Source organism: Bufo gargarizans, chromosome 2 (genome assembly GCF_014858855.1).
Source record: "Bufo gargarizans isolate SCDJY-AF-19 chromosome 2, ASM1485885v1, whole genome shotgun sequence".
Lineage (NCBI taxonomy): Eukaryota > Metazoa > Chordata > Amphibia > Anura > Bufonidae > Bufo > Bufo gargarizans.
In genome coordinates, this window is record NC_058081.1 from 440333361 (window position 1) to 440405449 (window position 72089).

Below are 72089 nucleotides of genomic sequence, written 5' to 3' on the forward strand. Positions count from 1 at the left end.
GATCTTACTCACATTGCCTAGAAAGTGATTGAGGCGCGAATCTTCGTAAGGCGATTTTATTAGCGCACATGCGAATATCGGCACGTCCCAGAACAGAGGCAAAGGGCTTTGCATTCATACATTAGTGAATTGAGTTGCGAATCTTCGTAAGGCGATTTTATTAGCGCACATGCGAATATCTACACTTGTCCCAGAACAGAGGCAAAGGGCTTTGCATTCATACATTAGTGATTGAATTGAGCTGCGAATCTTCGTAAGGCGATTTTATTAACGCAAATGCAAATATCTACACTTGTCCCCAGAACAGAGAGGCAAAGGCCTGTGCATTCATATAGTATAGCACCATATTCGCGAATACGTAGAACTTCGTAAAATTCGATTTACGAATATTCGTATTTTTTATTTTACTTTCCACCTTACAGATTACATTGATCTGTACTCTGTCAACTACTGTCATCACCCCCCACTGTATCTCGATTGATTCCCAAAAGTCTCACATTCCCTAGAAAGTGATTGAGGTGCGAATCTTCGTAAGGCGATTTTATTAGCGCACATGCGAATATCTACACTTGTCCCAGAACAGAGGCAAAGGGCATTGCATTCATACATTAGTGATTGAATTGAGTTGCGAATCTTCGTAAGGCGATTTCATTAGCGCACATGTGAATTTTGCATAGCATATGTATTATGCGATAATTCGAATTATCGCATATGCGAAATAATAACGAATTTGAATAATCGCGAATATTTTACGAATATTCTTTCGAATATTCACAAAATTTCGCGAATTCGAATATGGGACATGCCGCTCAACACTAGTGCTGGGCCTAAATTTATGACAATGGACTGTTGCAGTGGTGGGTGACGTGAAGCCTGATTCTCTGCTATGACATGCAGACTGATTCTCTGCTGACATGAAGCCAGATTGTCTGTTACGGGACCTCTCTCCTCTGCCTGGGTGCTGGGCCTAAATATATGCCAATGGACTGTTGCAGTGGTGGCTGACGTGAAGCCTCATTCTCTGCTATGACATGCAGACTAATTCTCTGCTGACATGAAGACAGATTCTCTGTTACGGGACCTCTCTCCTCTGCCTGGGTGCCGGGGCCTAAATATCTGAGAATGGACTGTTCCAGTGGTGGCTGACGTGAAGCCTCATTCTCTGCTATGACATGCAGACTAATTCTCTGCTGACATGAAGACAGATTCTCTGTTACGGGACCTCCCTCCTCTGCCTGGGTGCTGGGCCTAAATATATGCCAATGGACTGTTGCAGTGGTGGCTGACGTGAAGCCTCATTCTCTGCTATGACATGCAGACTAATTCTCTGCTGACATGAAGACAGATTCTCTGTTACGGGACCTCCCTCCTCTGCCTGGGTGCTGGGCCTAAATATATGCCAATGGACTGTTGCAGTGGTGGCTGACGTGAAGCCTCATTCTCTGCTATGACATGCAGACTGATTCTCTGCTGACATGAAGCCAGATTCTCTGTTACGGGACCTCTCTCCTCTGCCTGTGTGTGTGCTGGGCCTAAATATATGCCAATGGACTGTTGCAGTGGTGGCTGACGTGAAGCCTCATTCTCTGCTATGACATGCAGACTGATTCTCTGCTGACATGAAGCCAGATTCTCTGTTACGGGACCTCTCTCCTCTGCCTGTGTGTGTGCTGGGCCTAAATATATGCCAATGGACTGTTGCAGTGGTGGCTGACGTGAAGCCTCATTCTCTGCTATGACATGCAGACTAATTCTCTGCTGACATGAAGACAGATTCTCTGTTACGGGACCTCCCTCCTCTGCCTGGGTGCTGGGCCTAAATATATGCCAATGGACTGTTGCAGTGGTGGCTGACGTGAAGCCTCATTCTCTGCTATGACATGCAGACTGATTCTCTGCTGACATGAAGCCAGATTCTCTGTTACGGGACCTCTCTCCTCTGCCTGTGTGTGTGCTGGGCCTAAATATATGCCAATGGACTGTTGCAGTGGTGGCTGACGTGAAGCCTCATTCTCTGCTATGACATGCAGACTGATTCTCTGCTGACATGAAGCCAGATTCTCTGTTACGGGACCTCTCTCCTCTGCCTGTGTGTGTGCTGGGCCTAAATATATGCCAATGGACTGTTGCAGTGGTGGCTGACGTGAAGCCTCATTCTCTGCTATGACATGCAGACTAATTCTCTGCTGACATGAAGACAGATTCTCTGTTACGGGACCTCCCTCCTCTGCCTGGGTGCTGGGCCTAAATATATGCCAATGGACTGTTGCAGTGGTGGCTGACGTGAAGCCTCATTCTCTGCTATGACATGCAGACTAATTCTCTGCTGACATGAAGACAGATTCTCTGTTACGGGACCTCTCTCCTCTGCCTGGGTGCCGGGGCCTAAATATCTGAGAATGGACTGTTCCAGTGGTGGGTGACGGGAAGCCAGATTCTCTGCTATGGAACCTCTCTCCAATTGATTTTGGTTAATTTTTATTTATTTAATTTTTATTTTAATTCATTTCCCTATCCACATTTGTTTGCAGGGGATTTACCTACATGTTGCTGCCTTTTGCAGCCCTCTAGCTCTTTCCTGGGCTGTTTTACAGCCTTTTTAGTGCCGAAAAGTTCGGGTCCCCATTGACTTCAATGGGGTTCGGGTTCGGGACGAAGTTCGGATCGGGTTCGGATCCCGAACCCGAACATTTCCGGGATGTTCGGCCGAACTTCTCGAACCCGAACATCCAGGTGTTCGCTCAACTCTAATCACTATTTATGTTTACGGCAAGAAGAGTATAAATGAGCCAGGGTGGCAAATAAGTTAACACCTTTCAAATAGCACCTATAAGTCCACAGTCCCCAAGGATCTTTGTTTTCTAGGCTGCAGCGACACAACAGCCATCAGCCAGGCACTGTCTATGGAAGAAGTCACCATGGATTCATTGCTGCAGCCTGGGATCGGCTAACAATGCATTCTGTACACATACCACAATATGTTGAGTATCTCCTGCCACTACTAGTGGCTCACTACCTGAGTGACTGATCACAGCAATCATAGACTTATTTTGTGATATAGTTGACAGTTGCATTATTTGCTGTGATGATTCCTAAGTGGCTTCTAACCAGGTCGAGCTGACATTCTGGCCTAGTAGAGATCAGAGGATCCCCACAATGCCTAGCTACTATACAAAATAACTGAGAAAGTTGTATTTCAGCTATAGATATTTACATTGTATATACTGGATACAGGGTACAGTATATTGGATAATTATATAGTCTGATTCTAAAACTATTTAAAATGGCTTATATTCAATATATGTATATATTTTTTTATTAAGAAACCTTGAAAATGGCTTTAATTTGCCATCATTACTAATATGGTTTTGGATAAAAGAGCAAATGTTGTGAGATACAGCTGCAATAATGCATTGTGAACAAAGGAAAAAACATACATTTATTATAGTCCAAAATAAACAACTCTTACTTACTTCCTCTTTAAATGGGGAAGGTTAAAGCCTTAACATCTACTGTAAGACACATTGCAAGACAGCCATTTAAACAAGATGTTTGCAGCCCTTAGATTTACTTATTTTTGTTTTATTAAAGCAGTCTAACTAAACATTACTTAGAATTGTAGTGTTTTAATGTTTCTTACTTTAAAAAAAATACACAGTAATAAATGCACAGTAATACAAGGAGCAAAAAAAAAATATGTATTTTAAAATGCAATGCAAAACTTGTGTGATGGTCAAGTAATCATAACCATATCTGCCAATCTTCTGTTCTCCTTTCCCCTCGAATAATTTTTGTGAATATGTGGTCATCTTTCCCCAGAAAGTCTACTATGACTCTGTCATTTAACATCTTAACCATGGCTAAGGCCCTCATCCAGCTTTACTGCACATCTACCACCAATGCACCATTGGCTTAGGAAAATAACCCAACCTGGAAATTGAAATTCCATTTGATATGGCAGCATTGGTTTACCTTCTGAGATAACAAGATATTTGAACACCTTTGGCCAGTGTCAGACTGGGCTTTCAAGGGCCCACCAGTAAAATGTATTGGGGGACCCACCATACGGATACATCCAAATATTAAACTGCTCATACAGCAGCAGTTAGCAGCAAGATGCTACAAGATGATTAATGATGTGGTCCCTATAGCAACTTTGAGAAGGTAGGTCTATGGGAAAGGAGGATACTGGCTGTCCTGTCTCTGATCCTATAAGCCATCTCAGCCACTTGAACGTGTCTATAATAATAAACTGGGAAGTTTCTTAAATATTTTACCCAGTTTTTTATGTGAACTTAGGCTGGTTGAGATGCTGTACACTGGTCATCTATATGTAGAGCAGTCAGTCTACTGTGTTATGTGCCACTTATGCAAGTGGTATAAGTCTAGGGGCCCACCTTGCTCAGGGGCCCGCTGGGGAATTCATCTGTACTTCTGTGGGCCAGTCCGCACAAACTAGACCATCAAACCTTAAGTAGAGACTAATAATATCCTGGAGCAAGCTAATCTGATTACTCCATCTAGTATGAGCTGCCTTAGACCTTAAAGGCTATGTACATCTTTGGGGCAATTTTTGATTATTGCATTTTACTCATTTGGGGCTAAAAATAAATAATTTTTTCAATTGGAACTGAAAAATATTGAGCCATTCTGTCACAATGGGGTTTACTGTTTTCTTTTAGCAATGTGAATCCTACTTTCACCTTGTGCCGTCATCTAGAGGCAATAAAAACATATTTAACGAGGCAAACAAGGCATTTGCCTAGGGCGGCACTTGCCAATGGGGCGGCAAAATGCCTTGTTTGCCTAGTAATAGTAAAATGTGCCAAACTTTTTTCCCCTTTCTCCGATGCTTGCCGATCCAAATCCGATCCTTCACTATGCGAGCGGCATCGCTGGCGCCTCCCGAGTCCTCCTGACTTCCTCCCGACCTCAGGTGTTCCGTAATTTTCACCTATCAGGAATTTGTTGCTACCCACGTCACTTCCGGTAGTGACGTGTGAGGTGTGTCCCTCACCTCGGCTCCTGATTGGCTCTGCCAGGGGTTTGTCGGCGCAGGCACGGAGGATTCCACCGTAGCGTGAACGTGCCAAAGGTAGAAGAATATTTTGGCCCACTGCCCATGTGCGAAGCCGGAATTCTCTGCTACCTTTGGCTCCTACTGCGCCTGCGCCGAGCTGTATTTTTCGGAATATTCACAACACAAGCGGCAGCTATGGGAAAAGTCTCTACAGACCTCCCTCCTCACACAGTCACAGAACAGAGTTGGCCATTTCGCCTGACTCCTCACCTGCCCTGCGAGAAATGTCCAGGTCCAGTCCAGGCAGAGGAACAGGAGTGAGTGAGACGAGAGTTAAAAAGCAAATAGTGCACTGTGAGAATGAGACTCATAAATAAAGGTGGTATGTCAGACTGTCTATGGTGGCCCTGGCCTCTCCTTAAGGCTGCCCCATACAGACTTTATGGGGCAGCCTCAAGGAGAGGCCAGGGCCACCATAGACAGTCTGACACACATACCACCTTTATTTATTGGGGCAGCCACAAGGAGACACTAAACTGTATAGGGACTGCCACAAGCAAATAGTGCACTCTGCACTGTGTCATAAATAAAGGTGGAATGTTAGACTGTCTATGGTGGCCCTGGCCTCTCCTTGAGGCTGCCCTATACAGACTGTATGGGGCAGCCTCAAGGAGAGGCCAGGGCCACCATAGACAGTCTGACACACATACTGTGACGAACTGCGACCGCCGCGGCCACAATACGTCACGAAACCGTCACAGCGCCCCTAGTGGTCAATCCGCAAACAGGCCTCCCAGCCACTTTCAGCACACCGACAGTCTAACTTGAGTCCGTACAGTCAATATATAAAAGTCCAGCAATAAATATACCAAAGTTAAACCGGATCAGGGTATTAGTGTGTACAACAAACAGTCCAGCAAGAGTACCCTGTTAGATCAAGAGATAACTAAATTTAATGAGAAATGTGAAAATATACATATACAAAATAATCCTATATAGTTAATCCGAGGTAAGAGGCCAGGGTATAGTCGAATGCACTAGGTAGGTGGTAGATAGAAAGGGGGGGGGGGGGGAGAAGAAATCCCTTGCACTGATACCCTAAACTGGTCCTCTGCCCAGGGACATCTCCTGGTGGTGGGGACGCCCTGTCCACGTACCTAATCTCCAACTCCTGACTGTCCCTGGTGAGGTAAACGGTGGAGGGAGACTGGTGATAAGTGGTGCCCTAACGGATAACTGGCACAGAATAAGAGAGGTAAAGAGGTGTCCACTGTATACTGCCCTCGTGTCGTTGCCAGGAGGTACAGGGCACACCAAGAGGATAAAAGATACTTAACACGAACAGACACACGCACAAACAAACACAGATATAAAGAACAATAGATGACCTACAACCCCGACGCGTTTCACCCATACCAGTGGGATCATCAGGGGGTTATACGGGGTAGGTGTACTAGGGACCTGGAACCAGTGATTATAGCCGTCCCAGTCCAATGATACGTGCGTAGATGGATGCGTGAATAGATAATCATTTGTGACACGACGACAGACCCAGAATAGATAAGTGATTGCCTAATGGCAAGTTACATACGGTTATTCGGCGGCATGGTTAGTGAAATCAACCGCCTAGATACACACTGCAGATCTGAGATTGGCGAAGGCAAAGGATCACGTACGGATCATTAGTGAGGAGGCTCCTGAATAAGAGCAACCAGCCTACCTAGCTGATAAGCACACGAAAGATGAAGGTACCACGGTTTGTAACTCCTAAGGTGCAGGGCTAACCGCCAAAAAGATACATAATGCCGCCGTCAGTGTGGAGAAAAGGGTCTGAGCAGCGTCGTGCCACAAATGATTATCTATTCACGCATCCATCTACGCACGTATCATTGGACTGGGACGGCTATAATCACTGGTTCCAGGTCCCTAGTACACCTACCCCGTATAACCCCCTGATGATCCCACTGGTATGGGTGAAACGCGTCGGGGTTGTAGGTCATCTATTGTTCTTTATATCTGTGTTTGTTTGTGCGTGTGTCTGTTCGTGTTAAGTATCTTTTATCCTCTTGGTGTGCCCTGTACCTCCTGGCAACGCCACAAGGGCAGTATACAGTGGACACCTCTTTACCTCTCTTATTCTGTGCCAGTTATCCGTTAGGGCACCACTTATCACCAGTCTCCCTCCACCGTTTACCTCACCAGGGACAGTCAGGAGTTGGAGATTAGGTACGTGGACAGGGCGTCCCCACCACCAGGAGACGTCCCTGGGCAGAGGACCAGTTTAGGGTATCAGTGCAAGGGATTTCTTCCCCCCCCCCCCTTTCTATCTACCACCTACCTAGTGCATTCGACTATACCCTGGCCTCTTACCTCGGATTAACTATATAGGATTATTTTGTATATGTATATTTTCACATTTCTCATTAAATTTAGTTATCTCTTGATCTAACAGGGTACTCTTGCCGTACAGTCAATAGGCTGAAAGCGCAGGGAGTGGACCGCCGACCGACCGCAAGTAAGCGTGTGACGAACTGGACCGGAACTATACACAGGGTAGTTTAACTACCACCACCTTGCAATTTATGGGACCAAGGAACCCACTATCTAGATAACACAACCGAGAAGCTTTCCCTTCGGAGAGGCTAGGGTAAGTTTTTGCAGTGTTTGAAAACAGGCATATGGCTAGAGAAATGACTTGGAGGTCATTTATTATATATCTATATACAATACAAATTATCAAGATGCACAGTAATTATTAACACAATAATAAAGGAAAGTATAAAGGAAGAAAATACTTAGTTTCCGCAGAAAAGATGTCCGTTGGTGAAATAGTCCGTTGCAGGGATAAAGTCCAAGAAACCTTTGTCTAGTGTAATATGCCTACAGCCCACGGGTTCTCTGGCTGAGGCCCTCTTTAGGTGTTGTTAAAAGTGGAGAACTCCTTTAGCAGATTCTAGGTCTTTGTTATAAAGGGTCCCAGAATCAAGGCGGGGAATTGAGAGTCCGCCTGCTGGGCAGGCTGTATTCCTGAGGTGAATGTCAGTTCTGAAATATGGCATGTGCCATATCGTGGGATGTCTCCGCTGTACACAAGTAACAAGCACATATTCACATTCCCCACAAAATATGGAGTTCAGGGATACCAAATATTACTATTATAACTGGTTCTATGATGGGATAACACCATAACTTTACCTGGGTACATCTTAGAGTTATGTTTGTCCTATGTAAACGTCCAGTGAATTCTGAGTGACACGATGATGTAATTTTTACGTCCGTAAGATGCATGGGCTCTCTTAAAAAGGTAAAAATCATATCTCAGATTCATGTTGCAGTCTGGGAAACCTTGGTGCCGGCCTGTCTGCAGCAAGCTAGCTTACAGACCCCTTATGGCAGCGACACCAAATGTCTCCCCCCCAGGTGCAGTCTTCACACTTAGCTGTGATATCTCTGCAGACAGGGAAGTTCTTTTGTCAACCTGAGGAAGCCAGCTGTAATTGCGTTATCTGCTGGGCATCTATTGACTGACTTGAACAAAAGGACTATGTTGTTCTCTAGGTACAACAGAAGGACAGAAGGAGACGCTCTGAATAATCAAATTGTAGGTTCTGGGGCCTAGGGAAATAATTACTGTTTAATAGACCTACTGATCAATAAGGCAGAGTAATATTGATAATATTGGGAGGACAGTTTAATATTCTCGCGGATCATCCGTGACACATACCACTTTTATTTATGACACAGTGCAGAGTGCACTATTTGCTTGTGGCAGCCCCCATACAGTTTAGTGTCTCCTTGTGGCTGCCCCCACCCCTCATACAGTATAACGTCTCCTTACGTCTGCCCCCATACAGTATGTATAATGTCTCTTTGTGGCTGCCCCCGCCCCCACACAGTATATCGTCTCCTTGAGGCTTCCCCCATACAGTATAACGTCTCCTTGAGGCTGCCCTCATACAGTATAACGTCTCGTTGAGGCTGCCCTCATACAGTATACCATCTTGTTGAGGCTGCCCCCATACAGTATAACATCTCCTTGAGGCTGCCCCATACAGTATAACGTCTCCTTGAGGCTGCCCCCATACCATATAACGTCTCCTTGAGGCTGCCCCATACAGTATACTCGTGTTTTTTTTATTTTTAAACGGGTATTTATTGAGATATATATCGTTATCGCAATAAATTTCTTGATATCGTTATGCTGTGACAGGAAGGGGTGGGTTAATTTATATTAGGGGGTTGCCTGAGTTTAGTCTTGCCTAGGGCAGCACAAAACCAAGATACACCACTGTACATGGCCTTTAACTATTTGACCTTGCAATGGCTTAGAACATTTACATGCATTTGTATACCTTTATTCCTTACCAACTCTGTTTACAATATGAACTTTTTATATTTATAAAATTCTGTTGGTACTATAGAACTACTTTACTTTTTTATTTTTGTTAAAATCTAATAAAAATATATTTTCAAAAAAATAAATGCCTTATCACTTTTAGTGAGGACTAATATTATGACGCTAGAGAGGCTCGTCCCTGTCGCAGCCTGCTATTGGCTAGTCAACCCAACTAGAGATGAGCGAATCAAAGTTGACTAAGTGGAATTCGATCCGAATTTCAGGAAAAATTTGATTTGCACCAAATCTGAATTTCCTCACGCTTTGTGGTAAAACAGCTGCTGCACATGTTAAGACATTGAGCAAGGAACTCTAGGAACGAGGGATCACCAAAAATTCCATGCATGCAGCCAATCAGCATCCAGGCAGCCCTGTGAATAGCCTCAGCCATCTTGGATTCAGCCATTTTGTGTACTTAGTGCAGGGAGAGACGTCAGCAGGAGCTAGGGACAGTGGTGGAAAAGACTTTAAAACTTTTATTTTGCTATATAGAAGTTTAGAGAAAGGACAGGGAGGAATCAGTCCACAATATTGAAGCAGAACAGGGTTCAGTAGGGGAATATAAAGCCTGGGTAATAGGAACAATCCTATTACACCTTGCTGCATTGACTGCGGATCCAAATTGCCATTATACAGCTCTGCAATTCCAGCAAAACTTGTTATTGGGGTGCAAGTGCTGTTTGATACAGCCATTAACAGGGTTTATTACAAGGAGATATTTGTACGTCTTATTTGCCCTTGTGCAGTGCAGATATATGTTCTAAAGATTTTTTTGGCTTGTATTAGTGGGAAAAAGGGCTTATTAGCCGTTGTGTGGCGAAGTGAGAAAATTTCAGCCCTTTTTGGTGTGTATTAGTGGCAAAAAAAAATATTTGCCTTTCAGCGGTGCAGTTATATATTCTAAGGTCCTTTTTGGCGTGTATTAGTGGCAAAAAAAATATATACAGTATTATTTGCCATTCAGTGGTGCAGTTATATGTTCTAAAGCCCTTTTTGGCAGGTATTAGTGGCAAAAAAATATATATTTGCCGTTCAGTGGTGCAGTTATATGTTCTAAGGGCCTTTTGTGGCGTGTATAAGTGGAAAAAAATAAGGGCCTATTTCCCGTTCAGCGGTGAAGTTATATGTTCTAAAGCCTTTTTGGGTGTGTATTAGTGGGGAAAAAGGGCTTATAAGCCGTTGTGTGGTGAAGTGGGAAAATTACAGACTTTTTTGGGGTGTTTCAATTTCCTTTTTGTTTACTTATTTATTTGATCTAACCGTATGTCAGACAGAGAAGTGCCAGGCCCTGCACAGGGAGTGTCAGAGGCCTAAGTATTTCTGCCGCGGGCACAGGTTGCAGCAGAGTAAGAGGGCGTGACAGCAGCGAGAGGCCTGAGCTCCCGGTGTCATCTAGTGGTCGTGTCTTGACCAGCAACCCAGCGGTTCTTGAATGGTTGACTTGGTCATCCACTTCGTCCCAAGTGACATCAGACACCCCCAGCCAAGAGTCGTGGGTTCGTCAGACACAACCCTTAGTTGGCATGGCCTGGGAGCAGGCCCTGTGCCCTCACCTGTCCTCAACCTGCCTCTGTCCTTTTCTGTTCTCTAAGCCAGAAAAGTATTATTTGCTGTGGGCTCAGCTCCACTATAAAGCGAGGACGAGCTACTAGAGGACAGTCATCAGCTACTGGCCAGACAAGATGTGGAGGAGACTTTCGCCGCTTCCTCCAGTAGGCGGGCAAGTAATGATGAGGAGAGTGGTGTTGCAAGCAGTCAGGCTCCTGGCCCAGAGACCGTTGAGAAGGACATCAGTGACATGCAGACAGTACTTGATGATGATGATGTCGCTGATCGCACTTGGGAGCCGGGTTATTTAGGAGATTCATCGTCATCAGGAGAAGAGGGTGGCAGTTTGCTCGTGAGGCAGCGGCGGAACCAGCAAATCACTGGCATGGCCGGAAGTCAGCAGTGCAATGTTAGGAGCCAAACATGCCTGGGGTAGACCACCAGCTTCGCAGAAGCCTACCTGCCCAGAAAGTAGTGCTGCAGGGGTTCACGGAAGCAGCGGCAGCAGCAGTCAGTGCGGAGCGTTGGGGGTAAAATCACCTACTCGGCGGTGTGGCAGTTTTTTGTTAAGCCGTCGGAGAAGGTGTACATGGCCATTTGTAGAATCTGTGGACAGAATGTAAAGCGTGGCCAGGGTGCCAATGTTGGCTCCACGCCGCTGAATCTACATATGCAACGTCCCCATAAAGTTGCCAGGGAAAACCATGGCTCCAATGTGGTGGTCCAGCCTGCCGCAGCAACCGCTGCATCACCCACTGGCACACACCCGAGTTCAGACAGTCAAGGCTCCACCACCTCAGCCAAAGGGAGCTGTCTGTCCTTCCCATGATCTGCTGGTCCTGATGCTCCTGCTTATCCTCCTACTTCTCGTCATTCATTCCATCAGCAATCGATCACCAAAGAGACAACAGTATGCGTGCACTCATCCAACGGCTCAGAAGCTGAATGTGCTCCTTGCCAAGTTGCTTGTGCTACAGTCCCTCCCTTTTCAAGTGGTGGACTCTGCACTTTTCAGAGAACTGATGGCTTGTGCAAGCCGAGGTGGAGAGTCCTAAGCTGTAATTTCTTTGCATAAAAGGCAGTACCTGCCCTGCACCTGTATGTAGAACAGAAGGTAGGCCAGTCCTTGAGCCTTTCTCTGTCTGCCAAAGTGCAAGGCATTGCCGACGTGTGGAGCTGTAAATAAGGTCAGGGATAATACATGTCCTTTACGGCCCACTTGGTGAATGTGGTTCCTGCACAGCCACTCCAGCAACTTGGCTAGGTGACGCCGCTTCTGCCTCCACGTTCTCACGTTGTTGGTTCTGCGACAATGTCCGCCTCTGCCTCCTGATCCTCCACCGTGTCCTCAGCCTCCACTGCAGCGACAATTCACAGTGCCCCAACAGCATACCATATGTGCAGGGCACAGTGATGTCAAGCTGTTCTGCTTCTCGTTTGCCTGGAAACTTCTCTGTGTCCTTCATCAAGAAATCAAATCCTGGCTTCCTCCGTGACAACTCAAAACTGGAACCATGTTGACAACGGGAAGAACATGGTGTCGGTGCTGTATCAAGAAGGGCTGAGCTATGGGCCCTGCATGGCACACGTGTTCAATCTGGTTGTCAAGCGGTTCCACCCATCTGAAAAAGATCTTTAAAATGGCCAGGAAACTTTGCATGCACTTCAGTCACTCGTACACAACAAAGCACACCCTTCTTGAGCTGCAGCGGCAGAACGGCATCCCCTAACATAGGCTGATATGCGACGTTTCCACCCGTTAGAATTCCACCCTCCATATGTTGGACCGACTATAGGAACTGAGAAAGGCCATAAACGATTTCTTGATAATCTAAGCGGACAGGAGTACGCCCCTGTGTAACCTTGATGTTAGCCAGTGGCAGCTAATGCGTGACACATGCCGTTTGTTCATGCCCTTTGAGGAGGCCACGTTATTTATCAGTCACTAGGACTACGGGATGAACAATGTCATTCCACTGCTTCATGTCCTGGAACAGATGCTGATAAATCTGGCTTGTCAGGGGACTGGAGACATGGTGCCTACATCTCACGGCCACATGAGCCCTGTGGGGGCTGAACTGGAGATGGAGAGCATTGGAGCACAAGCAATGTGTAGCGAAATAAGTGGTTTTACTACACAGGTGACAGGAGAGGAGGAGCAGGAGCAGCCAGAGGAGCTACAGGGCGATTAGGAAGACGAGGACCCAGACACACAGTGGCAGTATGCAGTGGATATGGAGGCAGAGAGTCCCTCTGAGTCACTTGCACAAATGGCCCGATGTATGCTCACTTGCTTGCGTAGTGACAGCCAAATTGTCAGCATTTGGCAGAAGGATGACTTCTGGCTCTCTACCTTGTTGGAACATCGCTACTGGTCCAAAATGGGGGGCTTTTTTTTACACCCGCTGAGAAGGAGGACAAGCTGAACTACTAAAGAGACATACTGTCTATCTGCGCTATCGTCCATCCTCTTGCAGTTCTACCGGGGGGGGGGGGGGGGGGGGGCCCTCTGCGCTCACGTTCCTCTGCCATGGCTGCTGTGGTAGGGGCCGGGTAGGAGCAGTTCCAGCTCCATCAGCAGAAACTTGAGTCTAGAGTCACTGATGAGCAGCTTTCTTCACCCGCCTAGTGAAGAAATTACTCGCCATCATCAACAGCCGCTAGACCTGGAGCAGGACCTGAACCAGCAGGTGGTGGCATACTTGGTCTGCACCCTTCCACCCCACATTGAAGATCCACTGGACTACTAGGCAGCCAAACTGAATTTGTGGCCGCAACTGGCAGAGTTTACCCTGGAAAAGTTGTCCTGCCAGGCCACCAATAATGTGAAGAGACTGAACTTTGTCAAGACTAATCAGGCGTGGATCAGCCAGGATTTTCACTATCAATGCCTGATGCATCAGACTAGATCTTCCATGGTGCCACACCAACACTTTGACAAAAGAGACCGCTTTCTTTTGGCTACCTGCCTCGGCTACTATTCGGATTCTGCCACCAGCCTGATGCCACACATCTGATGCCAAGTGCTCCTTCTTTCATCCACCATCTTCAGCTGGTTCTGGTATTGCCACCCACCTCCCCACTCTGTTACCGGATCACTCTGTGGTCTCCTGATGCTGCTGCCACCTCCACACTATGTTACCTTGCCACTCTGTGGTCTCCTGATGCTGCTGCCACCTCCACACTATGCTACCTTGCCACTCTGTGGTCTCCTGATGTTGCTGCCACCTCCACACTATGTCACCTTTCCACTCTGTGGTCTCCTGATGCTGCTGCCAATTTCACACTATGTCACCTTGCCACTATGTGGTCTCATGGTGCTGCTGCCACCTCCGCAGTATGTCACCTTGCCACTCTGCAGTCTGTTGATGATGCTGTCACCTCCACACTATGCCACCTTGCCACTCTATGGGCTCCTGATGCTGCTGTCACCTCCACACTATGTCACCTTGCCACTCTGTGGCCTCATAATGCTGCTGCTGCCACCTCCACACTTTCATTGTGCCACCCTGTGGCCTCCTCCTGATGCTGCTGCCGCCACCTTCACACTCTGTCATTGTGCCATTTTGTGACCTTCTGATGCTGCTGCTGCCACCTCCACAATCTGTAATTTTGCCACTCTGTGGTCACCTCCTGATGCTTCTGCTGTCGCCACCTCCACACGCTGTCATTGTGCCATTCTGTAACCTCCTGATGCTGCTGCCACCTCCACACTGTCATTGTGCCACCCTGTGGCCTCCTCCTGATGATGCTGATGCCGCCACCTCCACACTCTGTCTTTGCGCCATTTTGTGACCACCTGATGCTGCTGCTGCCACCTCCATAATCTGTCATTTTGCCACTCTGTGGTCACCTCCTGATGCTTCTGCTGTCGCCACCTCCACACACTGTCATTGTGCCATTCTGTGACCTCCTGATGCTGCTGCCACCTTCAAACTGTCATTGTGCCACTCTGCGGCCTCCTCCTGATGCTGACGCCGCCTCCAGACTTTTACATTGGGCCACTCTGTGGTCTCCTCATGCTGATTCCACCTCACCACTATGCTACCTTGCCACTCTGTGGTCTCCTGATGCTGCTACCACCTCCACACTATGCTACCTTGCCACTCTGTGGTCTCCTGATGTTGCTGCCACCTCCACACTATGTCACCTTTCCACTCTGTGGTCTCCCGATGCTGCTGGCTGCCAATTTCACACTATGTCACCTTGCCACTCTGTGGTCTCCTGATGCTGCTGCCACCTCCACAGTATGTCACCTTGTCACTCTCCGGTCTCTTGATGATGCTGTCACCTCCACACTATGTCACCTTGCCTCTCTGTGGTCTCCTGATGCTGCTGCCACCTCCACACTATGTCACTTTGCCACTCTGTGGCCTCCTAATGCTGCTGCTGCCACCTCCACAATCTGTCATTTTGCCACTCTGTGGTCTCCTCCTGATACTTCTGCTGTCGCCATCTCCACACTCTGTCATTGTGCCGTTTTGTGGCCTCCTGATGCTGCCGCCACCTCTAAACTTCATTGTGCCACTCTGTGGCCTCCTCTTGATGCTGCCGCCTCCTGCAGACTTTGTCATTGGGCCACTCTGTGGTCTCCTCATGCTGCTTCCACCTCACCACTATGTCATAGGGCCACTATGTGGACTTTTCATGCTGTTCCCACCCTCCCCACTTCATGACTGGGCTACTATTTTGCCTTTCGGCCTGGCTGGCATCATCATTAATTTGACCCTTCTTCTAATCTGTCAGAAGGAATGGAAAATGAGATGCACAACGGATCCTGTCAATGTAACAGCTGTAAGGCCTGCATGACATGGTCCCTATTTTGCATCAGAATTGGCTTATGATTTGGTAGCCAAAAGCAAGAGTGGGTACAAAACACAGAAGACATGCAAATATTCCATTGACATGTCATCCGTTTTGAATCCACTCCTGTTTTTTGGGGCATTATCAATACTGATGTATTACTGACCAAATGCTGACCGAGTGAAGGCGGATGCTCCACAGACAAGATCCGTTTTTTTGGGGTTATTGTTCTGATGGATCAGAGGAAGGGCAAAATAATCAGTGACATCAACACAAACTTACTGCTGACACCCTCTCCACTTTGTCGGAGGGGGCTCTACTGTAGACAGCTTCTGTAGACATCTATGTGGAATCAGCTGCTGACGGTGTAGAAGGAGTGCTCTTCTTCTTGACACTAAAATTGACCTTTATGGCTGAGTTCACACTTGATTTATTTGGTCAGTTTTGGCCCCATAACTGCCCAAATAAGTAAAGTGTGCAGTGATTCTAAGAGCGATGCCTGTCATCTGCGTGTCATACTGACTCACAGTATTGTTTCACTACCACAGCAGACACCCTATGCGTGTTACTGCAGGGCACAGTCTTCCACACCACTATAAAGGTTCTCTGCAGCCAGTAAATAGCCATTTTTTTAAAGCAATTTGCCACAAATAAATTTGTATTGAACCAAAATTTGTTGAAAAATTTGGTCATGTTGCCGAATCAAATTTTTGAGAAATCCGCACATCTTTAAACCCAACCAACAACGTCCCCCCCCCCCCCCCCCCCCGTCGCTGGATGTTTTGATCCTCATGATGGGTTGAGCAGGGAATGTACCATTCCCGCTGGCCAGCGTCCTTCCCTCACTGCTATTAAACCTACAACAAGGCAGTTCTATCATGTAAGACAGCCAATAACCACTTGTACTAACGCAGAATGAACCAAAAAACCAATCAAGTGGAATATTCTATCAAAAAATATATTGTTTATTATAAAATGTAAAAATTGGAGAACAACGGGATGTTATTACAATACACGGAAGAATACACAGGGTGAGCACTTACAAAACAGACACCATGTTACTGCACAAGGTAATGTGCAGCGTGGTACAGTCCAAAGGGATAAGATAGAAACTGCGGCTTCAGGGACCCCAAAAGTATCTGGTATGATGGTAGCCCCAATACAGGTATGGTGTATTCAGCACCGCAGATACTGTATGGACTCTGAAGTCTCAGCAATAATATCCTGATAATGTGGGCATCACAGTCAGTCCAATGTAACATAAGGAAATATGGCAATAATCCAATAGTACAATGAATAGACACCTAATTCTGTGGAACCTGGTGAGGACACATGCAAGGGACCTCACAAATCAACACATGCTGTTGTGGACCGTACCTGAAGACATGGCGGCAGCTGAAGTGACAGACCCTGGGCGCAAGACCTCGACGCGCGTTTCGCCTCACGGCTTCGTCAGGAGGTATGTAGCATAAGGTGGACAGGGTATATATAAGGCATGATGGAGGTGGGGCGATGGATACAACTAACCTAAATTCGGCACATCTGTGAGCCACACAAGCGGGCGCGGGATGCTCCATGATGGGCAGCGCCATCTTTCAGCGCGTCCACGTCTGCACACCGCGCATGCGCGGCGACAAAAGCAGACGAACCGGAGCGCATCAAGATGGCGTCACCCAGCGCATGCGCACCCCGCGACCCCCGTGGAACGCAGGTGAGCCGCAGACTATATCTCGCCGGAACTAGAGGAGCAGGATGTGATCACCCAACCGCCGAGATGCTACAGGCACGCATAATCATAACCTCACCAGGTCCCACAATCACCGGACTTGTGATGTACCAAGAAGGGACATCGGTATGTCATGGCATAAAAGATATAAACAACCATAGAGCAATAATAAATAAAAATATATAAAAATATTAAGGACGTGACCACTGTATGCTAGAAATGGTGAAAATAGTGACATGTAAGGGGTCCATACGAATAAAATCATAATAATGGCGTTTATGATGAGACCCTATAATTGAATACATCATGGTGATAATAAAAGAACGCATAATGATAACAATAGAGACCAAAAGCATTTAGTGTGTAAAGATACATAGCGGTGAAACCGCATTATAATAAATATCGTGCTCATAAATATAAATATGCATAAAAGTGAAAGAAAAAGGAAGAAAAAAGAAAAAATTAATATATTAATAAAGTTATAGAATATGTGAATTGGTGTTCTCAATCATATTCACAAAATCCTATAAGTCGACATGACCAGTGGGGAAAATACAGTATAACTAGGCATTCGCTGATGTTCCTGAAACAATTAATAATGTATACCAAATATCCTATGGACCCGCTGCGGGGGCAATGCGGGCGCATCGGGCGGCGCCCCAGGCAACAACAGGTAGCCAGAGGAGCCACCCAAGGCGCCCACAACCACCCACCCAGCGGGATCACCACAAGAGTGCACGGAACCAGCACCAAGAGCAATGTAAGCAACTAGTGTTGGGGGAACCGGGGCACACTGGTTGGAACCGCAGGTGCCGAGGAAGACCAATATCAGGCCAATCCAAGCCCTCAAGACACCGCAATAGGTTGTAGAGACCAGCATGACAAGGAAGATAATGTTGACGGAGCCCAATATGGTGCCCCGCCATCAAGGATGTTAGATATCATATGCATATGTTGATTGAAGATCTCACACACATCCTTTCTTCTAAAGATAAATCGTCCCGGTAGGTAGCTCCATCCATCAGCACCAAACCCGCAATGAGTATTGATCTCAAAAAAAAAAGGGAAAGAGAACAAGAATTACGATATAATATGATCTACCAAAATAATAATGAAACCTAAAAAATAATATTATATACCCTGTAATAAAATTCGCGCATATTTCATAGAAAGGGAGAAAAACTATTGGATTCATTAAGGCCAAATGGGGTGACAGTATCGAGGTTGACAATCCACCTGGTCTCTCTGCGGAGTAAGGCCACTTTAATATTACCGCCTCTGGATCCAAGGTGGATTCTGTCAATACCCCTCACCTTCAACCCCCCTGGATCAGATCCATGACACCTCCGAAAATGTCGTGGAACCGCCTGCAGTGATTCCCAATCCTTCTCAGGAGTGCCCGCCGCTGCTCGAATCTTACAGACATGTTCCAACACTCGTGTCTTCAGAGCTCTCTTTGTCATGCCGACATAAGAGAGATTACATGGGCATGTCAAAAGATATATTACAGCCACACTATTACAATTAATAAAGTGTACAATCTTAAAATCTTTGCGGCCTAAGGAGTCACTAAAGGCGGTGGAACGGATCATAAATTTGCAGGCGGTGCATGCTCCGCAAGAGAAAGACCCCCACTTGGGGCCCCTACTGCCAAAGATACCCTCCCTAGGTGTAGAAACATAATGACTCCTAGTAAGGATATTCCACTTGATTGGTTTTTTGGTTCCTTCCCTCACTGCGCCTGCGCCGAATACTGAATGGGGCGGCGCAGGCACGAGATTTTCCCGGCAGACAGGGTCGGCAGGAGGATACCAACGCTGGCCTGGCCCTGTCAGTCAAGAGAAGAAGGGAGTGAAAAGAGGTGGGCCAACGGAACCTCTAAGAGCAGATGCAACATCCCCCCTGCTCCTAGAGTTTAATTAGCATATAATAAAAGTTATAATTGCAGAAAAACGGGGGCACACTGAAAAAAAAGAATAGCAGAATTAAATTCAGGTGACATTTGCACATGTGAAACCCTTTAAAGAATGTAAATGAAGACTGTCTTTTGCCTTTGGTAGCATATTCAACGAGCTCTCCTTTAATGTATGTTCACATGGGGTGGATACACAGCAGATTTTATGGGAGTTAAGTGCGTATCATTTAAAGTAGCAGCAAAGTGGATGAGATTTAAATAAATCTCATTCAAGCACTGTACGGTCTTAATAAATGTGCCCCCATATTTTTTTTCAAAGCTGCCACTTTACTTTTTGAAGCAGTTTTCTTTTTGCCAAAACCTGAAATGGATCCAAAAAGAGAAATATAAGTCCTTTGTTTACTTTATTATCCCTTTTGAACTCACTTCTGACTTTGGCTCATACAACTGCCATAAAAACTGTGGTATTTTTCCAAAATGGTAGATGTGGTTAATCTGTTATAGTCCTCACCTACTTCTATTATTTATATGGAGCAAAACAAAATCTCTTCCTTCTTTAGAGCTCCAATATCTCCAATATGCAAAGAGAAATTTAGTTTACAGATCTCTATTAGGAAACAGCTAATCAACAGTTCTCTGATTCCCTACAGTTTGCTCATCTCCTCCTGGTTGAGGTTTGACATCATTTTATAATCACTATAGGCAGCTGTCAGTAAATGCTAGTCATAGATGGCTGTGGGACACCACAAATAGCCTGAAGTGTTCACACAATTAAACAATAAATAGAACAATATTACAGTATGTTACATTTATTCTATAGAAAGTCACCAGAGCAAAATTGTAAGGTTTACAAATGTAATAAATGAAAAAAAAAAATTGGGAATCAGGAGGTGAATCATAGTATAATAATCCAAACAAATCATGACTACATTTTTACTTCATCCCATAACCTACTAATATATAAATAGCTTTCTGTGAGAATATATTGTTCACCCAGATACATTTTATATAATGTTGAATTAAATTATATTTAAAACAGGATATGACCTACAAAATTTATTTCTATATATTTACCGTTTACATCTGTTGATGGCAACTTTTTATTACATCAAGAAAAAAATTCTATTAATTCTCATGTGTTAACATGAGTAACAGCAAACGCCCAATTTGTATTAAATAACATGTAAAACCCTACACAGCAAGTTCACCAATACCCAGGGTACATTTCAGAAATTCACATTTCCTAAGTGTATAAGGAAATAAAGCTAATAGAATTTGAATGTTGATCTTTATTATAAAGGATATAGTTCTGAAACATGTCCAAGCAAGCAATGTTTTAGCAGTAACATTTATGTCTTCTGTACGTTACTGTGCTGCATATTTATATTTATCAATTGTGCTGCTAAAGAGCAATTGCAAAAAAGAGCATTAAGAGTTGAATGTTTCTATCGTTTATACGTATGCATATAAGCTAACATTATTTACTATTGCTGTATTTGTAAAAAAAAAGAGAGAGAAAAGAAAATCAAGAAAAAATCTAAAAAAATTAGCATATCATGAAAAGGTTCTCTAAACGAGCTATTAACCTAATCATCTGAATCAACTAATTAACTCTAAACACCTGCAAAAGATTCCTGAGGCTTTTAAAAACTCCCAGCCTGGTTCATTACTCAAAACCGCAATCATGGGTAAGACTGCCGACCTGACTGCTGTCCAGAAGGCCATCATTGACACCCTCAAGCAAGAGGGTAAGACACAGAAAGAAATTTCTGAACGAATAGGCTGTTCCCAGAGTGCTGTATCAAGGCACCTCAGTGGGAAGTCTGTGGGAAGGAAAAAGTGTGGCAGAAAACGCTGCACAACGAGAAGAGGTGACCGGACCCTGAGGAAGATTGTGGAGAAGGATTGATTCCAGACCTTGGGGGACCTGCGGAAGCAGTGGACTGAGTCTGGAGTAAAAACATCCAGAGCCACCGTGTACAGGCGTGTGAAGGAAATGGGCTACAGGTGCCGCATTCCCCAGGTCAAGCCACTTTTGAACCAGAAACAGCGGCAGAAGTGCCTGACCTGGGCTACAGAGAAGCAGCACTGGACTGTTGCTCAGTGGTCCAAAGTACTTTTTTCGGATGAAAGCAAATTTTGCATGTCATTCGGAAATCAAGGTGCCAGAGTCTGGAGGAAGACTAGGGAGAGGGAAATGCCAAAATGCCTGAAGTCCAGTGTCAAGTACCCACAGTCAGTGATGGTCTGGGGTGCCATGTCAGCTGCTGGTGTTGGTCCACTGTGTTTTATCAAGGGCAGGGCCGATGCAGCTAGCTATCAGGAGATTTTGGAGGACTTCATGCTTCCATCTGCTGAAAAGCTTTATGGAGATGAAGATTTCATTTTTCAGCACGACCTGGCACCTGCTCACAGTGCCGAAACCACTGGTAAATGGTTTACTGACCATGGTATTACTGTGCTCAATTGGCCTGCCAACTCTCCTGACCTGAACCCCATAGAGAATCTGTGGGATATTGGGAAGAGAAAGTTGAGAGATGCAAGACCCAACACTCTGGTTGAGCTTAAGGCCGCTATCGAAGCATCCTGGGCCTCCATAACACCTCAGCAGTGCCACAGGCTGTTTGCCTCCATGCCACGCCGCATTGAAGCAGTCATTTCTGCAAAAGGATTCCCGACCAAGTATTGAGTGCATAACTGAACATAATTATTTGAAGGTTGACTTTTTTTGTATTAAAAACACTTTTCTTTTATTGGTCGGATGAAATATGCTAATTTTTTTAGATAGGAAATTTGGGTTTTCATGAGCTGTATGCCAAAATCATCAATATTAAAACAATAAAAGGCTTGAACTACTTCAGTTGGTGTGTAATGAATCTAAAATATATGAAAGTCTAATGTTTATCAGTACATTACAGAAAATAATGAACTTTATCACAATATGCTAATTTTTTTAGAAGGACCTGTATAATGGTCCAGACCTCCAGGATCCTGCTTCCGCCCACTCCCAATATATAATGGTCCAGACCTCCAAGGTCCTGCTCCTCCCTATATAATGGTCCAGACCTCCAGGGTCCTGCTCCCCCTAAATAGAATGGTCCAGACCTCCAGTGTCCTGTCCCCCCTATATAATGGTCCAGACCTCCAGGATCCTGCTCCCCCCTTCTCCTTAAATATAATGGTCCAGACCTCCAGGGTCCTGCTCCCCCCCTTCTTAAATATAATGGTCCAGACCTCCAGGGTCCTGATCCCCCCTTCTCCTTAAATATAATGGTCCAGACCTCCAGGATCCTGCTTCCCCCTACTCGCCAAATATAATGGTCCAGACCTCCAGGGTCCTGCTCCCCCTAAATAGAATGGTCCAGACCTCCAGTGTCCTGTTCCCCCTATATAATCGTCCAGACCTCCAGGATCCTGCTCCCCCCTTCTCCTTAAATATAATGGTCCAGATCTCCAGGGTCCTGCTCCCCCTCCTCCCCAAATATAATGGTCCAGACCTCCAGTGTCCTGTTCCCCCCTATATAATGGTCCAGACCAGACCTCCAGGGTCCTGCTCTCCCCTTCTCCTTAAATGTACTGGTCCAGACCTCCAGGGTCCTGCTCCCCCCTTCTCCTTAAATGTACTGGTCCAGACCTCCAGGGTGCTGCTCCCCCCTCCTCCCCAGATATAATGGTCCAGGACTCCGGAGTAAGTTTTACCAGTCCCAAAGTCATCCAGCCCTCACCTCACAGCCACTTGAACGTCTGCGCGCCCACACTCCAGCAGTGCTGCCAGGCCCAGCAGGTTTGCTGTACGCTCCGCATCCTCCACTTCCGGCCAGTTTGACTGCCGCCCAGACTGGGAGCGGGACTACTCCATCTCCTCATTGCAGGTATGCCTCTCTGCCTCCGGCTGCGCCCTATCGCACCGCCCACAGCCTGCAGGCCCTGCAGATAGTGCTTTCTCTGTCTGTCCTGGAGGGGCCTGCGACCCCTGTAGCTACGCCACATGAATAAAAAAAAATATATAATCCTCAGCCGGCAGCCCGGGCCCCCAGTGGCGTAGGGCCCCATAGCCATTGCTATGGCTGCTATGGTGATCCCTACGCCCATGTATATAGTGCTGTAAAACACTCGCATTTTGGCTTTCCGTTTGTGAGATCCGTTCAGAGCTCTCACAAGCGGTCCAAAACGGATCAGTTTACATTCTAATGCATTCTGAATGGAAATGTATCCGCTCAGAATGCATCAGTTTGCATCAGTTCAGTCTCCATTCCGCTTTGCAGACAGACAACAAAACACTGCTTGTAGCGTTTTAGTGTCTATCTGATGAAACTGAGCAAAAAGAATCTGTCCTGACACACAATGTAAGTCAATGGGGACAGATCCGTTTTCAGTGATACAATCTGGCACAATAGAAAATGGATCCATCCTCCATTGACTTTCAATGGTGTCCATGACGGATCTGCATAAAACGCGAGTGTGACAGTAGCTTTATATAACTGAGCTAGGCAAGTTTTAGGTTAAAAAAATATATATATATATTTCCTCATTTCCCTGGTTCTTTTCTGGCTCTTTGTCTACCTGCAATAACAACAATCTCTGCCCCTCCCCCTGCTCTGCAAAGGGAGGTAAATACAAGAGCTGCCCTGAGTGACATGTCTGCCTGCTGGGAGACTCTGCAGCATGTTGTATGTGTAGGACTACAAGTCCCAGCTGTATAATGACACTGCTAAGGGAGTGGATACAAGTGCTGCCCTGAATGACATGAATGCCTGCTGTGAGACTCAGCAGCATGTTGTATGTGTAGGGCTAAAAGTCCCAGCTGTACAATGACACTGCTGATGCCCTCAGGATCTTCCCCCTACCTGTTCTTGTGCAGAACTCCTCTAGTCTGTGAGCTCCTGTGTCCAGCATTTGTTTCCTCACTGCCTGCAGCTACTCAGTAAAGCCTTCAGCCCTGAGTCTCTGCAGCTGAAGGTGTTAAGAATCCAGGGAGAGAGCAGACGGCAGTGAAGAGGGGCGTGGCCAGCACAGTGACGTCTTGTGTACAGACACATATCTGCTCTTTCAGGCTTGTGCACGAATCATCATCAGAGCAGGGAGAGAAGCTGACACTACAGGTAATGTGACACTCAGTGAAATCTGAGAAAACAGCAACTGGCAAAGAAAGTGAATTGTAAAGTCCATTCATTTGCCTAGTTAGAAACATACAAAGAACAAAAAAATAACTCGGTCAATCCCTTTAATGTAACCATACGTCCAGATGGGGCAAGTCACTCGGAATCTGCATGTACAGTTAAGACTTTTTGCAGTAATGGAGTTGTGGAAAAATGTCAATTTAGGAAAATTAGTATTATTGCATTCTTAAAGTTTTCATGCCTTTTTTTTACTTTTCCAAATTTTTTTTATGTTGCGGCCTTGTCTAATGTATATTATAAAAATCAATGTCTGTTTGTCTGTCCTATAGGCATCCCAATGCCAGAACAGTTGGATTGAGTGTCTGGGAAGGTCATAATAAAGGTCTTAGCTCTCTAGGATGTACCATTCTTGAGATATTCCCAAAATATGCAAATATAGCAACATCACATGACCTGTAATAGACAATAGAAGCAGGTCCTGCAGTTATATCCTAACTGACATATACATGGTCACATGACACTTATTAGCCAATAGAAGCTCGCAGGTTTGTCAGTCTTCATGTCACTGACATATACACAGTTTTATGCCAGGTTTCCAAAACAACTCAGCCATTTTTCTTCATGGTTAAGGGGGTGGGGCACTGTGGAGATCACTATTAAGAGGGTGAGGTGCTGTGGAGGTCAATGGTAAAGGGGTGGGGCACTGTGGATGTCACAGTAAAGGGTGCAGGGTGCTGTGTAAGTCACAGTTAAGGGGGTGGGGTGCTGTGGAGTTCACTGTTAAGGGTACTAGGAACTGTGCAGGCCAGTGTTTAAGGGGCAGGGCACTGTGGAGGTCACTGTTAAGGGGGTAAGGCACTGTGAAGGTCACTATTATAGGGGTAGGGTGTTATGGAGTGCTCTGTTAATGGGACAGCGTGTAACTGCCAATGTATGGTATAAAAGGCTACTAGTGGTTTCCCCTTTAACAAAACAAAATGCATTGGCCTTTTGGACACCCTTGGAATAAATACAATAAACATACAAACAGACAGACCAAGACTTCATACTCGAGCAGCACTGGGTACTTTCTCTAGTGCTAAAATGAAAACAAATTCAGTTTTTTCCTGATCATTTTGTACTAAATACCCCATAAGGTCAAATTAAAAATGAAAATATTGCATTGACATAAGTATTCAGACCCTTTACTCTTACCTAGTTTACGCACCTTTGGCAGAGATTACAGCCTCTAGACTTCTTGGGTATGGTGCTACGAGGTTTTCACACATTCTTCTCTACAGATGCTCTCAAGTAGAGTTGAGCGAACACCTGGATGTTCGGGTTCGAGAAGTTCGGCCGAACATCCCGGAAATGTTCGGGTTCGGGATCCGAACCCGATCCGAACTTCGTCCCGAACCCGAACCCCATTGAAGTCAATGGGGACCCGAACTTTTCGGCACTAAAAAGGCTGTAAAACAGCCCAGGAAAGAGCTAGAGGGCTGCAAAAGGCAGCAACATGTAGGTAAATCCCCTGCAAACAAATGTGGATAGGGAAATGAATTAAATTAAAAATTAAATAAATAAAAATTAACCAAAATCAATTGGAGAGAGGTTCCATAGCAGAGAATCTGGCTTCCCGTCACCCACCACTGGAACAGTCCATTCTCAGATATTTAGGCCCCGGCACCCAGGCAGAGGAGAGAGGTCCCGTAACAGAGAATCTGTCTTCATGTCAGCAGAGAATTAGTCTGCATGTCATAGCAGAGAATGAGGCTTCACGTCAGCCACCACTGCAACAGTCCATTGGCATATATTTAGGCCCAGCACCCAGGCAGAGGAGGGAGGTCCCGTAACAGAGAATCTGTCTTCATGTCAGCAGAGAATTAGTCTGCATGTCATAGCAGAGAATGAGGCTTCACGTCAGCCACCACTGCAACAGTCCATTGGCATATATTTAGGCCCAGCACACACACAGGCAGAGGAGAGAGGTCCCGTAACAGAGAATCTGGCTTCATGTCAGCAGAGAATCAGTCTGCATGTCATAGCAGAGAATGAGGCTTCACGTCAGCCACCACTGCAACAGTCCATTGGCATATATTTAGGCCCAGCACACACACAGGCAGAGGAGAGAGGTCCCGTAACAGAGGATCTGGCTTCATGTCAGCAGAGAATCAGTCTGCATGTCATAGCAGAGAATCAGGCTTCACGTCAGCCACCACTGCAACAGTCCATTGTCATAAATTTAGGCCCAGCACCCAGGCAGAGGAGAGAGGTCCCGTAACAGACAATCTGGCTTCATGTCAGCAGAGAATTAGTCTGCATGTCATAGCAGAGAATGAGGCTTCACGTCAGCCACCACTGCAACAGTCCATTGGCATATATTTAGGCCTAGCACACAGGCAGAGGAGAGAGGTCCCGTAACAGACAATCTGGCTTCATGTCAGCAGAGAATCAGTCTGCATGTCATAGCAGAGAATGAGGCTTCACGTCACCCACCACTGCAACAGTCCATTGGCATATATTTAGGCCTAGCACACAGGCAGAGCAGAGAGGTCCCGTAACAGACAATCTGGCTTCATGACAGCAGAGAATCAGTCTGCATGTCATAGCAGAGAATGAGGCTTCACGTCACCCACCACTGCAACAGTCCATTGGCATATATTTAGGCCTAGCACACAGGCAGAGCAGAGAGGTCCCGTAACAGACAATCTGGCTTCATGACAGCAGAGAATCAGTCTGCATGTCATAGCAGAGAATGAGGCTTCACGTCACCCACCACTGCAACAGTCCATTGGCATATATTTAGGCCTAGCACACAGGCAGAGCAGAGAGGTCCCGTAACAGACGATCTGGCTTCATGTCAGCAGAGAATCAGTCTGCATGTCATAGCAGAGAATGAGGCTTCACGTCAGCCACCACTGCAACAGTCCATTGGCATATATTTAGGCCCAGCACCCAGGCAGAGGAGGGAGGTCCCGTAACAGAGAATCTGTCTTCATGTCAGCAGAGAATTAGTCTGCATGTCATAGCAGAGAATGAGGCTTCACGTCAGCCACCACTGCAACAGTCCATTGGCATATATTTAGGCCCAGCACACACACAGGCAGAGGAGAGAGGTCCCGTAACAGAGAATCTGTCTTCATGTCAGCAGAGAATTAGTCTGCATGTCATAGCAGAGAATGAGGCTTCACGTCAGCCACCACTGCAACAGTCCATTGGCATATATTTAGGCCCAGCACACACACAGGCAGAGGAGAGAGGTCCCGTAACAGAGAATCTGTCTTCATGTCAGCAGAGAATTAGTCTGCATGTCATAGCAGAGAATGAGGCTTCACGTCAGCCACCACTGCAACAGTCCATTGGCATATATTTAGGCCCAGCACACACACAGGCAGAGGAGAGAGGTCCCGTAACAGAGAATCTGTCTTCATGTCAGCAGAGAATTAGTCTGCATGTCATAGCAGAGAATGAGGCTTCACGTCAGCCACCACTGCAACAGTCCATTGGCATATATTTAGGCCCAGCACCCAGGCAGAGGAGGGAGGTCCCGTAACAGAGAATCTGTCTTCATGTCAGCAGAGAATTAGTCTGCATGTCATAGCAGAGAATGAGGCTTCACGTCAGCCACCACTGCAACAGTCCATTGGCATATATTTAGGCCCAGCACACACACAGGCAGAGGAGAGAGGTCCCGTAACAGAGAATCTGGCTTCATGTCAGCAGAGAATCAGTCTGCATGTCATAGCAGAGAATGAGGCTTCACGTCAGCCACCACTGCAACAGTCCATTGGCATATATTTAGGCCCAGCACACACACAGGCAGAGGAGAGAGGTCCCGTAACAGAGGATCTGGCTTCATGTCAGCAGAGAATCAGTCTGCATGTCATAGCAGAGAATCAGGCTTCACGTCAGCCACCACTGCAACAGTCCATTGTCATAAATTTAGGCCCAGCACCCAGGCAGAGGAGAGAGGTCCCGTAACAGACAATCTGGCTTCATGTCAGCAGAGAATTAGTCTGCATGTCATAGCAGAGAATGAGGCTTCACGTCAGCCACCACTGCAACAGTCCATTGGCATATATTTAGGCCTAGCACACAGGCAGAGGAGAGAGGTCCCGTAACAGACAATCTGGCTTCATGTCAGCAGAGAATCAGTCTGCATGTCATAGCAGAGAATGAGGCTTCACGTCACCCACCACTGCAACAGTCCATTGGCATATATTTAGGCCTAGCACACAGGCAGAGCAGAGAGGTCCCGTAACAGACAATCTGGCTTCATGACAGCAGAGAATCAGTCTGCATGTCATAGCAGAGAATGAGGCTTCACGTCACCCACCACTGCAACAGTCCATTGGCATATATTTAGGCCTAGCACACAGGCAGAGCAGAGAGGTCCCGTAACAGACAATCTGGCTTCATGACAGCAGAGAATCAGTCTGCATGTCATAGCAGAGAATGAGGCTTCACGTCACCCACCACTGCAACAGTCCATTGGCATATATTTAGGCCTAGCACACAGGCAGAGCAGAGAGGTCCCATAACAGACGATCTGGCTTCATGTCAGCAGAGAATCAGTCTGCATGTCATAGCAGAGAATGAGGCTTCACGTCAGCCACCACTGCAACAGTCCATTGGCATATATTTAGGCCCAGCACCCAGGCAGAGGAGGGAGGTCCCGTAACAGAGAATCTGTCTTCATGTCAGCAGAGAATTAGTCTGCATGTCATAGCAGAGAATGAGGCTTCACGTCAGCCACCACTGCAACAGTCCATTGGCATATATTTAGGCCCAGCACACACACAGGCAGAGGAGAGAGGTCCCGTAACAGAGAATCTGTCTTCATGTCAGCAGAGAATTAGTCTGCATGTCATAGCAGAGAATGAGGCTTCACGTCAGCCACCACTGCAACAGTCCATTGGCATATATTTAGGCCCAGCACACACACAGGCAGAGGAGAGAGGTCCCGTAACAGAGAATCTGTCTTCATGTCAGCAGAGAATTAGTCTGCATGTCATAGCAGAGAATGAGGCTTCACGTCAGCCACCACTGCAACAGTCCATTGGCATATATTTAGGCCCAGCACACACACAGGCAGAGGAGAGAGGTCCCGTAACAGACAATCTGGCTTCATGTCAGCAGAGAATTAGTCTGCATGTCATAGCAGAGAATGAGGCTTCACGTCACCCACCACTGCAACAGTCCATTGGCATATATTTAGGCCCAGCACCCAGGCAGAGGAGGGAGGTCCCGTAACAGAGAATCTGTCTTCATGTCAGCAGAGAATTAGTCTGCATGTCATAGCAGAGAATGAGGCTTCACGTCAGCCACCACTGCAACAGTCCATTGGCATATATTTAGGCCCAGCACACACACAGGCAGAGGAGAGAGGTCCCGTAACAGAGGATCTGGCTTCATGTCAGCAGAGAATCAGTCTGCATGTCATAGCAGAGAATCAGGCTTCACGTCAGCCACCACTGCAACAGTCCATTGGCATATATTTAGGCCTAGCACACAGGCAGAGGAGAGAGGTCCCGTAACAGACAATCTGGCTTCATGTCAGCAGAGAATCAGTCTGCATGTCATAGCAGAGAATGAGGCTTCACGTCAGCCACCACTGCAACAGTCCATTGTCATAAATTTAGGCCCAGCACCCAGGCAGAGGAGAGAGGTCCCGTAACAGACAATCTGGCTTCATGTCAGCAGAGAATTAGTCTGCATGTCATAGCAGAGAATCAGGCTTCATGTCAGCCACCACTGCAACAGTCCATTGGCATATATTTAGGCCTAGCACACAGGCAGAGGAGAGGTTCATTCAACTTTGGGTAGCATCGCAATATAATGGTAAAATGAAAATAAAAATAGGATTGAATGAGGAAGTGCCCTGGAGTCCAATAATATATGGTTATGGGGAGGTAGTTAATGTCTAATCTGGACAAGGGACGGACAGGTCCTGTGGGATCCATGCCTGGTTCATTTTTATGAACGTCAGCTTGTCCACATTGGCTGTAGACAGGCGGCTGCGTTTGTCTGTAATGACGCCCCCTGCCGTGCTGAATACACGTTCAGACAAAACGCTGGCTGCCGGGCAGGCCAGCACCTCCAAGGCATAAAAGGCTAGCTCTGGCCACGTGGACAATTTAGAGACCCAGAAGTTGAATGGGGCCGAACCATCAGTCAGTACGTGGAGGGGTGTGCACACGTACTGTTCCACCATGTTAGTGAAATGTTGCCTCCTGCTAACACGTTGCGTATCAGGTGGTGGTGCAGTTAGCTGTGGCGTGTTGACAAAAGTTTTCCACATCTCTGCCATGCTAACCCTGCCCTCAGAGGAGCTGGCCGTGACACAGCTGCCTTGGCGACCTCTTGCTCCTCCTCTGCCTTGGCCTTGGGCTTCCACTTGTTCCCCTGTGACATTTGGGAATGCTCTCAGTAGTAAGGTGGGCACATTGTCTTTGTAGCGTGGATCCAGCAGGGTGGCAACCCAGTAGTCCGCACAGGTTAAAATGTGGGCAACTCTGCTGTCGTTGCGCAGGCACTGCAGCATGTAGTCGCTCATGTGTGCCAGGCTGCCCAGGGATAAGGACAAGCTGTCCTCTGTGGGAGGCGTATCGTCATCGTCCTGCCTTTCCCCCCAGCCACGCACCAGTGATGGACCCGAGCTGCGTTGGGTGCCACCCCGCTGTGACCATGCTTCATCCTCATCCTCCTCCACCTCCTCCTCATCCTCGTCCTCCTCGTCCTCCAGTAGTGGGCCCTGGCTGGCCACATTTGTACCTGGCCTCTGCTGTTGCCAAAAACCTCCCTCTGAGTCACTTCGAAGAGACTGGCCTGAAAGTGCTAAAAATGACCCCTCTTCCTCCTCCTCCTCCTCCTCCTCCTGGGCCACCTCCTCTTCCATCATCGCCCTAAGTGTTTTCTCAAGGAGACATAGAAGTGGTATTGTAACGCTGATAACGGTGTCATCGCCACTGGCCATGTTGGTGGAGTACTCGAAACAGCGCAACAGGGCACACAGGTCTCGCATGGAGGCCCAGTCATTGGTGGTGAAGTGGTGCTGTTCTGTAGTGCGACTGACCCGTGCGTGCTGCAGCTGAAACTCCACTATGGCCTGCTGCTGCTCGCACAGTCTGTCCAGCATGTGCAAGGTGGAGTTCCACCTGGTGGGCACGTCGCATATGAGGCGGTGAGCGGGAAGGCCGAAGTTACGCTGTAGCGCAGACAGGCGAGCAGCAGCAGGATGTGAACGCCGGAAGCGCGAACAGACGGCCCGCACTTTATGCAGCAGCTCTGACATGTCGGGGTAGTTGTGAATGAACTTCTGCACCACCAAATTCAGCACATGCGCCAAGCAAGGGATGTGCGTCAAATTGGCTAGTCCCAGAGCTGCAACGAGATTTCGCCCATTATCACACACCACCAGGCCGGGCTTGAGGCTCACCGGCAGCAACCACTCGTCGGTCTGTTGTTCTATACCCCGCCACAACTCCTGTGCGGTGTGGGGCCTGTCCCCCAAACATATGAGTTTCAGAATGGCCTGCTGACGTTTACCCCGGGCTGTGCTGAAGTTGGTGGTGAAGGTGTGTGGCTGACTGGATGAGCAGGTGGAAGAAGAGGAGGAGGAAGCCGAGAAGGAGGAGGTGGCAACAGGAGGCAAAGAATGTTGCCCTGCGATCCTTGGCGGCGGAAGGACGTGCGCCAAACAGCTCTCCGCCTGGGGCCCAGCTGCCACTACATTTACCCAGTGTGCAGTTAGGGAGATATAGCGTCCCTGGCCGTGCTTACTGGTCCACGTATCTGTGGTTAGGTGGACCTTGCCACAGATGGCGTTGCGCAGTGCACACTTGATTTTATCGGATACTTGGTTGTGCAGGGAAGGCACGGCTCTCTTGGAGAAGTAGTGCCGGCTGGGAACAACATACTGTGGGACAGCAAGCGACATGAGCTGTTTGAAGCTGTCTGTGTCCACCAGCCTAAATGACAGCATTTCATAGGCCAGTAGTTTAGAAATGCTGGCATTCAGGGCCAGGGATCGAGGGTGGCTAGGTGGGAATTTACGCTTTCTATCAAATGTTTGTGAGATGGAGAGCTGAACGCTGGCGTGTGACATGGTTGAGACGCTTGGTGACGGAGGTGGTGGTGGTGGTGTTGGTGGTACATCCCCTGTTTGCTGGGCGGCAGGTGCCAACGTTCCTCCAGAGGCGGAGGAAGAGGCCGAGGCGGCAGCAGCAGAATAGGCCGAGGCGGCAGCAGCAGAAGAGGTAGCAGGGGGAGCCTGAGTGACTTCCTTGGTTTTAAGGTGTTTACTCCACTGCAGTTCATGCTTTGCATGCAGGTGCCTGGTCATGCAGGTTGTGCTCAGGTTCAGAACGTTAATGCCTCGCTTCAGGCTCTGATGGCACAGCGTGCAAACCACTCGGGTCTTGTCGTCAGCACATTGTTTGAAGAAGTGCCATGCCAGGGAACTCCTTGAAGCTGCCTTTGGGGTGCTCGGTCCCAGATGGCGGCGGTCAGTAGCAGGCGGAGTCTCTTGGCGGCGGGTGTTCTGCTTTTGCCCACTGCTCCCTCTTTTGCTACGCTGTTGGCTCGGTCTCACCACTGCCTCTTCCTCCGAACTGTGAAAGTCAGTGGCACGACCTTCATTCCATGTGGGGTCTAGGACCTCATCGTCCCCTGCATCGTCTTCCACCCAGTCTTGATCCCTGACCTCCTGTTCAGTCTGCACACTGCAGAAAGACGCAGCAGTTGGCACCTGTGTTTCGTCATCATCAGAGACATGCTGAGGTGGTATTCCCATGTCCTCATCATCAGGAAACATAAGTGGTTGTGCGTCAGTGCATTCTATGTCTTTCACCGCTGGGGAAGGGCTAGGTGGATGCCCTTGGGAAACCCTGCCAGCGGAGTCTTCAAACAGCATAAGAGACTGCTGCATAACTTGAGGCTGAGACAGTTTCCCTGGTATGCATGGGGGTGATGTGACAGACTGATGGGGTTGGTTTTCAGGCGCCATCTGTGCGCTTTCTGCAGAAGACTGGGTGGGAGATAATGTGAACGTGCTGGATCCACTGTCGGCCACCCAATTGACTAATGCCTGTACCTGCTCAGGCCTTACCATCCTTAGAACGGCATTGGGCCCCACCATATATCGCTGTAAATTCTGGCGGCTACTGGGACCTGAGGTAGTTGGTACACTAGGACGTGTGGATGTGGCAGAACGGCCACGTCCTCTCCCAGCACCAGAGGGTCCACTAACACCACCACGACCATGTCCACGTCCGCGTCCCTTACTAGATGTTTTTCTCATTGTTATGGTTCACCACAACAACAAATATATTATTTGGCCCAATGTATTGTATTCAAATTCAGCGGGATATAAATTTGAGGCCTAGTATTTAGGCGCTGGGTGACCGGTATGGATTTAGTGACAGAATTAGACTTGGAAATGCACAGAAGCGTGTGTGTGAAGTTATTCTGAATGACCCTATGTGCACCTTCAATATGATCTACCCTTTTAGGGATAGATTTCAAATAGCTCTGATATAGCAGAAACGACTAAATTATGAAATTGCTAAATTGGGAATTGTATTTCAACCCAGAACAAAAAATGTGCTTTGACGGACACTAAATAACTTTCCCAGCCACAACAGGACAGCGGTAACGAGAGATTTAGCGGGATATAAATTTGAGGCCTAGTATTTAGGCGCTGGGTGACAGGTATGGGTTTAGTGACAGAATTAGATTTGGAAATGCACAGTAGCGGGTGTGTGAAGTTATTCTGAATGACCCAATGTGCACCTTGAATATTATATACCCTTTTAGGGATAGATTTCAAATAGCTCTGATATAGCAGAAACCACTAAATTATGAAATTGCTAAATTGGGAATTGTATTTCAACCCAGAACAAGAAATGTGCTTGAACGGACACTAAATAACTCGCCCAGCTACAGCACTAGGGACAGATTTAGCGGGATATAAATTTGAGGCCTAGTATTTAGGCGCTGGGTGACAGGTATGGGTTTAGTGCCAGAATTAGACTTGGAAATACACAGTAGCGGGTGTGTGTGAAGTTATTCTGAATGACCCAATGTGCACCTTGAATATTATATACCCTTTTAGGGATAGATTTCAAATAGCTCTGATATAGCAGAAACCACTAAATTATGAAATTGCTAAATTGGGAATTGTATTTCAACCCAGAACAAGAAATGTGCTTGAACGGACACTAAATAACTCGCCCAGCTACAGCACTAAGGACAGATTTAGCGGGATATAAATTTGAGGCCTAGTATTTAGGCGCTGGGTGACAGGTATGGGTTTAGTGCCAGAATTAGACTTGGAAATACACAGTAGCGGGTGTGTGTGAAGTTATTCTGAATGACCCAATGTGCACCTTGAATATTATATACCCTTTTAGGGATAGATTTCAAATAGCTCTGATATAGCAGAAACCACTAAATTATGAAATTGCTAAATTGGGAATTGTATTTCAACCCAGAACAAGAAATGTGCTTGAACGGACACTAAATAACTCGCCCAGCTACAGCACTAGGGACAGATTTAGCTGGATATAAATTTGAGGCCTAGTATTTAGGCGCTGCGTGACAGGTATGGGTTTAGTGACAGAATTAGACTTGGAAATACACAGTAGCGGGTGTGTGTGAAGTTATTCTGAATGACCCAATGTGCACCTTGAATATTATATACCCTTTTAGGGATAGATTTCAAATAGCTCTGATATAGCAGAAACCACTAAATTATGAAATTGCTAAATTGGGAATTGTATTTCAACCCAGAACAAGAAATGTGCTTGAACGGACACTAAATAACTCGCCCAGCTACAGCACTAGGGACAGATTTAGCTGGATATAAATTTGAGGCCTAGTATTTAGGCGCTGGGTGACCGGTATGGATTTAGTGACAGAATTAGACTGGGATATGGCCAAAAAATAAACAGACTATTGCTGGTTAAATGCACTTGGTGTGACAGCTTCACCCTGATGTAGGCTTTAGCCAAAAAACAACCACACCATTGAGGGTTAAATGCACTTGGTGACAGGCGCAGCTTGCCCCTGATTTAGTATATGGCCAAAAAATGAACAGACTATTGCTGGTTAAATGCACTTGGTGTGACAGCTTCACCCTGATGTAGGCTTTAGCCAAAAAACAACCACACCATTGAGGGTTAAATGCACTTGGTGACAGGCGCAGCTTGCCCCTGATTTTGTATATGGCCAAAAAATGAACAGACTATTGCTGGTTAAATGCACTTGGTGTGACAGCTTCACCCTGATGTAGGCTTTAGCCAAAAAACAACCACACCATTGAGGGTTAAATGCACTTGGTCGCAGCTTGTGCTGGCGCACCACAAGACACAAAATGGCCGCCGATCACCCCAGAAAAATGTGACTGACAAACGGTCTGTGCAGCCTAAAAACAGTGAGCAATTGAGGATCAGCAGCTCAATGATCCACAGCTGCAGATCGATCAGTTAATCAAGTCCTTTGGAGGAGTTAATCTGCCTAATCTCGCCCTACTGTCGCAGCCGCAACCTCTCCCTACGCTAATCAGAGCAGAGTGACGGGCGGCGCTATGTGACTCCAGCTTAAATAGAGGCTGGGTCACATGGTGCTCTGGCCAATCACAGCCATGCCAATAGTAGGCATGGCTGTGATGGCCTCTTGGGGCAAGTAGTATGACGCTTGTTGATTGGCTGCTTTGCAGCCTTTCAAAAAGCGCCAAGAAAGCGTCACAAAAGCGCGAAGAAAGCGACGAACACCGAACCCGAACCCGGACTTTTACGAAAATGTCCGGGTTCGGGTCCGTGTCACGGACACCCCAAAATTCGGTACGAACCCGAACTATACAGTTCGAGTTCGCTCATCCCTACTCTCAAGCTCTGTCAGGCATGATGGGGAACATTGGTGGATAGCCAGTTTCAGCCCTGAAGACTTTATGAATACACTATATATGCTTTTACTGTGTGCAAAGTATGGTCATCAATTTATGCTTGGTGGGGGTCCTTATGGAGGCATTATCCCTCCCCTCACAATCCTCAGAATGAAGGCACCACATAGCTACTATAGTTATGTCCTCGCAACTGTACATGACTTATTAAAATATTTTGGCAAAAATGCTTGAATCTCACAATGAATCAAATGAAGAAAAAATACTGGGGTATTTAAAGGAAATGTGTCGCAAATTTTGTTTCTGCCAGTGCCAATTAAAACCAGATAGTAGCAGATCCTTTTTTTCTAATCAGTTTTAATTTTCTGATTGCAGATTTATTTATTATGTTTCCTGAAGATGATTATGGGGTCTGACATCTTGCCTGAGCTGTTCTTTACAGCTTTTACACAGCATAAAAAAAAAAAAATTGCTTTATGGTCCATGGACACAATGATCAGGAGGTGACGTCATTGACTTCTATGGGAGAGTTTTCTAGGCATGCTCTGAGACCTGTGCAGAGGTCATTGTACAAGGAAAGAATAGATAAGCTTTGACAATCACCTATTGTAAATGATGGATACTGCCTTATCTGTCATTATGCCTGTAATGATGTCACCTCTTTGTATAGATAAGCAGATAACTGCAGTAAAGTTATCCGTACAGACCAAGAAGTGAAACCTATTATTAGGCTTAGTGGCCAGTGCGAAAACTGCGGGATTTCGTTTTTTGTTTAAATATAGATGTGGAAAATTATAATTACTATCACCAAATTTTTTTAAAAATATGTGAAACATAAAAACAGGATTAAACAATACATTATTTTCAGATGACACATTCTCTTTAATACTGATGGGGTTAAGATACCTGTATCAACTTGGCAATGCCATACTACAGAAAAAAAATATATCAGCCTTGAAAAACTACTTGAAGAGCAAAGAATGCTAACTGTCATGGACTGCAGTCCACATTCACCTGAACTGAACCTTTTTGAGAGGGCATAACCAGCGAGAAAGCAAAGTAACATTTAATGACTCTTTGTTCAACTTTTTTCAATGAACATTCCTGAAATGATGCATACACGGGGCCTGAAGGAACACCCCTGAGAGAATCCCTGAGTGTCAATTTTGCCTAGAACATTTCTTCTAAACCTGCTGGAATAGAATGAATTGAAAGGTTTTGCACTAACTTGCCAGCTTAAGTGCTCACTGTCATAAAAGCAAACGAGAGACATGACAAATGCTATAAAAATTCAGATATTCATGCGTCAACCTTTTTCATACGTAAAGCATATTGTCTACTGTTCTTATGTTGTTTTATTTTCCATGTGCGAATCTGAACATCAGCATTTTCCCTTCATATTAGAAACATAATTGTGAAAGTTGTATCTGACCTTTAGTTATTGGCCTTCAGAATGACTTATTCTCTCATGTTTGGTGGCCATGGGAACGGAATTACACAACCATGTCATCGATTTTCTTAGTCTTAACTCATTTTCAAGATCGACATTATGTTCTACAGATGCTTTGTATTTCATAGCTTTTTTTTCCCCACGGCCTGCCCATGACGGCAAAACACTACAACTGGAATTGCATACAAGTGGAATTGCATAAAGGATAGCCTAAGCATGCTGATTAATTGTGCTCCATAAATTGAAGGATTTGTAAAGTTACATGCCCCAGCAGGTTTGCTTTATTACTTGCAAACATAAAGTTTGTAGATTCCACTCACTCAACCCATCTAGAAAGTCAGGGGGGAAATCGAATTTTTTTTTTACATGTATTTTTAGCCATTAGTTACAAAAAAAGGTTGCTCTGCCAGAAAGTTAAATTCACATATCAGTAAAAATGAAAGTGAAAATAATTGTTCTAGCAGGTTAAATTACCAGATGTATGCTAACTACATAAACATATGACCATTTAACCAGACAAGACTTTACACTTAATTGCTAAGTCTGTTACAGCTGCGCTCGCCGTGATTGAGCCTTCGATTCTGGACAAATCATTTACTGTTGTAATGTTAGCTCTGAAATGCCTAGAAAGGTGAGAACATGGATGCATATAAAGAGTTTCTGAGTATAATAAACCTATGAGGTGGAGTCTTAAAAAGCAGGACCACCAACAAAGCTAATTACCTCAGAAAAAGGGACAATTGATTTTTTAAAATTAAATGCATACTGATTGTATGTTTACTTCTGAAAGCTCATGAAAGCAGGTGGTATGTCTGACTTAATTAAGCTTTATTTGATTTTTGACCATTTTTAGAGATGAGTAAACTTCCCAAAATTTGCTTTGGGTCTGACTCAGCCAACTTAGAAGTCAGACTCAATACGGTGTAAACTGAGTAAACGAGTGAATCGGAGCTGATGAAGTGGAATTTCATCAGAATTTCAGGAATTATTCGTTGCAGTGAATCCGAATTTCCTCACACTTTTTGGTAACTAATCAAATTTTTTTCCTAAAATGGCCTCTGCAATGTTAGGACACGGAGCAAGGAACTCTGGGAACAAGGGATCACCCACAATGCCATGCATGCATCCAATCAGCAGCCAGCCAGCCCTGTGATGTCACAGCCCTATAAATAGCCTCAACCATCTTGGATTCAGCCATTTTCCAGTGGACTTAGTGTGGGGAGAGACATTAGCAGGCACTAGAGTTAGTGCTAGGAAAGACTTGAAAACTTATATTTTGCTCAATAAAAGTTCAGGGAAAGAGAATTAGAAGTGTAGGAAAAGGATAGGGAAGGAATTATTCCACAGTATTAAAGCAGAACAGGATTCAATGGGGGTGTTTACAGCCTTGGAAATAGGAACAATCCTATTACACCTTGCTGCACTGACTGCAGACCCAAATTGCTAATATACTGCTGCTCATTTCAGGTTTGCAATACCTCTGTAATTCCAGCAAACCGTTCTTGTTATTGGGGTCTTAGCCCTTGTGTGTTGCAGTTATATATATGTTCTAAAGCCTTTTTTTGTTGTGTTTTAGTGGGGGGGGGGGGAATGGGCTTATTAGCCATTGTGTGTTGTAGTAAGAAAATTACAGCACTTTTTGAAGTGCATTAGTGGCAAATAAAAATATTATTTGCCATTGACAGCTGCAGTAATATGTTGGTGAATTTCACCCGAAAATGGAACAGACAAATTTGTGAATTTTTTTAACGTGTCTACTAGGTATAGCAGTGGTACATCACACCCAAAAATTGGTGAATTTAGCCCAAAAATGTAACAGACAAAGTAGTAAAATCACATACAAAAAAATACGTACAAATCAAAAAAAAAATTGATTTATGAAGTGGAGGTCCATATGGAGTAGAAGTTTGAGGAGGCGGTGGATGTAGCGTTGTAGGTGGAAGCAGCGTTGGAGGAGGACGAGGTAGCCAACACTGTTTTTTGGTTTTAATAAAAAAATAAAATTGGGTACACTCCAAAAGAGTGTGAAATATCCAAAATACAAGAATGAGCAATTGCGCTGTAGTATAACAATGGCTGGTTAAGGCCGGTATACATGTCTATTCGGCACAAGGTACGGACAAGTCCTGTGGGATCCATGCCTGGTTCATTTTAATGAACGTGAGCTTGTCCACATTGGCTGTGATGACGCCCCCTGCCGTGCTAAACACACATTCAGATAATACACTGGCTGCAGGGCAGGCCAGTACCTCCAAGGCATAAAGGGCAAGCTCAGGCCATGTGCCCAATTTGGAGACCCAGAAGTTGAAGGGGGCAGACCCGTCATTCAATAAATGTAGGCGTGTGCACACATACTGCTCCACCATGTTGGTGAAATGGTGCCTCCTGCTAAGACGTTTCATATCAACTGGTGGTGCTGGTTGTTGTGGCGTGCTGACAAAGCTTTTCCACATTTCGACCATGCTAACCCTGCCTTCTGAGGTGCTGGCGATGCCCCAGCTGCGTTGGCGACCTCTTCCTCTGCCTTCGCCTTGTGCTTCCACTTTGCCCCAGCTGTCAGGTGGGAATGCCACCAGCAGCGCGTCTACCCGCGTGCACTTGTACTCGCGTATCGTACGATCACGCTCCAGTAAGGGAATTAAGGACGGTACGTTGTCCTTGTAAGGGGGATCCAGCAGTGTGGCCACCCAGTAATCAGCACAAGTTAGAATGTGGCCAACTCGGCAATCATTGCGGAGACACTGCAGCATGTAATCGCTCATGTGTGCCAGGCTGCCCAGAGGCAACGAAAAGCTGTCCTTTGTGGGAGTTGTATCGTCTGTGTCCTCTGTGTCCCCCCAGCCACGCACCAGTGATGGCCATGAGCTGGTCTAGGTGCCACCCTGCTGTGAACATGGTTCCTCCTCCTCTATCTACTACTCCTCATCCTCCACCTCGTCATCCTCCAAAACTGTGCCCTGGCTGGACAATTGTGTACCTGGTGTTTGTGGGTGCAGGAACCCACCCTCAGAGACACTTGTGAATGACTGGCAGGAAACCCTACGAAAAGATCATTCTTCCTCCTCCTCCTCCTGTGCCACATCCTCTTCCATCATCGCCAGCAGCGTTTTTTCAAGAAGGCATACAAGTGGGATAGTAACGCTGAGAACAACGTTATCGGCAATGGCCATGTTTGTGGAGTACTCAAAACAGCGCAACAAGGAACACAGGTCTCGCATAAAGGCCCAGTCATTGGTAGTAATGTGGTACTGTTCCGCAGAGCGACTTACCCGTGCGTGCTGCAGCTGAAGGTGTGTCCAAACTTTTGGTCTGTACTGTATGCCGTTAGATCGATATGATCATTTGACCGTCTAAGATATAATGTTATAATTTTGAAAATAAAAAAATAAAAAGGCCTATCATTCAAAACTATATATAACAAAGGAGAACTGTTCCAACTTCCAATGAACTAATTTTCGTACTTCCTCATCGATTATATAGTGGATGGACTACATAATGAAAAGCACTGAATAATAAGAGGACTGATGTTATTAATAAATTAAGCAATTTTCTATACCAGGGTGGAATATTCCTATACGCATTGTATTTTATTATTATATCACATTATTTATTTCATATCTTATCCATCATTTTAATTGTTCTTATAGATTGTTATTTTAATATTGTGATTAAAATTGTGTGTACTGCATGTACTCTAGATGTCTGAGTGCCTATCTAAGGAATATTGTTTATTAGGTCAAAATTTGCCAGGGGTATGAATAATTATGGGCAGCACTGTATATAATACAGATTGTTAGGGGGATATAGTCAGTGTAGCTTATATTGATCTATAGTGTAGCTGATAGGTTCCAGTGCAGTTTGTTAGGCAGTGTGATAGGTTCTGCTGTCCATACTTACATGCTGCAGACATAGTGCTGTGATGTCACAAGTTGCACGTATTGCAAAAAAATCTGCGCATTATTAATTGCCGAAAATTCCCAAGCGCAAATATATTGGAGCACTCTATCTGCATATAAAGCTATTTTAATGTTCTGCCATGCCAACCATTTTTCCAGTCTCAGGAAACTTATACCAGCTTGAAAAATGTATCATAAGTGACCCATACCTGTATTTCGCGCGCATTAAGCGAATATTACATTGCCGATTTTCACAATCAAGAATATAATCTCGAATTCTCGAATATATGACGAATATTCTACAAAATATTTGAAAAACATTGCAAATTCAAATATTGCCCCTGCCGCTCATCACTAGTGTTCGACCCGAGCACCCGAGCACTATGGTGCTCGATCAACACTAGTCGGTAGCTGTAACTATGGTCAAGGACAATATATGTCCTTTACGGCCCAGTGGGGAAATGTGGTTCCTTCCCAGCCACACCAGCAACTTGGCCAGGTGACGCCACTTCCGCCTTCACATTCTCAAGCTGTTGGTCCTGCGACAATGTCCACCTATTCCTCCTCATCCTAAACCGTGTCCTCAGCCTCCACTGCAGGGACAATTCACAGTGTCCCACCAGCATACCACATGCAGGGCACGGCAGTGTCACGCTGTTCTACACCTTGTTTTCCTTGGCATACGGAGTCACACAGTGGAGGAACTGCTTCGTGTCCTTCATCAAGAAATCAAATCCTGGCTTTCTCCAAGACAACTCAAAATCGGAACCATGGTGACCAACAACAGGAAGAACATGGTGTCGGCGCTGCATCAAGGAGGGCTGAGCCATGCACCCTGCATGACACACATGTTAAATCTGGTTATGGGGCGGCGGAGCTAGCCGCAAGCCGGGATGGACGTCTGATCCCAGAGCTCCTCACAGACGCTGCTGCAGCTTCGGTATGGCGGGTGTTATATCCCCCTAAGATGGTGAAGACCAGCAAAGAAAGAAGCGACACTGCACAGGGCACTCAAAAATCGTACCATACGCAATCAGAGATGGATCGCTTCCTGAAAAAATGAAGTTATTCGCCGGCACACAGATCCAAGATGGCGCCGGAGGGTGCCAGAGCCGCCGCCGCCTGAAGATTCAGATGGAGAGAGCTCCTGCGCAATGTCGGAGGGACCTGAGCCTGCGGACCTACCTCTATCCACAAAGATATTTCTGACATAAAGACAGAGGTAAAACAGATTGGGGGCCGCGTTATGGCACTAGAGGAGACGCAAGCGTCTATTACTAGCCACGGGGAGGCTGTGAGAAAGGTCCTACAAGACCATAATACCTATCTTACCTCAGCACTTCTCCACCTGGAAGACCAGGAAAACAGAAGTAGGCGGAAGAATGTCCGCATAAGGGGGGTACGAGAAGATGTTCCTCCTGGTAAAATCGTGACAGCGGTAACCGCCATATTTGCATCATTAATAGGGGAAGAGAAGGCCACACAGATTGTGATTGAGAGGGCTTATAGGGCTCTGAGGCCTAAGCCACTTGAGGACGGCCTGGAGATATTATATGCGGCTTTTTGAACTTTCTAGACACTGCCTCCATTTTAAGAGCTGCTAGAGAAGCCAAGAACATCTCCTATAATGCAGCTCGCATTCAATTCTTCCAGGACCTAGCGTCCAGCACACTGGCAAAACACAGAGCTTTGAAGCCAGTTACAGATGCTCTGAGGTCTCATAAGCTGCCAGTAAGATGGCTATTTCCATTTGGCCTTGCAACTTCAAAAGCAGGTCAGCAGATCATCATCAGAACACCACAGGACTTAGCGACTGCATGGGACAAACTTGGTATCAACCCTGTGGAGGTACAGTCGTGGATGCCGGTGCCAGAAGATCTGGGCATACCTGACCTGCCTGAGATTCCAACATGGCAGGTAGTCAAGAAGCCAAAATCGCCCAAGAACAGAAAGATCACCTGAAAATAACGGAGAACTTTCCAGTTCTTTGTATACCATCAGAGAGGGCGTATGTATGTTTCCTGGAAGTCATCAGATGATCTACATTGATTTCTTTCAAGGTTATATGTTCATATTGTTATGTTGATACTAACTAACCACTATATAGTGGAGAGGTACCTAAAACATACATGTTTACATTTTCATGTCACTTCTGATCGAAGATATTTAGAGCAGTTAATATTGCTTTCTCACCACCTTAGGTGCATATTTTATAGTTTTTTATTTAATTTGCTATTTGTAGTCACCCGTTACACAATAAGGTGTAAATCATGCTGTTTGTGTAAAAGCAGCAAGTCTTGATGTCAAAGGCTTTCCTCCCTTTCCTCATAGACCCTGAACAGGTAGGGTTCGTCCCTGGTAGAGAGGGGAAGCACAATATTTGGAGACTGATTCACTTGGTCCATAATGCCCATGTCACAGACGCCCCTTTGCTACTACTGGGAACTGATGCGGAGAAGGCATTCAACAGGGTAAACTGGGACTTGAGAGCTACTTTGTTGAAATTTGGTTTTCCTCCGGTGTTTGTCTCAGCCATTTTCTCACTATATTCATGCCCCATGGCTCAGGTATTGGTTAATGGTGCCCTGTCGGATGCCTTCCCCATCAGAAATGGGACAAGGCAAGGATGCCCTCTCTCACCCACCCTTTTTTATTTTATGTTTGGAGATGTTCCTTCTAAGAATTAGACAATCAGACAAGATTCAAGGTGTTTCCATAGGCCAATACCATCACGGACTGCCGCATTTGCAGATGACTTGCTAATCATAATTTCTAATCCTGAAGAAGCCCTCCTCGCCATTATGTCCTTATTTGACCAATACAGCGTAGTCTCTAATTTTAAGACTAATTTCTCCAAATCGGAAGCCCTGCAGGTTAACTTTCCAAATAAGATCCTAGACTCACTCAAACGTTCCTCCCCGTTTAAATGGCCAACAACTGCAATCAAGTTTCTGGGTGTCAATCTCCCAGCGGACTTGAATTTGCTGTTCAGACTCAATTACACCCCGTTACTTACTAAGACCAGATCCTTTGTTTCCTCATTAAAGGTGCCTTTCATGTCCTGGTTTGGTAGGAAAAACCTGTTTGCCACGTTTGTCTTGCCTCAATTATTGTATCTATTCCAAGCCCTCCTGATACACATCCCCACATCCTTTCTAACGCAAATCAGGAGAATATTTACATATTTTCTGTGGAAAACTAAAAGGCCCAGATTAGCCTATCAACTTCTTGCCCAGAAGAAACACAAAGGTGGTATATCATTACTTGATATGGCCATGTATAACAGAGCCATTCATTTGGCTAGATGGGCGCTCTTGGCAAATGAAAAAATACAAGCTCCCTTCCTTGATATAGAGAGGACTCTTTTAGGTATACATAGACAAGCTCTGATGTGGCTACCAACAGCTCCGCTAGCTCTTTGCCAGAAAATGTGCACACTGACAAAAAGCATGCTAGTCTGTTATCGTAACTCTAAACTGACTTCACTAAGGGTAAACAAGATATCAAAAATAACTCCACTAAATGTCCTACCTTACTTATTTGAAAAAATGGGAGGGGGAGATAAAAGTTGGTGGCACTTATGGGGTAATGTCAGAATAGGTGAAGTAACAGAAAATAACCGATTCTTATCATTAGAAGAAGCTCATGTCAAACTGGGTAGAAAGCCCCCTTCTCTGGTGCAAAGCTGGGATTTTTGGAAAGATGTGGAGAGTACCATTAACGCCATTTGTTCAACATATATAACTCTTTCTCCCGAGCTTGTACTGCTGTGGATCCCTACTACTAACTTCAGGCCTTCAAAGGCAGATCTCCCTACTCATATGATTGCTACAGCTAAACTACTTATCCCAACAAAATGGAGGGACACTTCTCCGCCAGATCTGAAAATGTGGTTCAACAAAATGCACCAGCTTCACAGAATGGAGGAGATGGTGGGATGGATCCATAGCAGTAGACTTAAATATCTAGAGACTTGGTTTCCCTGGAAAAGGTCTCAGGCCATAAGAGACTCTGAGGTTCTAGACTCAGTAGATATCTGAAATGACCTGACAGATGTTTCTCTATAGCAGTCAATGGCCCACTCGCAAATGTAGGTCATGGTCGGAGTGGGTTACGTGAAACCTCTATACAGGATTTGGAATAGGACTGAGAACCCTATATGCAGATATGACTTATAGGGAGATTTAGTTAATTCTATGTAGACTAAGACATATTTACATTTCCTACATCACTCTATACTCGGTATATACAGGGTTATTAAATTTCATGTCATTAGAGAGCCTTCCGGTTAATACTCTCCCCTTTATTATTTCATCATCTCCTTATAGTTTTATTTTACATTCTCCCCTCCTTACTACCCCTTTACTTGTTGTTAAATATATGTAACGACTTTGTATTCTGACAAAAATATGCTTATAGGTATAATCATATGTGTAATGTAATTTACAACAATGTACATGCTTATGGTGATCACTGTATAAGAAATTATTTAATTTTTTGTACCTGTGCTTATGAGGTATGAAACAATAAAAAGAGATTTACAAAAAAAAAAATCTGGTTATAAAGAAGTTCCTGAAGTCTTACATCTATCAGCAAGACATCATAAAAATGGCCAGGAAACTTTGCATGCACTTCAGCCACTCGTTTACCGACAAGCAAACCCTCCTTGAGCTGCAGCGGCAAAACGGCGTCCCCCAACATAGGCTTGTATGCAAGGTTTTCACCCGTTGGAATTTCACGCTCCATATGTTTGACCGACTATATAAACAAAAAAAGGCCATAAGCCATACACTCCCATGTGTAACTTCGATGTTATCCAGTGGCAGCTCATGCGTGATACCTGCCATTTGCTCGTGCCCTTTGAGGAGGCCACTTTATTTGTCGGTCGCCAGTACTACGGGATAAACAACGTCATTCCACTGTTTCATATCCTGGAAAAGATTCTGGTAAATCTAGCTGGTTAGGGGACTGGAGACGTGGCGCCTACATCTCATGGCCACATGAGCCCTTTGGGGGCTGAACTGGAGGAGGAGGAGGACATTGGAGCACAAGCAATGTGTAGCGAAATGGGTGTTTTTTTTACACAGCTGACAGGAGAGGAGGAGCATGAGCATCCGGAGGAGCAAGAGGGACATGAGAAAAACGATGCAGATGACCCAGGCACACTGTGGCAGTATGCAGTGGAGATGGAGGCAGGGAGTCCCTCTGAGTCACTTTCGCAAATGGCCTGATGCAGGCACACTTGCTTGCATAGTGACAGCCGGATTGTCACCATTTGCTAGAGGGATAACTACTGGCTCTCCATCATGTTTGACCCTCGCTACCAGTCCAAAATGGGGGCCTTTTTTACACCCGCTCAGAGGTAGGACAAACTGAACTACTATAGAGACATCCTATGCAGTCAGTTGACCGCTGCCTATCTGCACCATCGTCCATCCTCTCACAGGTCTGACCGGGAGTGGCCCTCTGTGCTCATGTTTCACTGCCATGGCTTCCCAGGGGTGGGTGGCAGAAGCAGTACCAGCTCCATCAGCAGCAGCCTGAGTCTAGAGTCGCTGATGAGCAGCTCTCTTCACCCGCATAGTTAAGAAACTTCTCACCAGCAGCTAGACCTGGAGCAGGACCTGAACCAGCAGGTGGTGGCCTACTTGGAGTACACCCTGCCACCCGTTATCGAAGATCCGCTGGACAACTGGGCAGCCAAACTGGATTTGTGGCTGCAACTAGCCGACTTTGCCCTGGAAAAGCTGTCCTGCCCGGCCAGTAGTGTGACATCAGAGCGGGTGTTTTAGTGCGGCGGGGGCCAAAGAACTTGCCTGTCCACCCAAAATGTGGAGAGATTGACCTTTGTCAAGATGAAGCAGGCGTGAATCAGCCAGGATTTCAACCCACCAATGCCTGATGCATTAGATTAGATCATCCATGCTGCCTTACCCAAAACTTGACAAAAGAGACTGGTTTCTTCTGGCTACCTGCCTCAGCTACTATTCTGATGCTGCCACCTGCCTGATGCCACACATCTGATGCCAAGTGCTCCTTCTTACACTCACCATCATCAGTGGATACTGTTATTGCCACACACCTTCCCATTCTGTCACCGGGTCACTCTATGGTCTCCTCATACTGCTGCTGCTTCTATCTCCACACTATGTCAACTTGCCACACTGTGGTCTCATGCTCCTGACACCTCCACTATATGTCACCTTGCCACTCTGTGGCCTCCTGATGCTGCTGTTGCTGCCCCCTCCACACTCTGCTATTGTGCCACTCTTTGACCTCCTCACGCTGCTGCTGCTACCTCAACACTATGTCACCTTGCCACTCTGTGGCCTCCTCATGCTGCTGCTGCTGCCACCTCCACACTCTGTCATTGTGCCACTCTGCCACTATGTCACTGGACCACTCTGTGGTCTCCTTATGCTGCTTCTACCTCACCACTCTGTCATTAGGCCACTCTGTGGACTTCTCAAGCTGTTCGCCCACCCTCCCACTTCATGACTGGGCCACTATTGCCTTTTTGGCCTGGATGACATCACCATTTATTTGATCCTTCTTCTGATCTGTCAGAAGGAAGGAAAAATGAGACGCACAACGGATCCTGTCTGTGCAGCAGCTGTGAGGCCTGTATGGTCCCATCAGAATTGGCTTATGATTTGGTAGGCAAAAGCAGGAGTGGGTATAAAACACAGAAGACATGCGAAATATTCCATTCACGTGTCATCTCTGTTTTGGATCCACTCCTGTTTTTTTGGGCATTAGCAATACTGATGGATTACTGACCAAATGCTTACCGAGTGAAGGTGGTTGTTCAACAGACAGGATCCTTTTTTTTGGTTATTGTTCTGACGGATCAGAGGAAGGGCAAAATAATCAGTGATGTTAACACAAACTTACTGCTGACACCCTCTCCACTCTGTCGGGGGACTCTACTTGTATAAGTATTTAATTGAACAGGTTCTGTAGACATCTATGTGGAATCAGCTGCCAACAGTCTAAAAGGAGTGCACTTCTTCTTGAGGCTAACATTGACCTGTAAGGCTGAGTTATTTGGTCAGTTTTGGCCCCGTAAAAGTGTGCAGTGATTCTAAGAGCAACGTCTGTCATCTGCATGTCATACTGACTCACAGTATTGTTTCACTACCACAGCTGACTCCCTATGCATGTCACTGCAAGTCACAGTGTTCTACACCACTATACAGGCTCTGCAGTCAGGAAATGGTTGCTTTTTAAAGCAATTTGCTGCAAATAAATTCGGTTCAAAACAAATCATTTTGGAAAATTCAGCGAACCAGACAAATTGAATTTTTCAAAAATTTCGGCCTGAATTTAAAGTGCTCTAGTAGTCTAGAAAAGTTGTGCATACTGATTGTATGTTTACTTCTGAAAGCTCATGAAAGTTGGTGGAATGTCTGACTAAATTAAGTTTTAATTGTATTTTTGACCATTTTTTGATATGAGCGAATTTTCCCAAATTTTTTTTGGGTCTGATTCTGTCAAATCAGATAGACAGACAGACTCGATTCAGTGCAAATCATTTTGGCCTGAGTTAAAAGTGCTCAAATAGCCCAGAAAAGTTGTGCATGAAACTCTGAGGTCTACTAGGAGTGCATCCAGTTCACGACCGCCCATAGACTATAAACATCCAGGTAGTCTGGGCATATCTCTGATCGGATGTTTTAAAAGGACAGATAAGAGATCACAGCTGCATGTGCAGCTAGCGAGCAGGGGAAACACTGTCAGTGACAGCAGAGCTCTCCATAGAGAAGATGTGCACTGTTTTTCACCATCCCTACCTTCCCTATCGCTCTCTACACAGCACTTAAATAGTTGGTGTGAGGTCGTCTCTGGTGTTCCTGTTCTTCTATCTCTACAGAAGTTGTTAAGTGTTGCGTTTGTTTGTATTTGTTATATTCCCTGTTGTTGTATCTGGGCCTGAGGCAGAGACTTCCATTCGCCCATCTGGGGATGAATGGGTTGTCTCTAGTCCTTAACTTATTCCAGGGCCTTATAGGGAAATCAGGGCCTAGGTATCCTGCATATGAATATTCCTACCTTCAAGGTCTATTCATATTGATAGGTAGTCAGGGTCTAGGAGGTGACCTGTTTCTTCCCTAGTTTCCAGGCCCAGCTACCGTTCCCCTTCCCTCCTGTGTTCAGTGTAAAGTTTCCCCCCCACACTGATCGCAACATTATCTATCGCCATAAAAACCACCATTTTGTTCAGGTCAGAGCAGCTATGGATCCTATGTTTGCACTGGTTGAACATCTGCAGGGACTGTCATTAGAGGTAGCTGACCTCCGCGCGACAGTCTTATGGATTCAGAGACCACAATTGGAACCAGACAGGTGGCTGGTTCCAATGGTGGTTACCAGGCCTGTCCTGAACCTAAGGTTGCCCTCCCGGACAGATTTTCTAAGGGTAGTGACAATTCCATTTGGTTCAGGGAATCGTGTAAGTTGTACTTTGAGCTGTGTCCATACTCTTCTGGGGATGAGTGTCAATGTGTGGGCATGATCATTTCTTTGCTTAAGAATGATCTGCAGTCTTGAGCTTTTTCTCTGCTGACCGGATCATTGTCTTTCCAGTCGGTAGATCAATTTTTTAGAGCCTTGGGTCTTATTTATGATGACCCGGATCCGATGTCTCAGGCTAAGACCAAGTTACGTGGATTATGGCAGGGAGAGCACTCCCCGGAAATCTATTGCTCTGAATTTAGGAGATGGGCTTCGGATACGGAGTGGAATGATCCTGCTCTCCATAGCCAGTTCTGTTAGGGTCTACCAGAGAGGCTGCAGGACGTGTTGGCAAGAAAAACCTAAGTCATTGGAAGCAGCTATGTCCCTTGCTGTACGTCTGTATAGACGCCTGAGGAGGAGATCTAAGGGTCCTCACCCTCAGGATGCGCTGTCTAATAAGGTGGTGGCTTCCTTTGACACTTATGGTAAAGAGACACATGTAGTTATATCTTGTGAGGAGCCTATGCAGTTAGGGGGAGCTACTCCTGGGACTGCTGGTAAGAGCTCTGGTTATATGAAGGGAGTCTGTTTTTGTTGTGGAAAGAAGGGACATTTTGTAAATATTTGTCTGTACATTCGGCGTCAAGGTGTAAACAAAATAAAAACATTTAATCCCCAAATTACTATTAGTGGTGTGGGTGGGGAGCAAGAAAACTATATTTTGTCATTTATTTGTAGGACCCGATTTCTCCTGTCTGCCGAGGTGGTGCTAGAGTCAAAAACTGTGGAAATTTAGGTATTTATCGACAGAGGGGCTGGGGTTAACATGATTGATGAACAGTTTGTTCGTATTCTTGGGTTGACTACTAGTGCACTAGAGAAAAGCATTTCTGTCTTTGCAATTGATTCTGCACCTCTTACCCAAAAATGCCTGTTGCAGGTGGTAAATTACATCCATTTAAGAGTGGGTGATTTCCATCAGGAAACTCATGTCTCATGTTATGTATTGGAGAGCCTGCCTGCTCCGAAGGTTTTGGGTTTGCCATGGTTAAGCAAACATAACCCTACTATCGACTGGCAAGCGAGACAGATTCTCGATTGGAGTGATTTGTGCATGGACAACTGTCTCAATGCGTCTTTCTCTGTGGTCACCACTAAAACTATACCCTTGTTCATTTCCGAATTTTCTGATGTGTTTTCTGAGAGTGGTAACCAGGAGTTACAATAGACTACATGAAAAGGCACAAGCTGAAGGTTTTACCATGGCCCTCACAGTCCACTAATCTGAACATCATTAAACATCTGTGGATAAACCTCAAAAGAGTAGTGCATGCAAGACGGTCCAGAAATCTCACAGAACAGGAAAACTTTTGAAAGGAAGAATGGATGAAAATATCTCAAACAAGAACTGAAAGTCTTGGGTGGCTACCAAAGGGGTTAGCAAGCTGTGATACTTGCCAAAGTGTGTACTACTAGATACGTACAAACCATGCAGGGTGCCGTAGGTTTTGCTTCGGGCCTTTTTCCATTATTTTGAAAATGTACAAGATGAAAATAAAACAATTGTTTTTGCTTAAAATACTAAGGTAATGGGTTATCTTTAATTTTATGCCTTTTGGCGATCATTTCATCTTCTACTTAACCTCTTCAGGACACATGACGTACCGGTATGTCATGATGCCCTGGTACTTAAGGACACATGACGTACCGGTACGTCATGTGTTGTTTCGATCACTGCCGCCCGGCTGGCAGTGATCGGAACAAGGTGCCTGCACAAATCATTGAGCAGGCACCTAGGCTAAATGCGCGGGGGGGTCCCGTGACCCCCCCATGTCGGCGATCGCAACAAACCGCAGGTCAATTCAGACCTGAGGTTTGATGCGCTTTTTGCCGTTTCTGATCCCCGCGGTCCCTGACCGCGGGGATCAGAAACTTTACAATGCCCAGAATATATATGTTATTCCTCCCCCTGCACCCCTGAATGATATTATGTGGGCGGGTGGTGCAGGGGGAGGGTTGCGGGCGGTGCGGGCGGTGCGGGAGGCGGGCGGTGCGGCAGGCGGGATCGCGATACCCCGCCCGCCTCCCATTGCGTAATCGTTGGTTTCTAGTGGGTATACCAGGGTGCCAGCACATTGCTGGCACCATGGTATAAACGGCTGACATCGTTGATGCGATGTCAGCCGTTTAACCCTTTCCATACAGCAGTCCGTACGGACCGCTGTATGGAAAAGGTTAACAGCACAGGGAGCTCCCTCCCTCTCCGATCGGGGGGCTGCTGTGCCTTTGCAGCCCCCCGATGGGAGAGGGAGAGAGCCCCCAGGCAGCCCCCCGACACCCCAGTCCTTACCCTTCCCCGTCTGCGAAGTTGTGGCAGACGGGGAAGGTTCCCATGGCAACAGGACGCCTGCTCAGGCGTCCTGCTGTCCATGGTGCTGAACAGATCTGTGCTGAAAGCATAGATCTGTTCAGTGTAAGTAAAATACAGTGCAGTACCCTATATAGAGTTCAGTACTGTATTATATAGACATCAGACCCATTGGATCTTCAAGAACCAAGTGGGTCTGGGTAAAAAAAAAAGTGAAAAAAAGTGAAAAAAAAGTAAAAATCAAAAAACACATTTGTCACTGATTAAAAATGAAAAAAATTAAATTCCCTACACATGTTTGGTATCGCCGCGTCCGTAACGACCTGATCTATAAAACGGTAATGTTACTTTACCAGAACGGTGAACGCCATAAAAATAAAAAATTAAAAACTATGATAAAATAGAAATTTTGCCCACCTTACTTCCCAAAAAAAGGTAATAAAAGTGATCAAAAAAGTCGCATGTACGCCAAAATTGTAACAATCAAACCGTCATCTCATCCCTCAAAAAATGAGACCCTACTTAAGATAATCGCCCAAAATCTGAAAAAACTATGGCTCTTAGACTATGAAAACACTAAAACATAATTTTTTTTGTTTCAAAAATGAAATCATTGTGTAAAACTTACATAAATAAAAAAAAGTATACATATTGGGTATTGCCGCGTCCGTATGGACCGGCTCTATAAAAATATCACATGACCTAACCCCTCAGGTGACCACCGTAAAAAAATAAAAATAAAAACGGTGTAAATAAAGCAATTTTTTGTCATCTTACATCACAAAAAGTGCAATAGCAAGCGATCAAAAAATTATATGCACCCCCAAAATAGTGCCAATCAAACCGTCATCTCATCCCGCAAAAAATGAGACCCTACTCAAGATAATCGCCCAAAAACTGAAACAACTATGGCTCTTAGACTATGTAGACCAGGCATGTCCAAACTGCGGCCCTCCAGCTGTTGCAAAACTACAACTCCCAGCATGCCTGGATAGCTTACAGCTATTAGGGCATGCTGGGAGTTGTAGTTTTGCAACAGCTGGAGGGCCGCAGTTTGGACATGCCTGATGTAGACACTAAAACTTTTTTTGTTTTAAAAATGAAATCATTGTGTAAAACTTACATAAATAAAAAAAATTGTATACATATTATGTATCGCCGGGTCCGTGACAACCTGCTCTATAAAATTACCACATGATCTACCCTGTCAGATGAATGTTGTAAATAACAAAAAAAAAAAACTGTGCCAAAAAGGTATTTCTTGTTACCTTGCCGCACAAAAAGTGTAATATAGAGCAACCAAAAATCATATGTACCCTAAACTAGTACCAACAAAACTGCCACCCTATCCCGTAGTTTCTAAAATGGGGTCACTTTTTTTGAGTTTCTACTCTAGGGGTGCATCAGGGGGGCTTCAAATGGGACATGGTGTCAAAAAACCAGTCCAGCAAAATCTGCCTTCCAAAAACCGTATGGCATTCCTTTCCTTCTGCGCCCTGCCGTGTGCCCGTACAGCAGTTTGCGACCACATATGGGGTGTTTCTGTAAACTACAGAATTAGGGCCATGAATAATGAGTTTTGTTTGGCTGTTAACCCTTTCTTTGTAACTGGAAAAAAAATATTAAAATGGAAAATCTGCCAAAAAAGTGAAATTTGGAAATTGTATCTCTATTTTCCATTAAATCTTGTGCAACACCTAAAGGGTTAAAAATGTATGTAAAATCAGTTTTGAATACCTTGAGGGGTGTAGTTTCTTAGATGGGGTCACTTTTATGGAGTTTCTACTCTAGGGGTGCATCAGGGGGCTTCAAATGGGACATGGTGTCAAAAAACCAGTCCAGCAAAATCTGACTTCCAAAAACCAAACGGCGCACCTTTCCCTCTACGCCCCGCTGTGTGGCCGTACAGTAGTGTACGGCCACATATGGGGTGTTTCTGTAAACGGCAGAGTCAGGGCAATAAAGATACAGTCTTGTTTGGCTGTTAACCCTTGCTTTGTTAGTGGAAAAAATGGGTTAAAATGGAAAATAAGGCAAAAAAATGAAATTTTCAAATTTCATCCCCATTTGCCAATAACTCTTGTGCAACACCTAAAGGGTTAACGACGTATGTAAAATCAGTTTTTAATACCTTGAGGGGTGTAGTTTCTTAGATGGGGTCACTTTTATGGAGTTTCTACTCTAGGGGTGCATCAGGGGGCTTCAAATGGGATATGGTGTAAATAAACCAGTCCATAAAAATCAGCCTTTCAAAAACCAAACGGCGCACCTTTCACTGTACGCCCCGCTGTGTGGCCGTACAGTAGTTTACGGCCACATATTGGGTGTTTCTGTAAACGGCAGAGTCAGGGCAATAAAGATACAGTCTTGTTTGGCTGTTAACCCTTGCTTTGTTAGTGGAAAAAATGGGTGAAAATGGAAAAATAGACAAAAAAATGAAATTCTCAAATTTCATCCCCATTTGCCAATAACTCTTGTGCAACACCTAAAGGGTTAACGACGTATGTAAAATCAGTTTTGAATACCTTGAGGGGTGTAGTTTCTTAGATGGGGTCATTTTTGGGAGTTTTCTATTATCTAAGCCTCACAATATGACTTCAAACCTGAACTGGTCCATAAAAAGTGGGATTTTGACGATTTCTGAAAATTTTCAAAATTTGCTTCTAAACTTCTAAGCCTTGTAACATCCCCAAAAAATAAAATATCATTCCCAAAATGCTACAAACATGAAGTAGACATATGGGGAATGTAAAATCATCACAATTTTTGGGGGTATTACTATGTATTACAGAAGTAGAGAAACTGAAACTTTGAAATTTGCAAATTTTTGAGATTTTTTGGTAAATTAGGTATTATTTTGTGCAAAAAAAATAATTTTTTTGACTTCATTTTACCAGTGTCATGAAGTACAATATGTGACGAAAAAACAATCTCAGAACGGCCTGGATAAGTCAAAGCGTTTTAAAGTTATCAGCACTTAAAGTGACACTGGTCAGATTTGCAAAAAATGGCCTGGTCCTAAGGTGTAAAAAGGCTGTGTCCCTAAGGGGTTAATTATTCATAGTGACAATAATTTTGACCAGGGATGGGTGACCATACTTTTGCATGCCTCTGTAGCTGTGGAAAAATAACGTTTTTCAATTTGCACCATCTGTGCATTAATTTTTGCAAAACGCCTGTGGGGTCAAATTGCTCATTACACCAATTCTACGGGGTGTGGATTTTAAAATGTGGTTCCTTCTTCAGGGTTTCTTTTTCTTACTTCATGCAGAGCCTCTTCAGTTGTCGGCCAGGTATGTATAAATCACCAAACTAGGCCTCAAATGCGCATGGCACTCTTTCTCTCCTGAACCCTGCATTGTGCCCAAAAAGCAAGCTTTGTCTCCTATTACCAGTTATGAAAATGAAAAATCGAAGTCTAAAGCAACATTAAGATTTTTCATTTTCACAGTCAAATGTGGCATCAAAACACTCACTACACCCCTCTATACATTACTGGAAAAGCGTGGTTTCAAAATAGGGCAGATTTTGCTGGAATGGTTTTTGGGCATTATGTTGCATTTAATAGGATCCTGAGAAACCCCTACAGTGGAAACTCCCGAAATGTTACTCCATTTTGAAAATTACACACCCCATGGAATTTTTTAATGGGTGTAGTGAGCACTTTAACCAATTCATATTATTTAGAAAGACTTGGCTATGAAAAAAATATATATATTTATTATATATTATATTTTTTATAATAAAATTCTTCATTTTCACAAGGTGTAACAGGAGAAAATCACCCCGACAGTGGAAACCTCCAAGAAGTGATGCTTAAATGCATTTACTATAGAAAAATATATTTTTAACCCATTTTGCAGTTGATTGTTGCTCTGCAGTAGAATGCTGCATTTGAGGAGAATAAGACTGCAGACTGATCTGGAACAGGTTCTACAACTATTGAAACTATGACTATAAAGATGATGATAATAACTATTAATGCTGATAAGTTATTGATTTACATATCAAGAGTAGAGATGTCCCGAACTATTCGCCGGCGAACATAGCTTGTTCGCGTTCGCCGCGGCGGGCGAACATATGCGATGTTCGGTCTGCCCCCTATTCATCATCATTGAATAAACTTTGACCCTGTACCTCACAGTCAGCAGACACATTCCAGCCAATCAGAAGCAGACCCTCCCTCCCAGACCCTCCCACCTCCTGGACAGCATCCATTTTAGATTTATTTGGTAGCTGCATTCTTAGTGAGAGGAGGGACAGTGTAGCTGCTGCTGATTTAATAGGGAATTCGATAGCTAGGCTAGTGTGTTCAGTGTCCACTACAGTCCTGAAAGACTCATCCGATCTCTGCTTTAAGGACAGCACCACAAAAAGCCCTTTTTAGGGCTAGAACATCAGTCTGCTTTTTTTTTTCTGTGTAATCAAATTGCAGTTGCCTGCCTGCCAGCATGTGTGTCAGGCTCACAGCCCTGCGAGTGCATAGTGTCACCAGCGCCATTCATATCTGGTGTCACAGTCGTTTACATTTAAAGAAAAACAACAATTTTGACTGTGAATAACTAGCAGTCAGTTGCACACACGTGTTTGTATGTTTAAGGCCAAGCTGCAAGTCCATAGTGTCACTTCAGCGCCATTCATATCTGATGTCACATTCAATTATATTTAAAGAAAAACAACAATTTTGACTGTAAATAACTAGCAGTCAGTTGCACACACGTGTTTGTGTGTTTAAGGCCCAGCTGCCAGTGCATAGTGTCACTTCAGCACCATTCATATCTGGTGTCACATTCGATTATATTTAAAGAAAAACAACAATTTTGACTGTGAATAAATAGCAGTCAGTTGCACACACGTGTTTGTATGTTTAAGGCCCAGTGCCAGTGCATAGTGTCACTTCAGCGCCATTCCTTTCTGGTGTCACATTCAATTATATTTAAAGAAAAACAACAATTTTGACTGAATAACTAGCATTCAGTTGCACACACGTGTCTGTTTGTTTAAGGCCCAGTGAGAGTGCATAGTGTCACTTCAGCGCCATTCATATCTGGTGTCACAGTAGCTTGCACGCATAGTACAACTTAACTAATCAAAAATGACAGGCAGAGGCAGGCCACCTCACAGGGGCCATCGTGGTCGTGGTGCTGTGATTCCCTTTGGCCCTAGAATAATGCCCAGTGTTCAGAGGCCACGTACCCTGAACTCGAAAAGTTCTGAGGACATAGTTGACTGGCTAACACAGGACACCCAATCTTCTACAGCTTCCGCTCTGAACCTTGACGCACCATCCTCCTCCAGCTTAGCTTCGGGCACCTCTCAAGTTACTACTCGCCCGCCTATTGGGACACCGCAGTGGAAGGTACCCGGCCGAAATTTCTTTGCACAAAAGGCAATCCCCAACCTGTACTCGATTGTGCAAAAGGAAGTCATGGCATGTCTGGCACACAGTGTTGGGGCAAGGGTCCATCTGACCACTGATACCTGGTCTGCAAAGCACGGTCAGGGCAGGTACAGTACAGACCAAAAGCTTGGACACACCTTCTCATTCAAAGAGTTTTCTTTATTTTCATGACTATGAAAATTGTAGATTCACCCTGAAGGCATCAAAACTATGAATTAACACATGTGGAATTATATACATAACAGAAAAGTGTGAATCAACTGAAAATATGTCATATTCTAGGTTCTTCAAAGTAGCCACCTTTTGCTTTGATTACTGCTTTACACACTCTTGGCATTCTCTTGATGAGCTTCAAGAGGTAGTCACCTGAAATGGTTTTCACTTCACAGATGTGCCCTGTCAGGTTTAATAAGTGGGATTTCTTGCCTTATAAATGAGGTTGGGACCATCAGTTGCGTTGTGGAGAAGTCAGGTGGATACACAGCTGATAGTCCTACTAAATAGACTGTTAGAATTTGTATTATGGCAAGAAAAAAGCAGCTAAGTAAAGAAAAACGAGTGTCCATCATTACTTTATGAAATGAAGGTCAGTCAGTCTGAAAAATTGGGAAAACTTTGAAAGTGTCCCCAAGTGCAGTCACAAAAACCATCAAGCGCTACAAAGAAACTGGCTCACATGCGGACCGCCCGAGGAAAGGAAGATCAAGAGTCACCTCTGCTGCGGAGAATAAGTTCATCCAAGTCACCAGTCTCAGAAATCGCAGGTTAACAGCAGCTCAGATTAGAGACCAGGTCACTGCCACACAGAGTTCTAGCAGCAGACACATCTCTAGAACAACTGTTAAGAGGAGACTATGTGAATCAGGCCTTCATGGTAGAATATCTGCTAGGAAACCACTGGCAACAAGCAGAAGAGACTTGTTTGGGCTAAAGAACACAAGGAATGGACATTAGACCAGTGGAAATCTGTGCTTTGGTCTGATGAGTCCAAATTTGAGATCTTTGGTTCCAACCACCGTGTCTTTGAGCGACGCAGAAAAGGTGAACAAATGGACTCTACATGCCTGGTTCCCACCGTGAAGCATAGAGGAGGAGGTGTGATGGTGTGGGGGTGCTTTGCTGGTGACACTGTTGGGGATTTATTCAAAATTGAAGGCATACTGAACCAGCATGGCTACCAGAGCATCTTGCAGCGGCATGCTATTCCATCCAGTTTGCGTTTAGTTGGACCATCATTTATTTTTCAACAGGACAATGACCCCAAACACACCTCCAGGCTGTGTAAGGGCTATTTGACCATGAAGGAAAGTTATGGGGTGCTGTGCCAGATGACCTGGCCTCCACAGTCACTGGACCTGAACCCAATCGAGATGGTTTGGGGTGAGCTGGACCGCAGAGTGAAGGCAAAAGGGCCAACAAGTGCTAAGCATCTCTGGGAACTCCTTCAAAACTGTTGGAAGACCATTTCAGGTGACTACCTCTTGAAGCTCATCAAGAGAATGCCAAGAGTGTGCAAAGCAGTAATCAAAGCAAAAGGTGGCTACTTTGAAGAACCTAGAATATGACATATTTTCAGTTGTTTCACACTTTTTTGTTATGTATATAATTCCACATGTGTTAATTCATAGTTTTGATGCCTTCAGTGTGAATCTACAATTTTCATAGTCATGAAAATAAAGAAAACTCTTTGAATGAGAAGGTGTGTCCAAACTTTTGGTCCGTACTGTATATCACCTACACTGCGCATTGGGTAAACCCGCTCACGGCTGCCAAGCATGGAATGCGTGGCTCTGCAGAGGAGTTGGTGACACCGCCACGACTTGCAGGCAGGCCTGCTGTCACCTCTCTACTCCTCCTACTCTATCCTCTTCCATAACCTCCTCGGCTGAGTCCTCTTCTGCTGCTGCGTCTTGTTCCACATCAACAGCACCCCCCCTATTCCACATCCCGGATACGACAGTGTCACACTGTCTTGGGGTTGACTTGCCTGAAAGCAGAGAGTCACAACGGACCAGCACTCCTGTCCGCCCTGAACGCACAGGTTGATCAGTGGCTGACTCCGCACCAACTGGAGATCGGCAAAGTGGTGTGTGACAACAGAAGCAATTTGTTGGCGGCATTGAATTTGGGCAAGTTGATCGTACAACGCTTTGTGCATAAGTACCCAGGCTTACAGGACGTCCTCAAGCAGGCCAGGAAGGTGTGTGGCCATTTCAGGAGTTCCTACACGACCATGGTGCACTTTTTAGACATTCAGCGCCAAAACAACATGCCAGTGAGGCGCTTGATTTGCAACAGCCCGACACGTTGGAATTCAACACTCCTAATGTTCGACCACCTGCTCCAACAAGACAAAGCCGTCAATGAGTATTTGTATGACCGGGATGCTAAGACAGCCTCTGCGGAGCTGAGAATTTTTTGACAACGTTACTGGATGCTCAAGCTCAATGCCTGTAGGCTTATGCGTCCTTTTGAGAAGGTGACAAACCTAGTCAGTCGCACCGAAGGCACCATCAGCGACATCATCCCATTTGTTTTCTTCCTGGAGCATGCCCTGCGAAGAGTGCTGGATCAGGCCGTAGATGAGCGTGAAGAGGAAGAGGAAAAGTTGTGGTCACCATCACCACCAGAAACAGCCTTATCAGCATCGCTTGCTGGACCTGCGGCAACGTTGGAAGAGGAGTGTGAGGAAGAGGAGTCAGAGGAGGAATGTGGCTTTGAGGAGGAGGAGGAAGACCAACCACAACAGGCATCCCAGGGTGCTCGTTGTCACCTATCTGGTACCCGTGGTGTTGTACGTGGCTGGGTGGAAGAATATACCTTCAGTGAGATCACTGAGGATGAGGAACGGGACATGAGTAGCTCAGCATCCAACCTTGTGCAAATGGGGTCTTCCATGCTGTCGTGCCTGTTGAGGGACCCTCGTATAAAAAGGCTGAAGGAGAACGCCCTGTACTGGGTGTCCACGCTACTAGACCCCCGGTATAAGCAGAAAGTGCCTGAAATATTACCGAATTACCGGAAGTCGGAAAGGATGCAGCAGTTCCAAAATAAATTTAAAAGTATGCTTTACACAGCGCATAAGGGTGATGTCACAGCACAACGGGAATCTAACAGGGGAAGAGGTGAAAGTAATCCTCCTCCTCCCACAACCACGCCGGCAATGACAGGACGCTTTACAGACATGTTGTTGATGGAGGACATGCAGAGCTTTTTAAGTCCTACGCATTGCCACAGCCCTTCAGGGTCCACCCTCAGAGAACGACTTGACCGACAGGTAGCAGACTACCTCGCCTTAACTGCAGATATCGACACTCTGAGGAGCGATGAACCCCTTGACTACTGGGTGTGCAGGTTTGACCTGTGGCCTGAGCTATCCCAATTTGCGATAGAACTTCTGGCCTGCCCCGCTTCAAGTGTCCTGTCAGAAAGGACCTTCAGTGCAGCAGGAGGTACTGTTACTGAGAAGAGAAGTTGTCTAGGTCAAAAAAGTCTAGATTACGTTACCTTTATTAAGATGAATGAGGGATGGATCCCGAAGGGACTGACAGTGGGCGATACATTCGACTAAAAAAGTCCCGATGACTGAGATAAGCTGCCTTGGTCTAAAAATGGTCCACACGGTGCTGTATTTTATCTCTGAATGCCGGATGACTTGCGTGACTTATCCGCCACCAACTAGGGTTCAAGCCGCAATGTTTTAGGGCACTTTCTGCCTGGGAAACGTCAATTTTTCTGGCCGCTGCTACAGCAACGATGCCTACGTTTTCAGGCATGTGTACATTCCTAATTTTTCTGGCCTCTGGTGCTGCACTGTGGCTTCAAAAACAAAGGCACATACATGTGTCAATTCCCCTTTGTGATCGTTACCTTGTTGTGGTGAAGGGGCTTGTGTATCACAATGAAGCGACCACCTCTATGAGTGTGTTGGCAACGGCAATGTTGGCACACCCCAGATGATAAGGTCGTTGCTTCATTGTGAACAGACCAAAAGCGATCGGCTGGATAATTTTGCATAGAAAAAATATTAATTTTCTTTGTGATCATCTAAGGTGATCATTAAAGCCTACTAGGCCAACAATGGGCTCACACTGCAGAATCATTGTTTTCTGGGTCACTTAACTGTCACTGAACTACCTCAGCACGACCATAGGCTTTGAAAAAAAAACCATTGCCTGCAATCTCCCAAACGTGCGCACGAGTACAGTCATCACTACACCAAGATTGACTCATAGAGGAAAAAAATGTATGTCATGATGTGTCAACTATTGACAACTCTTTGCGGTTGTCTAAAATCTATTCCATACACGGGTCCCCTGATAGGGAACGTAACAGGGATTAAACTGATAGGAATAGTCAACTATTGACAACTCTTTGCGGTTGTCTAAAATCTATTCCATACACGGGTCCCCTGATAGGGAACGTAACAGGGATTAAACTGATAGGAATAGTACTACTTAACACACCACACATATTGGGATTGCACAGTACATTACACAGCGCATGCGCAGTGCCCCAAATTGGAATTAAGAGGACCAACAAAACATATTTTTCTATCTCCCGGTTCCTAAAATCGATTCCATATACACGTCCCCTGATAGGGGACGTAACAAGGATTAAACTGATAGGAATAGTGACTGAGATCATCAGTTAATAGAAGTCGGACGCAGCTGCAGCAGGGGCCAGGGGTGACTGGCGGCCGGCAACTGCGACCCCTGCGACCTCTATATGTACGCCACTGGGAGGAACCATGACTTTAAATGGGAAAAATGATGAATATTCTAAAAAACTAATCTATAGCACTATATCAAAAATATATTCGTTTTTTTGAATATTCGTAATATTCTAAAACAAGAATATATAGCAATATAGCAAATATTCAAAAAAATATGAATATAGAGCAATTTAGCTAATATAGTGCTATAATCTTCTTTGTCTAATAGTTGATTTTTTTTTTCTCATCTGAAGTTCAGATTGGAAAAAAATTACAACTATAAAAAAAAAGATTATAGCACTATATTAGCTAAATTGCTCTACATTCGTTTTTTTCTAATATTGTCTGTATTGCTATATATTCTTGTTTTAAAATATTACGAATATTCGAAAAAACAAATATATTAGATATAGTGCTATGACTCATTGGCCCACAAGCAAGAAGCAGGGAGGAATCATGGTTTTGCTCGGCAATTGAAAAATTCTAAAATTCGAAATTCAAAAATTTGCATATTACGCGATCATTATCTTATTGATTTTTCGAGTAAAAAAATCACAGAATATAACGAATATTCGAATTTGCGAATATTCGCTGAATATTCTACAAAATATTCGCGAAATATCGCGAATTTTAATATGACTACTGCCGCTCATCACTAGCGCTCACATGGTCAAGTCCTCTAGGGAAATTAAAAAAGTTGAATTACACGTTAAAAAATTTAACAACAGAAAAAACACAAAAAAAACATTTTATTATGTACAAAATTATAAAGAAATAAAAAGCACACCTAATTGGTTCAACCCAACCATGCGCCGCCTAGTGGGAGGAGTATGTGCACTACCTGCACTGCCTGTTAGTTGTTACTGAGCAAGCGCTGATTTAAAGTTAAAGTTACTGCAGGACCAGGTCAGAGGATACCAATTACAGTTTAGAAGAAATGTACACTCCTGTGAGCGGTCAAAAGGAATGGGGGCACATTTCAGTTGGGGGGGCACATGGGGGGCACAGCGTGTTGCACTGGGGAAATAGCAGGTGTCTCGGGAGGCACGGGGAAATGACGTCGCGGCAGGATGCGTCGGATTCGAATTTCGTAAATTACGTTGAGATTCGAGTCCACGAATCCCACTAATCCAGCAAAATTCAAAGGATTCGTGGATTCGACAGATTCGTCATCCCACCTCTAATAATAACCAATAATCACTGCTAATCAGAAATACAAATCTTTATTAAATATTTGATTAAAACTTATAGAAAGGGGTACTGTGTGTCCAGAATATCAAATCTGTATTAATATCTGCAGAAGTCAGGTATCTAATCTGCAGAGTTTAATAAACCAAATAGCAGCTTTTAGCCGCTGAATATAATGTCATAATGCATACAACAGTCAGCTATAGAATGTGGTGTTATCTTTTGTTGTAAGCTATTATGCTTGTAAACTGCAAAATAATTAGCCACTGTGTTGCCTAAAAGTTCATCAGCAGAAATGGTTACAATGTTGCAGGCGGTGAAGCTACATGGGGATTAGTTTCATACTCTTATTCTCGGGCAGTTCCACCCATCATACAGAGACCCCCTCGCTTCTAAATCACCACTCGCGCAACCTTCAGCTACTTGTGCCACAGTTAACCCTTTCAAGACCAAGCCATTTTTCAACTTCGTGACCACGTCTAATTTTGCAAATCTGAAATATGTCACTTTATGTGCTATTAACTTTGGAATGCTTTTACTTATCCAAACCATTCTGAGATTGTTTACTCATGACACATTGTACTTCATTATAGTGTGGTGTCTCACAGGGTGAAGTAATTGAGGGTATATACGTGTCTCCCAGGTTCTTAGCATATGCTGAAGAAAGTTGTTTAGGAAAGGGTTAAGAAAAACCTAAGCCTGGGTTCTGATGAGCTGCACCTGGGGAGTTGCTAGAAAACTGGGCTGTCAACACACTTGCTCAGAACTCCCTGGGAGTGAGAGAAGCCACATCTCACTGAAGGACCCTGAAGGTCCAGAGCCTGCAAACTGCAAGTATCACAGGTTGCTGTACAGACAGCGTGCTTATTTTGCGTGGACTGAGGTTAGCTCATCCACGTCCTAGAGAGGGACCTATTGTTTAGTTAGAGCCTGGATAAGGCTAGGTGTTCCGTTTATGTTTTGTGTTTTAAATGCAACCTGTGAAATAAAGCTGGCAGGACGCCAGTGGCACTTCTGTCTCCTGAGGTCTCCTTCAGCGAAATAATCTGACTAATCCCCCTACCTTTTCACCGCTGGAAGGGCGAGCTAAATAACTGACTGTCACAATTGGTGGAGGATGCTAAGGGCAATGACACCTCAGAAAAGCTGAATGCTGCAGTGCTGTGTGGGAATTTAAAGGGCCAGAAGCCTGTTTGCTCAGTGGAACTGGTGTTGCTGGAAATTTTTCTGGTCCTCGAACAGCTGGTTGCTAAGGGTAGCGCCTGAATACAAATTGTTTCTGGACTTGGGAACAGGTATATGTCCTGGGTAAAACCTGCTACATTTCTGCAGAGAAAGACTCCTGACATGGAGGATATGTTAAAGGCTTTGCTGCAGGCCACCGCAGCCCAGCAACATGCAAACAAAGTGCAGCAAGAAGCTAATCGGCAGACAGAGGATCTGGCGCGGTCTATGGCAATGCAACTTACCACTCTAACCGAGATGCAAAACAAAGATCGTGTTGCTTTGACTGAGGTGGTGCAGCGCTTTGCAGACCAGACCCCTTGGTCGACTGAAATTGGTCCCATGGGGAAGAAGGACATATGTGCTGGGAACTACCTACAAAAGATGGCTGCCACGGATGATGTGGAGGCTTATTTGATGACCTTTGAGCGCACCGCTGAGCGTGAAAGATGGCCACTAGATCAGTGGGCGGGGTTGATAGCCCCCTTTCTGAGTGGAGAGGCTCAGAAGTCTTATTATGATTTGGATCCTGCCGACGCTCAGGATTACTGTAAGTTGAAAGCAGAGATTTTGGCCCGTCTGGGAGTCACTTTGTCGGTGCGGGCCCAAAGAGTGCACCATTGGGCTTTTCAGGCAGACAAACCAGCTCGCTCCCAAATGTACGACCTGGTACACTTAACCAAGAAGTGGTTACAACCAGATGTTCTATCGGCTCCAGAGGTTGTCCAACGTGTGGTAGTGGACAGATATCTTAGAGCCCTCCCACCTGAAATATGCAAGTGGGTTACCCACGGTGACCCTAACAGCGCAGATGAGTTGGTCTCTCTGGTAGAAAGATATGCTGCGGCAAAGGACCTGGTACAAAAGCCCCGCCTAACCCAGGAAAGTACCCAGCAGGGGGATGCTCCTGCGAGGGTGGGGCCCCTAACAGGGACACCAGGTCCAAAGCTGAACTCTGGCCGGAATGCCCCGAAAGGGCCAGGTCTGACTTTCTGAAACCAGAACCTATCAAATGCTTCCGGTGTAGGGGACCAGGACATATTGCTGCTAACTGTCCGTTAAACTCAGAACCCATGCAGTGTGATATGAGTGCTATGCCAAATACGAAATCGGTGTTTGCCCAATGGGTTTGTTCTATTGGGACCCCTGAAAAGGTTGATAAACATCTGTGTCCTGTTTCAGTGGAGGGGAGAGAGGTGCAGGCTCTCCTGGATACTGGCAGTATGATCACGTTAATCAAAGCCAGTTTGGTAAACTCCGATAGCTTACAGACCCAGACAGTAGGGGTCACCTGTATTCATGGGGAAACTCGCGAGTATAATATGGCATGTGTTACCATAGGAACTGTGCTTAATCGGGTACCCTGTCAAGTAGCGATAATACCCACTCATGTATGACGTAGTACTGGGGAGGGATTTTCCTTCTTTCTAGGAATTGTGGGAAAAAAGGGTTAACGAGCCAACAGTGGTTACGGTCTCTGGAGAAAGGGCAACAGGAGTCACAGAACCTGAGCTTCTTCATGAGGTTCTGTCATCTCCTGATAAGGCCATATTTCCTTTTGATGTAATGTCGGGGGACACTGAAACCACTGATGTAAGTGGGGAGCCAGAGGAGAGGGTTGAAAATGTCTTAGCAGATATAAAGGTTTCAAGCGACAATTTTGCTACAGCACAGCTGAATGACCCTACTTTGGCTCGGGCCCGGGAAAATGTAAAAATAATAAATGGTGTCCTGATTTACCCAGATGTCACGCTTGCTTATCCCCATATTGCGATGCAAAATAACTTACTATATCAGGTAGACAAGCAAGGTGAAGACATTGTAGAACAGCTGATAGTTCCCAAGCCATTTAGGAAGATGGTCTTGGATCTAGCACATGGTCATTTGTTGGGGGGGACACCTGGGGATGGAAAAGACAAAAGAACGAATTTTAATGCGTTTCTTTTGGCCAGGGCTAGTACGAGATTACTGTGCATCTTGTCCCGAGTGCCAATATACGTCTCCGCCCCCTAACTTTAGAAGTCCATTGGTACCCTTACCCATTGTGGAAGTGCCATTCGAACAAATAGCTATGGATCTGGTAGGCCCTATAGTGAAATCAGCTCGTGGACATGAGTACATACTGGTGATCCTAGACTACGCCACCAGATATCCAGAAGCTATTCCATTAAGAAATATGACGGCAAAGACCATAGCCAAGGAGTTGGTCCTGGTGTTCAGTAGGGTTGGGATCCCTAAAGAGATCTTAACGGATCAGGGCACCCCATTTATGTCCAGGGTGACCAAAGAATTATGTCAGCTATTCAGGGTGAAGCATATCCGAACCTCAGTCTACCATCCACAAACGGATGGATTGGTGGAAAGATTCAATAAAACCCTGAAAAACATGTTGAGAAAGGTGATTGCCAAGGATGGTAGGGATTGGTATTGCCTACTTCCCTATTTACTGTTTGCCATACGAGAAGTACCGCAATCGTCTACGGGGTTTTCACCCTTTGAACTTCTGTATGGCAGGCAGCCCCGAGGGCTACTCGACATAGCTAGAGAGACGTGGGAGCACGAATCTACCCCGTACCGCAGTGTAATTGAGCATGTGTCACAGATGCAGGGCCGGATCAAGGCAGTCATGCCCTTGGTTGAGAACATATGCAACAAGCCCAACAGGCCCAAAGTAGAATATATAACCGGGGTGCGAAACTGCGTCATTTTAGTCCAGGCGACCGGGTGCTTGTTTTAATACCCACAGTAGAGAGCAAATTCTTAGCAAAATGGCAAGGGCCCTTCACAATTGTTAAAAAGATAAGCGAGGTGAACTATCTAGTTCATCAGCCCGGGAACAGAAAACCCGAACAGAACTATCATATTAACTTGCTAAAGCCCTGGAAAGATAGGAAAACTCTGGTGGTAAACTCAGCACCACGAAGCTACACCGTACCTGAGGTTAGAATTGCTGAGTCCCTGTTTTCCCATCAGAAACAGGAATCACAGGAATTCGTTATGAGAAATAACGATTTCTTCTCAGAACTCCCAGGCCTCACTCATGTGATAAAACACGATATTGTCACAGAACCCAGTGTTAAGGTGAAGATTAAGCCCTACCGGGTCCCCGAAGCGAGGCGCGAGGTCATTACCCAAGAGATTAACAAGATGTTAGACCTAGGGGTAATAGAAGAGTCCGTAAGTGAGTGGTCTAGTCCCATCGTTTTAATTCCCAAACCTGATGGGTCCATAAGGTTCTGTAATGACTATCGCCAGTTAAACTTGGTCTCAAAGTTTGACGCCTACCCAATGGCGAGAGTAGACAAACTAATAGACAAACTGGGTAGTGCTCGGTACTTAACAACATTGGACTTAACTAAAGGGCACTGGCAAATTCCACTAACTGAAAGGGCCAAGGAAAAGGTGGCTTTTTCTGCACCCAGTGGTTATTTCCAATACACTAGGTTGCCATTTGGCGTCCATGGGGCCCCGGCGACTTTTCAGCTTATGATGGATAGGATCCTAAGGCCACATATTGGTTATACATCAGCATATCTGGATGATGTAGTAATTTACAGTAGCGACTGGGAGTCTCACCTACCAAAAGTGCAGGCGGTCATGGATTCACTAAGACAGGCGGGTCTCACCGCAAACCCTAAAAAGTGTGCCATCGGCTTGGAAGAAGCCAAGTATTTGGGATACACCATTGGGCGAGGTCTGATCAAACCCCAGCTAAACAAAATAGACTCAATACAAAACTGGCCTAGACCCCTAAACAAGAAGCAAGTGAGATTGTTTTTGGGAATTGCAGGGTATTACAGAAGGTTTATCCCTAATTTTGCATCTATGGCGGTTCCCTTAACCGATCTTACAAAAGGGAAAAATTCAGTGATGATAAAATGGACCCCCAAGGCCGAGAGGGCGTTCCAATCCTTGAAACAAGCCCTGTGCTCCCAGCCGGTACTGGTATGTCCGGATTTTCATAAACCCTTCTCCCTGCAAACCGATGCTTCGGAGGCTGGGTTAGGAGCAGTGTTATCACAAATAATTGATGGGGAAGAACACCCTGTCTTATACATAAGTCAGAAACTGAATGACCATGAAAAGAGGTATGCCACTGTAGAGAAAGAGGCTTTGGCCATTAAATGGGCCTTGAACGCTCTCAAATACTACCTACTGGGCAGAGAATTCACCCTCATCACAGACCATGCACCCCTAAAGTGGATGCAGAATAACAAGGAAAAGAATAGTAGGGTTACCAGGTGGTTTCTGTCCCTCCAGCCTTTTAGGTTCACAGTACAGCACCGAGCAGGCAGCCTCCAGGGGAATGTAGATGGTTTGTCTCGTACTTACTGTTTGTCAAGCCAGGGTGCCCCAACCCATAGGTTAGTGCAAAAGGGGGGGAAATGTGGTGTCTCACAGGGTGAAGTAATTGAGGGTATATACGTGTCTCCCAGGTTCTTAGAATATGCTGAAGAAAGTTGTTTAGGAAAGGGTTAAGAAAAACTTAAGCCTGGGTCCTGATGAGCTGCACCTGGGGAGTTGCTAGAAAACTGGGCTGTCAACACACTTGCTCAGAACTCCCTGGGAGTGAGAGAAGCCACATCTCACTGAGGGACCCTGAAGGTCCAGAGCCTGCAAACTGCAAGTATCACAGGTTGCTGTACAGACAACGTGCTTATTTTGCGTGGACTGAGGTTAGCTCATCCATGTCCTAGAGAGGGACCTATTGTTTAGTTAGAGCCTGGATAAGGCTAGGTGTTCCGTTTATGTTTTGTGTTTTAAATGCAACCTGTGAAATAAAGCTGGCAGGACGCCAGTGGCACTTCTGTCTCCTGAGGTCTCCTTCAGCGAAATAATCTGACTAATCCCCCTACCTTTTCACCGCTGGAAGGGCGAGCTAAATAACTCACTGTCACAATAGTCATAAATTTGAGTCAATATATTTCACCTTTATTTATGAAAAAATCCCAAATGTACCCAAAATGTTAAAAGATTTGCAATTTTTTTATTTTTTTATTTCTCTAAATAAAATATTTATTACTTAACATTCCCCATATCTCTTCTTTATGTTGGCATCATTTTGTAAATTAAATTTTAATTTTTTAGGACGTTAGAAGGCTTAGAATTTTAGAATTTTAAAACCCACTTTTTAAGGACCAGTTTAGGGCTGAAGTCACTTTATGGGGCTTACATAGTGGAAACCCCACATAAATGACCCCATTGCAGAAACTACACTCCTCAAGATACTCAAAACTGATTTTACAAACTTTATTAACCCTTTAGGTGTTCCTCAAGAATTAAAGGAAAATGGAGATTAAATTTCTAAACTTCACTTTTTTGGCAGATTTTCCATTATAATATTTTTTTTTTCTTTAACACATCAAGGGTTAACAGCCAAACAAATCTCAATATTTATTACCCTGATTCTGCGGTTTACAGAAACACCCCATATGTGGTGGTACCGTTTTTATTTTTATTCATCTGACAGAGTAGCTCATGTGCTATTTTTAGAGAGCAGGTTGTTACGGACGCAATTATATCACATATGTCTACTTTCTTTGTTTGTTTTCTGCTGATCATCTTGTGCAGGGGCTCGTTTTTTGCACAAAGAATTGTCGTTTTTAGTTTTTTTGGGGTACATATGTTTTTTTTTTTTTTTTTTATATCTGTTTTATTGATTTTCACAATGAAAATGTAAGTATTATTTGCAATGTTACAAAATATATACACTTTCATATAGTTACAGATATTGAGAAAAAGTCATATATAACAATCGTATATAACAAGGGCTCAGTATACAGATTCGGGGCGTGCACATAGACAAGGGTGACATCTATTTTTCACCTGACCCAGCATGGTCTAGGAACAATCATCAGTCATCAGTGCGCCCAGTTTTATATTCAGTTTAGCCTTCTATGATGGGATAAGACAGTCTAAAGATAAACATACATAACTAATGAATGGAGGAAATTAATATCCTCCTAACTATACAAATATCACAGGTTATAACGATACAAATATCATAGGTTGTAACGATACAAATATCACAGGTTGTTCCCAGGACAGCTCCCCAAAAACCAGTAAAGAATACTGTATGATTAGTGAAAGTTAACGTATACTTCAGTAGAAAAATACATGTGGTCAAAACTGGCATCCCAAAAATATATACCAATACATACACATTCAAATCACTGCTATTGGTTCTGTATATTTGCCTTTCCATAGGTCAATAATAAACATGTTGCAACGGAGTGAAAGGTTACCCTCGTGGATCCATTATTAGTGAGGTGCGTACATATACAGTGGGATGCAAAAGTTTGGGCAACCTTGTTAATCGTCATGATTTTCCTGTATAAATCGTTGGTTGTTACGATAAAAAATGTCAGTTAAATATATTAGATAGGAGACACACAGTGATATTTGAGAAGTGAAATTAAGTTTATTGGATTTGCAGAAAGTGTGCTATTGTTTAAACAAAATTAGGCAGGTGCATAAATTTGGGCACCACAAAAAAGAAATGAAATCAATATTTAGTAGATCCTCCTTTTGCAGAAATTCCAGCCTCTAAACGCTTTCTGTAGGTTCCAATAAGAGTCTGGATTCTGGTTGAAGGTATTTTGGACCATTCCTCTTTACAAAACATATTTAGTTCATTCAGGTTTGATGGCTTCCGAGCAGGAACAGTTCTCTTTAAGTCACACCACAGATTTTCAATTATATTCAGGTCTGGGGACTGAGATGGCCATTCCAGAACGTTGTACTTGTTCCTTTGCATAAATGCCTTAGTGGATTTTGAGCAGTTTTTAGGGTCGTTGTCTTGTTGAAAGATCCAGCCCCAGCGCAGCTTCAGCTTTGTCACCAATTCCTGGACATTGTTCTCCAGAATCTGCTGATACTGAGTGGAATCCATGCGTCCCTCAACTTTGACAAGATTCCCAGTCCCTGCACTGGCCACACAGCCCCACACCATGATGGAACCACCACCATATTTTACTGTAGG